The sequence below is a fragment of the Apium graveolens genome, unplaced genomic scaffold (assembly GCF_009905375.1).
Source record: "Apium graveolens cultivar Ventura unplaced genomic scaffold, ASM990537v1 ctg8871, whole genome shotgun sequence".
Lineage (NCBI taxonomy): Eukaryota > Viridiplantae > Streptophyta > Magnoliopsida > Apiales > Apiaceae > Apium > Apium graveolens.
The window spans coordinates 3019-65496 of NW_027421537.1; the positions used below are offsets into that span (position 1 = coordinate 3019).

General features: G+C 32.3%; 2 protein-coding genes across 2 annotated transcripts; both read right to left on the reverse strand.

Moving 5' to 3' along the window:
- Window positions 1-8000: 8000 nt before the first annotated feature.
- LOC141705451 (G2/mitotic-specific cyclin-2-like) lies at window positions 8001-19476 on the reverse strand. The gene is made up of 4 exons (XM_074508389.1): window positions 19422-19476; window positions 19255-19363; window positions 8477-8588; window positions 8001-8384 (listed from the first exon to the last, which is right to left on the reverse strand). Exons 1-4 carry the CDS (start codon window positions 19474-19476, stop codon window positions 8001-8003), a joined length of 660 nt encoding a protein of 219 aa, XP_074364490.1.
- Window positions 19477-31414: 11938 nt separating this feature from the next.
- Window positions 31415-42910, reverse strand: LOC141705452 (1-aminocyclopropane-1-carboxylate oxidase homolog 1-like). Its single transcript, XM_074508391.1, has 6 exons — window positions 42872-42910; window positions 42733-42755; window positions 42298-42412; window positions 41958-42205; window positions 32027-32348; window positions 31415-31872 (listed from the first exon to the last, which is right to left on the reverse strand). Exons 1-6 carry the CDS (start codon window positions 42908-42910, stop codon window positions 31621-31623), a joined length of 999 nt encoding a protein of 332 aa, XP_074364492.1. The 3' UTR covers window positions 31415-31620.
- Between the last annotated feature and the right edge of the window lie 19568 nt (window positions 42911-62478).

Below are 62478 nucleotides of genomic sequence, written 5' to 3' on the forward strand. Positions count from 1 at the left end.
TCCACAAATCTTTAGATTTTTTCTTTAATTTTTTAATTATAAAATGAATGTGGAAGAAGGGTAAAGGGTCACGGTTGATAGTATAGGGCTAAGGTTAGTGTGAATTATTGTTATTGTTAGGTTATAGCATAGATTTCTATATTAACTTAGGGATCTCTATGCAACAGTTCTCTAAATAGTAGATATAGAATAAATCAATTTGGAACAACTTATGTGAAATTGTTCAAGCTGGAATTTGAGGATAAAACTTTTTGAAGTCAATAAGTTGTAGAAATTCCTCCAAGTCCAATATCGTGAAGTCTAGAAGAGCTATGTAGTGAAGTTCATCAAACCAAGTAGTAAAGTCTGATCCACAATATTATGAAGTTCAAATTTGGTCTATATGGAGAAGTCCAAATTTTCTCTAGATCGAAAAATCTAACTATGTGCTATACCGTGAAATCAAGAAAGATGTTATATCAAAAAGTTAAAGTTATTCAAGATCATGAAATCCAAGTTGTACTATATCGTGACAAACGAACGAAGGTACAAATTTACAAGAAAATAAGAAACATACCACTACAACACATTGTACATGGAGGGGTCCGTGAATATGTGTCAAGCCTATACTTAAACTTGGAGAGAAAGAAAAGAACAAATACACAGCAAAAGAGGAGGAGCGTACAAAAGAAAAAAGTGGTCCTAAAATCTACAAAGGTGCAACGTGCACACCTAGTACTACATTATTTTTTATATATAATGCATTTACAATTATTAGTTCTGTGTAACCAATAGGAGATTCGTTTTGTAATATATTTTCTCTCTCTATAAGCCAAACTCTAGAGCTTGTTCTTGGGAAGTAGCCAAGAAGAATAACATTGTTTTTTATTGAAAGTTGTAGCATAATTTATTTATATCTTATATAAATAAATTGAGTAAAATATCTATGTGTTCTTGCATAGTTATATATATGCTGTGTAATAACCCCAAAAATTTTGGACTTTTTGTAAACCTTATGACTAGTTATTTTGCTGAATAAGAAAACTTTTAATGCCACACAATGTAGCAATTCTTTTATGGATATTCTGAGGTCTTATTAGTACTCTATATGGTATATAAGTGTATGTAAAGATCGTCAGAATCCAAATCGAACACTTTGATTTTTCCCAAAAATCCACCAGATACCGAAAGAATTGAGTATAAGGTAACAGGATAAAAAGGATTTAAATTCAAGGATTATAAGAGGGGATCATAAAAGGAATATAATTTATTGAGAAGGGTTTAGGGGAACCCAAGTAATAAGATCCCGGGTATAATCTCTCAAACGATAAAGAGAACGAAAGTTAAGCGAACCGTAAAATAAATAAACGACCAAGAGACAAGCTTGTACAAGAAGCAAGGATTGTGACATCATCAAACCACAAGGAAGAGACATGTGGCAAATGGATGACATAGACATGGTGACATAAGCATGACAAATGGAGGGATTGTTGGTTGATTTACAAGCCACACAAATTTTACCATGGTTAAAAGGTAATAAGCAAAACAAAAGGAAACAACCAAGCAAAACAAATCAAAAATACAAAACACAAATTAGAAGTTGACTTTTTCTTTCCAAGACAAAAGCTCTCGCCAAAACCAGAGCAGCAACTTAAACTACCATATCTCCTTCAATACTCACTCAAATAGTATGTTCTATAGCGCTTTGGAAAGGTATAGAGATGGCCTACAACTCTTGTTCACAAGTCTCGTCCAAATAAGCATGGTAAGACCCTGTTTTGACATTTCTTTCAATCTGACGTTTAGAAACTTCAAAACCTAACTTTGTGTTCTTGATTTCTTTGGAAAGATCAAGCTTGTAGGAGGCTCCCTAAAACTTCCTAGCTACTTTAATCACTCCAAGGAAGGTATAACACCTCCAAACCCTAGCTTTACTTTGAGTATTATGATGGTTTTGATGGTTATAGTAAATGAGAAGCATGATGCTTGTGTGTTTAGAGTTTGGATTGGATTTGTAGTAATTTAGATGTTGAAATCTTGTTTATAGTTAATGAAACTTAAGTATAGCTAGTAGTTCATGTGTGGGGTTGTATAAATTGGAAAATCTTGAGGTTTGGGGACTGATGTAGTAGGGTTTGGATGAGGGTTGGTTGTATTGTTGGTTGTGAGTTGAATGGTGGTTGTTTGGAGTGGTTTAAAACTTGGTAATCGCGTAAACATAGTCGTCGTAATGCCCAATTGCATACAACTGCTTGTTCTTAGTGTTTGGGACAGAGCTAACTATTGAATCTGTGACTTTGCCATGTTTAGTTAGATTATGTCGTAAACTTCGTTTTGATATGTGGTTCGCTTGAATCCGATGACGGTTTAGGAGAAACGACCGTTTTAAGTAACGGCGTTTCGCGAACGAAACATTACCCCTCGCCTTACTTTGAAACCTTGGTTAAGGCCCTTAAATGACTAATTGGAGTATGAAACAATTATGTAAAGTGGACTAGGCAGTTGGTAGGGTACTCGCGAAAGCGTTCCTTAAAATTCGTAATATTTAATTTATTAAAAATGGTGGAGCCGAGGGTACTCGAACGACTTATGTGATTTGTTAAGCGTAGAAATGACCATAAGCAAACGTTAGGGTTAATTGGTTAAAGTCTAGTTTCTTAAGCGACCGCGGTTTAATTCCGGCTTATGTTGTTCATAGGTTACCGACCCACTCTAAGCTTAAGTCTACCCCGGAGCACTCAGGCAAGTTTTATACCCGTTATACTGTTGTTGTGATGTAAATATATGTATATGCATTATCTTGTGATAAGTGCATGATTGTTATTAGCAAATTTTGCAATATATTGGAGCATGCTGATATGGTATATATGCATGTCTGTTTCGTAATCTTGATATTATTCTTGATTCAAATGCTTATAAGTTGCATAATATCTATGCTAGAGATAAGCAGTAGTTGCGTATACCCTTAGTACAGGGGACCCAAAGTGAACATTTTCTAAACCGGGAGTCGATGTTCCCGAGTATAATATATATATATATTTATATTATATATTTTATATATATAGATATAGTTTTCAAAACTATTAATCGAATAAGTTTATTCGATAACTTTATTTTATTTAATGAATATTATTTTGAATATTATTCGAGGACTTATGACTCCGCTTATTTTATTAAATAAATATTATTTTGAATATTCATTCGAGACTTATGACTCCGCTTACTTTATTTAATGAATATTATTTTGAATATTCATTCGAGGACTTAAGACTCCGTTTATTTTATTTAATGAATATTATTTTAAATATTCATTCGAGGACTTATGACTCCGCTTACTTTATTTAATGAATATTATTTTGAATATTCATTCGAGGACTTAAGACTCCGTTTATTTTATTTAATGAATATATTTTGAATATTCATTTGAGGACTTATGACTCCGCTTATTTACTAAATAATATTCTTTATTTTATTAAAGAATAATTTCGATAATCAAACTTATTTTCGATTATTCAAATAAAGATCATACTTTCGTATAAGTATATCTTTGGTTATTTATTATTCATTTCAAGTATAAGTTTTAAAACTTCTACTTCAGTTATTTTAATAAGGATTATCCTTGTGGGAATATTATTTAAATAATAATATTCAGATATTTTCTAATATATCGGGACTGATTTATTTTATTAAATCAGCATTACTCCAAACATTCTTAAAAAATGTTTTCGAGTCTTCAAAATAATTTTAAAAGTTAGAGCAGATTCCAAAACTCGTTTTCGAATTTAAGATCTTCCTTTCGAAGGGGATTTAATACTCGCTCAAAAATCTGAGGGATCCGGCTCCGTGATGTATTCTTATATTCGCAAAAGGTTGCTGTTTTGATAAAAGAGTTTTTGATTACTTACCCAACACTCGGGAAGTAAAATTCTTGGAATAAGTTAATCCATTAACAGGCATCGCCTGGGAAATATCGGTGAGTTTTTCTTTCCAACTAGATGCGACTTCTGGCGGAGTCGTATCAACAAGTTCCTACTTAGGAAAAGGGGAGACGAGCTTTACGTTTCAGAGTCATGGATTTCATCTGAACTAGGAGTGGCGTAAGTGGTCGAGTGGCGCCGGCCCAGCCTTATTATATTGGCCCAAATGGCCTTGAAGTTCCGCTAAGACGGTCCAGTCCTTAGGAGTCCAGTGTTCGGTTGACAAGTAAATCCGACAGGTTCTCCTCTACATGTAGAAAATGGTGGGGCTGTACTACTGCGACTGATCATCGTAAGTGGTCTTCCTGGCGCGGCAAACTCCGTAATGAGTTCATCATCCAGTTTGGATATTTTTGCAACACTACCCTGAGCATTCGATCGAAAGGCTACAGATGGGTGATTGCTGAGGCATTGACAGGGTCAAACGGTTATAATGATGTTTCCCTCAAATGAAGTATCTCGTAACTTCATTTCTTTTAAACAACATTTCAAGGATTGAATCTATTCAAGTCTTATCTTGTAGTCTCATCTATGTGATGAACTTTCGAAATTGTTTATACCTTGAACGGTGGTGGTTCAAGTAGTATTCGGAAAAGATATAAGTATATTGGAGTATCTTGTAACTTCATCTTTTCAACTTATATCCAGTTAATGATTATCTTATGAATGACAAAGATTTTCAGAAAAACGTTGAGACAAGGTTAGATATATGAGATCACCTTGCAACGATATTTTTATAGTTATAAACTGGAACTCTGTGTATTATACATGTCAGAGGATTTCAAAATTGTGAAAAGTATATATGTATATATATACTGAATATTTTGCGACTTGGTCGCGTTAAGATATCAACTTGGTTCATTTCTTCTGGACCAAGACTTTCATGAGTACTATGAGAATGCTCATATATTGTTAATTATTATACATATTATTTGGTGGGCTTGTTGCTCACCCTTGCTTTCTTCTTTCTTCACACAACAACAGATAAAAAGATGAACAGGACCAAGCTTCCAATTCGTAAGCGGTCAGGAAACGTTCTGCAGTTTTCTGGAAGCGTTGATGCCACCGTAGCTGAGGTAGGAACTACCAATAGGCTAGGCTTTCAACTATTGATGAACCAGACTTATTATATTATGAATTGTAATAATGGCAAAGAATATGTAAATTATTCAGAAACCCTTTGAGGTGAAATGGTTTATAATTGTGGAATAAAATGACTTGTGTTATTTTTGGTATTCATCTCTGAGACTATAACTTGTGGTGTGTGTGTATATTGTGGGGTCACATACAGTAGTAGTAGTTGGTTGATTATTAAGATTAATATTATTAAGGGAAATGGAACTCGTGACAACCCGGATCCCGACCCCGGATTTGGGGGTGTTACATGTAGTTAGTTTTATATTTTATTTGTTAACTAAAAAATGACCATTATCACTGTGTTGTGTCAAGAGTCTTAAAACACATAGAAGAAATACATGTAAATAATCACAAGTGTATTTGACAAATAAGTTAAAATTTGGGCGAACTAACTAACAATAGAAATCTCTGGGAACTAAAAAGTAGAGCAAAGAAAATGTAATAAATTAATTGGCACAGTGGTAAATAATAAAGAATAATTAATACTTCTTGTAAATGAACTAACTAAACTCACGTAAGGGTGTAACTAAATTGGAGTCATAACTAATTTTACTTGCAAAAAAATCGTGAATGTTTTTAGCAACTACCAATCGTCGGACACTCTTAGATATTCGGGTGGCATTAGCCAATATCTTTAAATTGATATTACAATTCAGTTTTATTACTTCTTCATTTAAGTTACATCCATTAAAAAATGAACAGAGAAATGGCAGTTAAAATTGTATAAGGAAAATTAAATATGTAAAATGATTGTACAATCTTATAGATATACATAAAAGGGAATGACTTACCCATAATTAGGGTCACGTTTACCTCATCAACTTGAATAGTAACAAGAAGCAAGTGATGATCAATAAGTCACCTCGTTAAAGGAACCTTGCTCCAACATATAACCAACATATTTCAATTTACCTTATATTTTTACGGAAAAGGTAAGAAGCAAGCATTTCCCTATAATTAAATTGATTAAATTAATCAAAAAAACAAAATGAGAGAATAAGTTTGGATACCGTACATGTCATCTTGCAAGCTTGCCAAGCTAGTTATAGTTTAACAGATTAGCTCAAACAATAAGATTTTAACTTCAGGTCCAGCAAAATTTATAAATTTGGAAAAGATCATTCCTGAGTTGTGATAAATTATATCCATTACATAATTAAGAGTAACGAAATAGCATACTAGCAGCAAGAAAGAATTTAATGCAAGGTGTTAAGTATAGACTCTTCATAACTAATATCGAACATACTGAAGTTTTGAACTAACATGTTGATATCAACGCTTGGTGGGAGGAATCCAGATCAGCACCAAAAATATGTTGAGCCAAAAATGATGATCATATATAAAGTACTCTAACAAGTATCTTAATTATTTTTTTAAGTAATTTTTTAAATGATTAAACACCTTACTAAATCAGATGATATGATGTTGTTCTTTTGTTTGGGAATGCAGAGAGTTGGGTATATCAATAAGAGAAAGAGCCTAATGAGTAGACACAATTAAGACTAGTTTTTATTTTGTGCCTTCCTCTACATATGTGTTAAAGATATATAGGTCACATGTACAAAATGCCTATTCTATACCAGTACTTATAAAATATGTATTTTTCTACATGACATGATCACGTTGATGTATAGCTAAATTGAAAAAAAAATCTTTTACGGTAACTTTTTCAACTAATCTCATTTAGAATAAACTAGTACTTATTAACTTATAATAGAAATAAAAAGTAAACTCCTAGACGGCTAGATGTATCTATACAAGATATGAAACTACTTAAATGTTGGTCGCTTATAATAATATTTTCGCAAAAAAGCATGGGCATAAGCTATAATATTTTATTTATTTTTATCAACCTAAGTTCAACATCAAAATGATCAAAAAAGAAAGAAGGATCCAAATCTCTGAGTTGGGCTCTTGATGAGCGCTAGTATATTGCTTGATTTCTTCTTCAATTCTTAATGTTTCGTCCCTTATTTTTGTCTGGGTGAATGGACATTATTTTTGTAGGAGGAGAAAACTGATGGTTAATAAGCAGCATGTTACCTCCATTAGTATGAGGCATTTTGGTAAGTATCAAAAATAAATTTATGCGGGCTCGGCCCAAATCGACAATATCATTTTAATGTGAAGAGGCTCGCACGTAGTCCAACAAGTAGTATCATTGCCAGGTTACTTATTGGGCCACTGCGAACCTTAACTCCAATTAGTATGATATTATCCGCTTTATGCGCACGAATTTATTTTGGGGAACATCCCACACTACAACATTTTGCAATCATATACTTTTTTTGTCGTTGTGTGACAAGTATGTTTTCTGTTGTGTTTCCAACACTCGTGTGATTGAACATCAGACAATGGTTGTTTTTACCCTTGTAAAAATAGAGATTAAACAACCTGTTAGAGTACTTGTGTTAACATGGAAGACAGAACAGTTATTCAACAAACCATTGTTGGAACTTTTTAAAATAACTATTTTTTTATTTAACTACTGTCTATCTAACTTAACAATAATGGTTTTGTAACCTTATTCGATATTTTCATAAACAACAGTTTATAATCTTTTTTTAACTAGTAAAACCATTATCATGAATGTTTTTTGTTTAAAAGACAATGGTGTAAAAAATTTAAACCATTGCAAAGAATATCAAAAGACAACAATTTTTTAAAAAAATATATGTGCAGTGACACATACAACGGTCTTCATCATTTTTAAGTGGGTTGCACACAATTTTTTACAAAGTTAATCTCATTATTTAAAATAAATCAATTTTAAAATAAAATGATATTATAATAATTCAATTGTTATTTCACAATTGAAATTAAATTTATAATACAAAGGTTCTCTACAAGAATTACAACTATAACTTAAAATCTATTTCTAAATATGCTCATTAAGGTACACAATAACTAATTTGCATACATATACTCATAAGGGGTAGGGACAGTCAAGTTCCATTCAAGCCCACCGAGAATTTTCTTCTCCATAACTAGCACTTGTTGATTAGTGTAACCTTTGTGTGAAATTTTGGTAAAATCATTCACTTCAGGGGCCCATATCTCTTCATACTTTGAGGTTGTAAGCATTGAACTAATGCCCAATAACTGCAGTTCCTTCCTTCCCACTATCTCCGTTGCTAGATAGCGATCGATTATGTTGATTGTGAGGTAAATATTCTCTGGCATCAGATCCAATTTTTTGTGAATTTCAATCAACCAGTCTACAAGTATGGCTCTCATTTTCTTATTAATTTCAGGATGTGACTGTATGTAGTCAAAAACCTTGGTCTCATTCTACAAGAGAGAAGAGTTTGACAGGTCAGACTTGTGCAATATAGTACTACAAGTATTAAGTTCAATACAATTTGTTCAAGATTAAAATGTACAAAAAGCTTGTAGAACTTGTACATGTCCTCCATATACTCAACAGCTGCCAACTCATTGTTGGCATCAGCAACATCAATATCAACAATTTGTACCTTGGGTTTCTTAGTTAATCTGCAAGCAGCAGGAGAACTATTACAACTGTTTCAGCGGCTGAAATAGCACCATTACAACCAGCCGGAATGCACGTTATTGGAGTAGATTCAAGAGCTACTAGTAATGTATCATGTCACCGTGATTCAGTCACTGAACCTATTATGGTTTTAATGTTTAGGCTAACTCGTTTTAGTCTATCTGCCCAACTATATACTTATCAGTAAAGAAGTGCTCTTAAGGAATTATTTTCCTTGAAATTGCAAAGAAGTGTTAATCATATAAATATACATTCTTTTGTACTTCACTACTCGTTAGCACTAATAACAAGTATCCATTACACAATTAACTAACCATAAAGCAGCTGAAAAAACCAGCACAAAAGCAGAGTTTAACGATAATGATGCAAAAACACAAGATTAAACTCGAAAATCAGATAAAGTCTATGAGAAAACTTAACTCTGCAAGTAGTAAAATACCGTATCATCACTTTGCAACTTTGCATTTGTGGGGAGCATTCATCATTTGTGAGGAGCATTCAACAATCTCTTATGCTTACTATTATGCTAAATGACTAAAAACAATTATCACTACCACACCAAAATAGCAGACCTTTGCCTTTTATCTTGTAATATAGTACTAGACAAAAGTTCAGGAAGAAATGGGAAGAAGTCATAAACACTAAACTGTCAACAAGTTATAAAATTATGATGTGAATACTTATGAAGTGCATTCATATCTCAACAAAAGGCCTCAACTAGTCTGACATCCTTATACAAAAGCAAATATAGGCATATAAAGAGTAACTAACAAAAAATACATTACTTAAAGGCAAAAAAAAGGCAGCACTGTAATAATTAGAAATCAATTAAAGGACTCGGACCAGTCTTAAACAGCAAAGTTCAAATGCTATATGTCTAGGTGGGATAACTAAAACAGAAGTTTAAGATAATAGTGATGAACCTACGGGTTATGGCAATCAGTAGTGTCCTCGTTTACAAGAAGAGACCATTTCGTCCTTCCACTACACCCAAAATGCTTAACCTACATGACTTTATGCCCAAATATAAATTGAAACCCAATCCTAAACTGAAGCCCTAAACTAATAAAAGAATAAGACCTAAAAATTGAATTACAAATGGAAGAATAGAAAATAGAAAACAACCCAAATCGAAGAAAAGTACACATACATCTAAATATGTGTGATGCGTAGAGATATATACACTTACATCGATCTGGGTGTCTATGAAGTGTATTGACTCTGGTTGTAAGATTGAGAGAGAAGGAGATAGAGGGGGAGAGATGGAGAGAAAGAGAGTTCGATCTGTTTATGATGTTGAGATTGAATAGCGGAGGGTATGATATTTAGGGATTGAGATAGAAGGGGGAAACCAAGACTTGAGAAGGCATAAATGAAATATTGGCCGGTGGAGGAAACCAAATATTAGTCTTGATTTAGTAAAAAAATATCAAATTTACAAGTAGCTGTATTTAAATAATAATAACTTCAAATAATTTTCAGTATAACGTAATTTGACATAAAAATTGAAAATTTTAAATTATTTTTTAAAGTATTAAAAGTTATAACATTACCATTCTACAACATCATCGAAAAAATATCTTCATGAAATTAATTTCGTAATCGAGAAATAATCTTAATTTTTGGATTTGGACTTTTAATCAATTTTCATTAAAATTGAAATTTTAAATTATTTTTTACAATATTAAAAGTAATAACATTAACATTCTCCAAGATCATCGGAAAAAAATCTTCATGAAATTAATTCTTTAATCGAAAAATAATCTTAATTTTTGGATTTGCACTTTTATTCAAAAAAATTTATAATCATGCAAGATATAATTTTAGTAATTTTTTAATAACTTATCGCATTCTAGGAAGTAGTGCTTCTACAAGATTTATCTATTCCTGACATCCAAGATAAATTTGAAATTTTTTAATAATTTTTTATATGATTGAAATTGATGTATTTTAATATCTATATGGTTGGATCGTCAAAAAACTCATTTAAAAATTTATCTTATAAATCGTGAACAAATCTCGTTGTTGGGAGTAGTACTTTTATTAGATTTTTCTAATCCTGACATGCAAAATTAATTTGAAATTTTTTAATAATTTTTTTATATGACTAAAATTGATATATCTAAACATCGAAAAGTTGGATTGTCGAAAAAAATTATTTTAAATATTAATCTTGTAAATCGCGAACGAGTCTTGTTGTTGGGAGTGGTACTTTTACTAGATTTTCCGAATCCTAACATGCAAGATGAATTTGAAATTTTTAATAATTTTTTATATGACTAAAATTGATATATCTTAACATTCGTACGGTTCAATCATCAAAAAAATCATTTTAAAAAATAATCTTGTAAATCGGAAACGAGTCTTGTTGTTGGGGGTGGTACTTTTACTAGATTTTCCGATTTCTGACATGCAAAATGAATATGAAATTTTTTAATAATTTTTTTATATGACTAAAATCGATATTTTCATATATATATGGCTCGATCGTCGAAAAACTCTTTTTAAAAATTTATCTTATAAATTGTGAACAAATCTCGTTGTTAGGAGTGATACTTTTACTACATTTTTCTAATCCTCACATGCAAGATTAATTTGAAATTTTTAATAATTTTTTCATATGACTAAAATTGATTTATCTTAACATACTTACAGTTGGATCATCGAAAAAATCATTTTAAATATTAATCTTGTAAATCGGGAACGAGTCTCGTTGTCGGTAGGGGTACTTTTACTAGATTTTTCTAATCATGACATGCAAGATGGATTTCAAATTTGTTAATAATTTTTTCATATGACTAAAATTGATATATCTTAATATCGTATGATTGGATCATAAAAAATTCATTTTAAAAATTAATCTTGTAAATCGGGAACGAGTCTCGTTGTCGTGAGTGTTACTTTTACTAATTTTCTGATCCTGACATGCAAGATAGATTTCAAATTTGTTAATAATTTTTTAATATAAATAAAATTGATATATCTTAACATTGGTACGGCTGGATCATCGAAAAAATCATTTTAAAAATTTATCTTGTAAATCTGGAACGAGTCTCGTTGTTGGGGTGGTACTTTAACTAAATTTTTCTAATCCTGACATGCAAGATGGATTTCAAATTTGTTAATAATTTTTTCATGACTAAATCTTAACATTACGTTTGGATCGTCGAAAAAATCATTTTAAAAATTAATCTTGTAAATCAGGAACGAGTCTCGTTGTGGGGGTGGTACTTTTACTAGATTTTTGTAATCCTCGCATGCAAGATGGATTTCAAATTTGTTAATAATTTTTGATATGACTAAAATTGATATATCTTAACATCTGTACGGTTGGATCGTCGAAAATTTCATTTAAAAAAATGATCTTGTAAATCAGGAACGAGTCTCGTTGTCGGGATGGGTTTATGGGATTTTTCTATTCCTGGCATGCAAGATGAATTTTAAATTTTTTAATAATTTTTTTGTATGACTAAAATTGATATATCTTAATTTCCATAATTGGGTCGTCGAAAAAATTATTTAAAAAATTTATCTTGTTAACAGAGAATCTCATTTTATACAGTAATACGTTTACAATGGTTTTCTTGAAACACCATTTTGTAACGATCAACAAAGACAATGCTTTTTATTATAAAACCGTTGTGTAAGCATATCAGCTTTTTTCAATCTAACGGCTAATATCTAATCCATTTCAATCAAGGGCTGTCATTTCCACACTTCAGCAATTCGAGTAAAATGTTTACAACCTATCATGGGGTGCCACCTCATCAGGTGGTGCCCACTTAAATTATAAAATAACTATTTTAGACAAGAGTTTTATTATGTTGTATGAAGGTTTCTAAGACAACCATTCTAAAAAGTGTTGTGTGAATTACACAACGTAATATCTAAAAGCTTGTATGAGACCAACTAAGACAACACTTTTGTTTTAACATAAAACCGTTGTATAAGAATATCAGTTATTTTTCGATCTCAGCCGATATCAAATCTCATTTCAATGAAGGGCACTCATTTCGTCACCTCAGCAATCCTTGTGAATGATTTACCACCTATCATGTGTTGCCACCTCAATACGTGGTACCCATTAAAATTTCTCAGACAACTGTTTTTATCCTGTTGTTTGATAGTTTAGAGGACAACCTTTCTGAAAAACCGTTGTCTGAATTACACAATGTAATGTCAAAACGGTTATCTTATATCCCTATACGTTAACATAGTAACAGCGGTTTATAATCGTTGTGTTAAAGAACAACAACACTACATTTAAAAAACCGTTTTCTGACTCGATGAGAGAATACAACTTGTACAACAGTTTAAAAAAGATGAATATCCGTTGTTTGTTCTGGAGCTCACACAACTGTTTTTTCTGCAAAATCAATTAACCATTGTATGATTTTTTAGGACGATAGTTTTTTTTACCGTTGTCTATCAACTGTTGTCTGATTGCAAAATTTTTGTAGTGCCAAATGTAACGACCGAGAAAATTACGCTCGTATTATATTATAATAAAGATATTTATATGTATTATTATGTGATTAAATGTGTTGAGTCATTAAACCCTAATTGCTATGTGCTACGTGTCGTCTGTTTCGATCAGAATGTGATTCAGATATGTATTGAGTATTTTATCATAAGTTATATGTTTTATATCAAAACCCGTACAGCTCAAATAGTTTTAAAGCCCGTATTTCAAATAAAATCATTGGCCCTATTTTGCCAAAACGACCTGTATCATATCGCTATTCTGAACCCCTAAACGTTTTACAAATTTACCTTTTTCGCGAAAGATGACTTTTCCGGACCTCTTCGGGTACCAAAAGCCCCACAAAAATCACATTTTTATTTTTATATGATCATGAAATTATTATATATCTTTATTCTTTGCATTTTTGTAATATTCACATTTTTGGGAATTTTTAGCATTTATTTTGTATTTATTGGATATTTAAAAATTCATTATTAATACCCAAAAATTATAAAAATTGGGGCCAAATTTTTATTAGGTTTGTAATTAGCCCCTTAATTTTATTTAGGGGTATTATTTTCACTACTATAAATAGCTGAATTAATATTAATTTTTAGTTAATTAATTATTAAAAATCAGTTTAATTAAATTAGAAAGTGTCGGTGACAAGTATGTTCTTAGAGGAGGGAGAAGATCAATCCATCATTTTAGGAGATTCACTAATCCATTGTAAAAGTTCAAGTAACCGATACAATCCTTGTGAAGAGACGAATCTATTGATATTAATATCAACAACTGAGGTTCGATTAATCTCAAAATCAATTTTTATGTTCTTGGCATGAATTTCGGTTTTTGATTGTGAAGAATCATTTGATTGTTTGGTTGATGCAATTAATTTTGTTGTAGTCCTAGGAGTGATTAGGTATTTTAATTTTTTTTATAACCCCTAAATCGATGTGCCGAGTTCATGGGTTTTAGTGTTTTTGATTTTATTTTTTAGAATTTTAGATATTTTTGATTATATGTACTGTTGGGAATGATTATAGCAGTCTATAGCTTTGATTTCCTATATGTTTTGTGAATTTTGGTTCACGATTGGTAAGAAACGATTCTCCGAGGAGGTTCATCGGAAAAAAAATGGAGTTTTGGCCGGAGAACGGGATGGAGTGGTCGGTTGCGATGGAGAGGGTGGTTGTACGGTGAGAGAAGAAAGGAACGATGTTGCAGCTTAAACGAGTCGAAATCATTGCGTTTTGGCCGGGGTTTAGGCTCGCCGGAAAGCTCGCCAAAATGGCCACCGTTGCCGGTTCTGGGCTGTTCTTGAGGACCCGGGTTCGACCCGGTTTCAACCCGGAATTGACCTGGGTTTGATCTTCAAAACCAATTTCCATTCCCCGTTTTCTGTTTCTGGATTTTTAATTAATTAATTATATTTTATAAAATCAAAAATCAGTTTTAAAAATTCTAAAAATTAAATAAAAATAAGTTTTAAATTCTGAAAAATATTATTAATACTTTCAGAATTATTTTAATAATTTAAAATTTTGAAATTAGTTATTTGATTGATTATTTAATTATTTATCTAATTATTTATTAGTTATTTATTAATTAATAATTAGGTAGTTAATTAATAAATAAGGATTAAAAATAATTGAATAATACGATTAAAGATTCGATAATTAGTTCTATAATATGAATAACTCGTACCTATGTGAAAAAGTGAACGATACGTTGGATTATAATATTATTATTATTAGAGCGATAGTTAATTATTGAGGAATATCGTAAAAATTATTCGAATCGAATAGTTAAATACAGATGATCGATTTAATCGTATAAGTGGTGATAAATTATAATTATCAGAATAATAAGTTGATAGGTATACGAGGAATGCGAGTAGCTCGTATTTATACGAGTAGTTGATCGTTGAGTTAGATTATATTGCAAATAATAATTACTTATTCGATGAATAACGTAACCGTTAGTTGCATCGATTATTTATTTCTAGATAATTGATCTAATCAAGTAAGTGATAATAATTTGTAAATAATTATAATTAATCCTAATAATTAGGGAATAATAATTTTAAAATATAATAATTATTAAATAATTATTTAAAAATATAATTAAGGATTATTTAATTATAATTAAATATTTATAATTAATTATTAATTAATTAAATCTTGTTTAATTCATAATAATTAAACTGTTACTCCGATTTGAGTGAAACGAAGACCCCTATATTCAGAAAAATGAAAAAAATCCAATAAAAATAATTGTAAATAATAATTTCTTCCGAAAGAAAGTCGTCTTGTGATAGTTAAAGGTTTATAGGCCCTAATATAGGTAGAATCGGGTCAAATAAATCCCGAAAAATTATAAATAAAACCAAATAGGGTTAGTTAATATGGGTATAAGTCTAGTATCGATTCTAAAAAAATAATTATGAGATTAAAATCAATTATGTACCTTATATGCTATGTGCTTTACATGATTATGTGAACCTTATGTGTTATATAATTCTATATATTTATATACGCGAGTCAGATAGAAACGCATGGGTAGATTATTAGGGTTACGTGGTATTAATTTGAGATACGCGTATGTATAAGTTATCTAAATGACTACCTTTCCATGACTGATTCAGTATCGGCAAGGCAGATCAAGCAGGAGACCGAAGACGGTGTGTTGAACCAGGTTAAGTACGCGCCAGGCAAATTTTTCCCTATTCTAAATTCAGAATAGTGAAATATATCCTACTTTTCATATCAATTATACATTGATAATTCTTGTTCATATACACTGATACCAGTTATTGATTCTTGTTTCTATTTCATTTCGATTCTTGATTTCTCCCAATTTATTGAATCCTCTATTCATACTACAAGAAATTTGGCTTTTACCTACACATTATAAAGGTAGGTAAAAATACTTTATGTGTAGGTAAAGAGTTTTACCCACTAATAAAATATTGGTAGCGATTGGTAGGTAAAGGTTGGTGGAGAAATAGTCTTTACCTACATTTATTCAATTGGTAGGTAAATATAAAGTGGTCCCTACTTTTCCAAATCATGAAAGATGAGTCATCGATGATATGTCACAAGTATATTGCAATAAGTTATTTCCACGTTGAAACCCATGTGGTGGCTCACGAGTGATCCACATAGTTTTAGAAGTTTGTAACATGAGTGGTCGGAAAAAGTCAATTCGTGTCCGAGATTAGGCCATGATATATAATTGTTTTTTCAATTAACTTTAATATTAAATACATAAAATTGAAATGTGTAAATTTGAAAAAACATGAAATAATTTATTAACATGTAAAATGTACGCACGGAATAGAATTTAAAGATTTACAATAAAAATAATACAATTCAATCTTCAAATTCTATTAGGCATTATCTTGCATATCTTTCATGAACTAGAATCAGCAAGTAAGCTCGGACCATTTTCATTTGAGATAACTATCACTCTTCAAGACTTCTATTTATCCAGAATTTTCGTCATGATTCCTGTAAAGAAACCAACATTAAAATTCACTACTCAAACTTCCTTGAATTGTGGATTAATGAAATTAGAGACAAATAAATGCAATTAAAAAGGTAGAAATGGAACACCTCCAAATTAATCAATCGGTTGGTAGTTTAGAACGAATATTTCCCACACATTCTGGATGTTTGATACATGAGAGTAACTTTCTTATCTTCAAAAAATATTCTGTGTTATTACTCCAACCCAGTATAGCTTTGTTTCGGGGGATAAGATCAGTACTCAAAACCACCATTGTAATTTGTAAACGAGAATCTCTTTGAAGCATTCACTTTTATAATTCTGAAAGTCAACAAGCATTAGACATTAGACGCACACTAACCAAATACATATAAATATATTGATATATAATAATCAACATGTATTTATATTTTAAGAAAATAATAGATGGATGAAAATATACGTGGTAAAGCTAAAACTTGATACCTGTGTACAAGGGAGACCTGGAGAGAGATTTGAGATCCATATTGGCACGAAACTACTACTCCGCTTATATCATCATATTACTAGTCTAAATAAATACACCTCTTCCTTTGTGAAACAACCCAACTGTTAGCGAATACCATGCCACCCATTATGTGCATAACAATATCTTCTGTTATTCACTCATTTTTTATGGGAATGAATTTATCTCCAAAAAGGTATTATTTACCTTAGATAAAATAAATAGCTAATTTTATATTTGTAAAAATTTGAAGAATTTCTTAACACAAAAAGATGTAATATACGAACTATATTTACAAAATTTTGTAAAATTTTATTTTTATTTTATTTATAATTATATATTTTGTTTACTATTTTATATACTTATGAAAAATAAATTTGTAATTTTATATAAGATATTAATAATTTATTGTAAATTCTATTAGTTCTAAATGTTCGAATGTACAATACTATTTATGTCTTATGTTTATTTTTGAGAATCATTAGTTAATTTCATATAACGTTTCTGCAATGATTAATATGCATATATTTTAGGATAGAGTAGAATTTTGTATTTAGTTAGAATTGTAGGATACAGAATTTGTTTAAAAAGGTTTTATTCGTTAAAAACTTTTATTTATTTTTTTTAATTTATCTATAAAATGAATTTCTAAAATTTTAAATATATAAAATAGATAAACTCATGAATATCATGATGCGACACTAATAACAGTATTTGTGTTAATTGATAATTTAAAATATAAACCAGACAAAAAAAATATGAAAGTGAACTTGCTTGAATATTTTAGTTAAAATAATATTACGTAATAAATTACATATTATTTTTAAGTTTGTTTAAAAAATGAAAATTAAAAAATTAAAAAACATGATTATAACAGAAGATATTTATGAAGGAACGAGTGACACGTAATGTGTAGGTAAAGGAAGAGTGACAGGTAATGTCCACATCACTGGTTACCAGACGTCAAATTTGGTTTGATAACGTTGCACATATAAGTAAGTTGAGTATTTACTTTTATACACCATTAAATTCTACAATTATAAATATGTAGGTAAAGGTAGTTTTTAGCTACCAATAGATATTGGTAGGTAAATTATTTGTAGGTAAAAGTACAATTTCTTGCAGTGATATTCCAATATTTCACCCTTGTTACATATATTATGATATATCCTGATGTTGGGATACATCGAAAGCATTCTGATGTTCCGGATGCTCAACTTTGGACCGGATGTTACGATACAGACTGGGTTTTACCAAGACCATTAATTAATAGGCCGTAGTTGCCTGAGTACTCCCTATGTTGGTTGGGGTCTATGCAGTTGGTATAGATCTGCACTGTAACCTGACTGATGAGCAGGTTATAGTGCATAGTTAGTTCTTGTTTCCAGTCCCATTTATTTGGCACTCGCCAGTAATGGCACTTTATTATTCTATACAGATACAAATGGTTGTCAACCAGTCAGAATTCGATTCATTTATTTTCTCTTGTTACCACAATATATTATTGCCAGACTTGTTGAGCATTTTAGCTCACCCCTTTTATTGTTATTAGTATTTATTTTTCAGTCGAGGTAGAGAATGAACCCCATCAGAACCCGCATAATCAAGAAGCGAGTCAAGCAGTGGGACCCTCTTATACCAAGAGTGTTCAACCCTATCCCAAGAAGAGAGTTTTGAGTTACCAGATCATGTGTAGGAGGATAAGTAGTAGTGTTGGTTTTAATAAAAGTTGTTTGATGAGAAATGTAGATAGAATAAAGTTTTGTAATAAAGAGAGTTCTTGAGACAGATTATTTTGGAACTGGTTTGTAATAAAGTTAGTGTGTCGTTCTTGTTTTCACTCTTAACCTTAAAAGATCCTGATGAGTAGCAGTAGTTCGGGGTAATTATTATACTTATATTCCGCTTGTGCAGGTTTAGTGAGTAGTTAAAATTAATAATGCCCCAAATCTATACCCCGAATTTGGAGGGTGTTACAGTTGGCATCAGAGCATAGGTTTTGACCCTTGAAAACAAGAACATTAGAATTAATTAAGATAGAAAGATCATATAAGATAGAAGTAGGAATGTTAGGGTTGTTTGTTTATGTGATTAGAAGTTATGAGTTTTAGGATTGTGATATGATTGTTTTTGCGTTATTATTGTCATGTATATTAGATGGCTTCTTGTCGTCATTTGCGGAGCGGACCGAGTCAGACCAAGTAGCAACACAGTACTAGCCCCAACATCATTGTAGGTATTCCCTCCATTACCACCACCTCCACCTCTACCACAGGGTCCAGCACCAGATAAGTTGCCTGCCCCAGATGGTACCAGATTTTATTGATTACTTTCCATATTTTAAGCCAGAAATACCTGACTTTCCACCTTTAGAGTTTCCGATGTTTGATGTTCCTGATATGGTTGACATTCCACAGTGAAAGGACTTAGAGCCACAGGTTTCGTGCCATAGCCTGAGATTCCAGAGATTCCCCAGATGGAGCAAGAGTTAGAGCCACCTGTATATGCACCCCAGGAGCAGCCTATTTTGTTTCCTGCACCACTAGCTATCTATGCCCCTGTGCCCGGGGTATACCAGTTTCCGCAGTCAGAGTTTATGGATGAGGTAGTGGTGGATCAGCCATTACCATTGCCTTTTCGAGGTTCCCGTACAGATCTTCGCGAGCCTCGCACGGTTCTATATCAGCGGTACCAGTCAGAGAGAGAGGAGAGGGTCAGATGGAAGGATCGGTTTAGGAAGATTTTTGAGTTGTTTGAGACACAGGAGGACGGTCTAGTTCGAGCACTCCGACCAGACTACATCTTGAGAGAGAGACTACGCCGGATCCATAGGGCTGGTTCTCAAGAGTTTACTGACTTGAGGCAGCAGGACATATGTACAGAGGCAGCATATCACAGGGCGATGAGACTCACAGAGTTAGTATTAGAGGCTTTGCAGGAGGAGCTGAGTCCGTGTGCCACCTGGATTCTGATCTCAGCAGACAGTGGAGTGTTGTATCTCGTATATATCTTGTAGATAGATGCAGTGTAGTATTGTATGACTAGTTTGTATGAGTGTAGCTACTAGTTTTGACTGATAACAGTAGCGGAATGACTAACATATTATAGACTTTTGTATCAAGCATTGACACCTGCAGCTGGTGTCCTACCTATATATATATATATATATATATATATATATATATATATATATATATAAGATGAACCTTTTTTCACGTTTTCTTTATTTTATTTTTCCAGTCATTTAAGCATTTACATTTATTTTATCATTTTACCGTCGCATATTTTAAAAATGTTTTTTTATTTACAATCATGTTGTACCCTTCATATTTTCAAAATTTAAAATTATTTGAAAATGATTTATTTAAACATTGCACTGTTTTTACTCACTTATTTTAGATATTTGATAAATTGTTTTCTTTCCCATATCAACTGTTTTAACGCTGTTTTAATATTATAAAGATTGTTTCTATTCTGTATCACCTGTTTAGTAAATTGTTATTAAAAGAACCAATTGTTTTATTATCAGAAATATGGCACCCAAAAGAAAAGCAAGACCCGACTCGTCTAACGGAAATACTGAGGGCCAGAACGATAACAATCATATGGATCAGATACTTCATCTTATGCCACAACAGATGCTGATGATGCAGCAACAGATGCAGCAGCAACAACAACAGTTTCAACAACAAATGCTACAGCAAGCCGCTCATCCAGAACATCAAGTACCACCAAAAAAGAGAGCCCGAAGATTGAAGATATTCCTGTAGTTTATGAGTTTCCCGATATTTTTCCAGATGAACTTCGAGGACTACCTCCAGATCGAGAAATCAAATTCACTATTGATTTGGCACCAGGGACTGAACCAATTTCAAAAGCTCCATATCGAATGGCGCCTATTGAAATGAAAGAATTAGCAAAGCAATTGCAGGATCTTCTCGACAAAGGAATTATAAGGCCGAGTGTATCCCCATGGGGCGCACCAGTATTGTTTGTGAAAAAGAAGGACGGTAGCATGCGACTATGTATTGATTATTGTGGGCTGAACAAGTTAACTATCAAGAATAAATATCCTTTGCCTCGTATTGACGACTTATTTGATCAACTGAAAGGAGCAACATGGTTTTTGAAAATCGACTTACGATCAGGCTATCATCAGTTAAGGATCAAGGCAGAAGATATTCCAAAGACTGTGTTCAGAACGAGATACGGACACTATGAATTTCTCGTGATGACTTTTCGATTAACTAATGCACCTGCAGCATTTATGGATTTGATGAACCGAGTTTTCAAGAAGTATCTAGATAAGTTTATAATTATATGTATTGATGACATCTTGATTTATTCAAAGACAGAAGAAGAACATGCAGCGCACTTAAGAATGACATTGGAGACATTACGAAAGGAACAGCTCTATGCGAAATTTTCAAAATGTGAATTTTGGTTGAAGGAAGTGCAATTTTTAGGACACATCATCAGTGTTGAAGGAATTCAAGTGGATCCAGAGAAGATTGAAGCTATTCTAAATTGGGAAAGACCAAAGACTCCAACGGAAGTCCGAAGTTTCTTGGGATTAGCAGGCTACTACAGAAGATTTGTTAAGGATTTTGCAAAGATAGCCACCCCATTGACGAAGTTTACACGAAAGAATGAAAAGTTCAAATGGAACGAGAAATGTGAAGCAAGTTTCTAAGAATTGAAGAATCGATTAGTAACCGCACCTGTACTTGTTTTACCTGACGATCAAGGATATTTTGTCATATACAGCGACGCTTCTTATCGAGGATTAGGATGTGTTTTAATGCAACATGGCAAAGTGATCGCATACGCTTCTAGACAGCTAAAGACACATGAACAGAAATATCCGATGCATGATCTTGAACTAGCAGCAATCGTATTCGCACTAAAACTCTGGAGACACTATCTATACAGGCAAAAGATGTGAGATTTACACGGACCATAAAACCTTGAAATATATTTTCACGCAGAAGGAACTCAATATGCGACAGCGACGCTGGCTAGAGTTAATCAAGGATTACAATGTTTCAATCAATTATCATCCAGGCAAAGCTAATGTAGTAGCAGATGCGTTGAGTCGAAAGGAATGATTGAACCTGTTAACATCTTCGGAAGATTTAATCAAGGAATTCGATAAACTGGATATTGAAGTTCGTGTTCCAGAAAGCTCTACCGAAATGATTTACGCCATGACCTTTCAGCCAGAATTATTGGAGAAGATAAGAAGGTGTCAGGAAGAAGTAATGGATCATAAAACCAACAATTTATAAGGAGAAGAGATTACCAGTCAGAAGGATGCCAAAGAAATTTTTCGAGTTGCTTCGAGAATCAGGATACCTAATGTACCGGAACTGAAAGCGGAAATTTTACAAGACGCTCATAGCTCAAGATATTCGATTCATCCCGGAAGCACAAAGAGGTAGAGAGACCTGAAGGAAAACTTTTGGTGGCCAGATATGAAGAAAGAAATAGCGGGATGGGTTAGTAAGTGTTATACGTGCCAAGGAGTGAAAGCTGAACATCAATGCCCTAGCGGATTACTACAACCACTAGATATTCCCGAATGGAAATGGGAGCACTTAGCTATGGATTTCGTAGTAGGACTTGCAAGGACGAAAGCAAATCATGATGTAATTTGGGTTATCATTGATCGATTAACGAAGTTAAAACATTTCCTTCCGATCAACGAAAGGTTTTCACTGGATAAGTTAGTGCACTTATATCTCAAGGAAATCGTAATGCATCATGGAGTACCCGTATCTATTGTATCGGATCGAGATCCCCGTTTCAATTCAAGATTTTGGAGACAATTCCAAGAATGTCTAGGAACCAAGTTAAACATGAGTACCGCTTCTCATCCACAGACGGACGGGCAAAGTGAAAGGACTATTCAGACCATTGAAGATATGATATGTGTATGCGCGATAGATTTTAAGGGCAATTGGGATGAATATTTACCGCTAGTGAATTTTCTTACAATAACAGCTATCAAGCGAGTATCGGGATGCCACCTTATGAAGCTTTATATGGAAGAAAATGTTGATCACCTACATGTTGGGATGAAGTTGGAGAACGCAAAATTCTAAGTCCAGAACTGATTCAGCAGACCAAGGAAAAAGTAGAACTTATCCGAAAGCGACTTGAAGCAGCACAGAATTGAAAGCATAAATATGCAGATCAATCCAGAAAAGATGTGGACTATAAAGAAGGGGAACATGTACTGCTAAAAGTATCGCCATGGAAAGGATTAACTAGGTTTGGCAACAAGGGAAAATTGAAACCTTGTTACGTCGGACCATTTAAAATTTTGAAAAAAGTCAGAAAAGTTACGTACGGATTAGCTTTACCACCCCATATGGAGCATATTTATAATGTGTTTCATGTATCTATGCTTAAGAAGTACAACCCTGACACAAGACATGTAATAGAATTTGAGCCCAAAGAACTTCAGGCAGATTTATCGTATATAGAACAGCCGATAAAAATTCTAGTTCGGCAAGAGAGGGTATTAAGAAATAAGTCTGTACCATTAGTGAGAGTTGTGTGGAGAAACCCAGTGGTTGAAGAATCAACCTGGGAGCTTGAGAGTGATATGTTAGAAAGGTATCCTCAGTTATTTTCATAGCGTGATTTTGAGGACAGAATCCTGTTAGGGGGAGAATGTAACGACCGAGAAAATTACGCTCGTATTATATTATAATAAAGATATTTATGTGTACTATTAAGTGATTAAATGTGTTGAGTCATTAAATCCTAATTGCTATGTGCTACGTGTCGTCTGTTTTGATCAGAACCCATACAGCTCAAAACAGTGTTTCATATATTTATTGAGTATTTTATCGTAAATTATATGTTTTATATCAAAACCCATACAGCTCAAACAGTGTTTTAAAAGCCTGTATTTCAAATAAAATCGTTGGCCCTATTTTGCCAAAAACGACCTGTATCATATCGCTATTTTGAACCCCTAGACATTTTACAAATTTACCTTTTTCGCGAAAGATGACTTTTCCGGACCACTTCGGGTACCAAAGCCCCACAAAATCATATTTTTATTTTTATATGATCATGAAATTATTATACATCATTTTTCTTTGCATTTTTGTAATATTCATAATTTTTGGGAATTTTTAACATTTATTTTGTATTTATTGGATATTTAAAAATTCATTATTAATAGCCAAAAATTATAAAAATTGGGGCCAAATATTTGTATTAGGTGTGTAATTAGCTCCTTAATTTTATTTAGGGGTATTATTTTCAGTACTATAAATAGTTGAATTAATATTAATTTTTAGTTAATGAATTATTAAAAATCAGTTTAATTAAATTAGAAAGTGTTGGTGACAAGTGTGTTCTTGAAGGAGGGAGAAGATCAATCCATGATTTTGGGAGATTCACTAATCCATTGAAAAAGCTCGAGTAACCGATACAACCTTGCGAAGAGACGAATCTATTGATATTAATATCAACAACCGAGGTTCGTTTAATCTCAAAATCAATTTTTATGTTCTTGGCATGAATTTCGGTTTTTGATTGTGAAGAATCATTTGATTGTTTGGTTGATGCAGTAAGTTTTGTTGTAGTCCTAGGAGTGATTAGGTATTTTTATTTTAATTTTATAACCCCTAAACCGATGTGCCGAGTTCATGGGTTTTAGTGTTTCTGATTTGTTTTTTTTAGAATTTTAGATGTTTTTGATTAATATGAACTGTTGAGAATGATTATAGCAGTCTGTAGCGTTGATTTGGTATATGTTTTGGGAATTTTGGTTCATAATTGGGTAAGAAACGATTCTCTGAGGAGGTTCATCGGAAAAAAATGGAGTTTTGGCCGGAGAACGGGATGGAGTGGTCGTCGGTTGCGATGGAGAGGGTGGTTGTACGGTGAGAGAAGAAAGGAACGATGTTACAGCTTAAACGAGTCGAAATCATTATGTTTTGGCCGGGGTTTAGGCTTGCCGGAAAGCTCGCCAGAAACGGCCACCCTAGCGGGGTTCTAGGCTGTTCTTGAGGACCCGGGTTCGACCCGGTTTCAACCCAGAATTCGACCTGGGTTTGATCTTCAAAACCCGATTTCCATTCCCTGTTTTCTGTTTCTGGATTTTTAATTAATTAATTATATTTTATAAAATCAAAAATCAGTTTTAAAAATTATAAAAATTAAATAAAAATAAGTTTTAAATTCTGAAAAATATTATTAATACTTTCAGAAATATTTTAATAATTTAGAAATTTGAAATTAGTTATTTGTTTGATTATTTAATTATTTATCTAATTATTTATTAGTTATTTTTTAATTAATAATTAGGTAGTTAATTAATAAATAAGGATTAAAAATAATTGAATAATATGATTAAAGATTCGATAATTAGTTCTATAATATGAATAACTCGTACCTATCCGAAAAAGTGAACGATATGTTGGATTATAATAATAATAATATATTATTATTATTATTATTATTATTAGAGCGATAGTTAATTATTCGAGGAATATCGTAAGAATTATTCGAATCGAATAGTTAAATACAGATGATCGATTTAATCGTATAAGTGGTAATAAATTATAATTATCAGTAATAATAAGTTGATAGGTATACGAGGAATGCGAGTAACTCATATTTATACGAGTAGTTGATCGTTGAGCTAGATTATGTTGCGAATAATAATTACTTATTCGATGAATAACGTAACTGTTAGTTGCATCGATTATTTATTTGTAGATAATTGATCTAATCAAGTAAGTGATAATAATTTGTAAATAATTGTAATTAATCCTAATAATTAGGGAATAATAATTTAAAAATATAATAATTATTAAATAATTATTTAAAAATATAATTAAGGATTATTCAATTATAATTAAATATTTATAATTAATTATTAATTAATTAAATCTTGTTTAATTCATAATAATTAAACCTGTTAGTCTGATTTGAGTGAAATGAAGACCCTTAGATTCAGAAAAATGAAACAAATCCAATAAAAATAATTGCAAATTATAATTTCTTCCGAAAGAAAGTCATCTTGTGATAGTTAAAGGTTTATAGGCCCTAATATAGGTAGAATCGGGTCAAATAAATCCCGAAAAATTATAAATAAAACCAAATAGGGTTAGTTAATATGGGTATAAGTCTAGTATCGATTCTAAAAAATAATTGTCAGATTAAAATCAATTATGTGCCTTATGTGCTATGTGCTTTACATGATTATGTGAACCTTATGTGTTATATAATTCTTTATATTTATATACGCGAGTCAGATAGAAACGCATGGATAGATTATTAGGGTTACGTGGTATCAATTTGAGATACGCGTATGTAGTAAGTTATCTAAATGACTACCTTTCCATGATTGATTCAGTATCAGCAAGGCAAATCAAGCAGGAGACCAAAGGCGGTGAGTTGAACCAGGTTAAGTATGCGCCAGGCAAGTTTTTCCCCTATTCTAAATTCAGAATAGTAAAATATATCCTACTTTCCATATCAATTACACATTGATAATTCTTGTTCATATACAATGATACAAAATTGATACACAATTATTGATTCTTGTTTCTATTTCATTTCGATTCTTGATTTCTCCAAATTTATTGAATCCTCTATTCATATTCCAATATTTTCACCCTTATTACATATATTATGATATATCCTAATGTTGGGATACATCAAAAGCATTCCGATTATTCCGGATGCTCATCTTTGGACTGGATGGTTACCATACGGATTGGGTTTTACCCAGACCATTAATTAATAAGTCGTAGTTTCCTGAGTACTCCCTATGTTGGTTGGGTCTATGCAGGTGGGTATAGATCCGCACTGTATCCTGACTGATCAGCATGTTATAGTGTATAGTTAGTTCTTGTTTCCAGTCCCATTCATTTGGCACTCGCCAGTAATGGCACTTTATTTTTCCATACATATAGAAATGGTTGTTCAAACCATCAGAATTCGATTCATTTATTTTCTCTTGTTACCACATATATTGTTACAGGCTTGTTGAGCAATTTTTGGCTCACCATCTTTTATTGTTATTCCTATTTTTTTTCAGTCAAGGTAGAGAATGTAATCCATCAGAACCCGCATAGTCAAGAAGCGAGTCAAGCAGCGGGACCCTCTTATACCAAGAGTGTTCATCCCTATCCCAGAAAAGAGCTTTGAGTTACCAGATCAGGTGTAGCAGGATAAGTAGTAGTGTTGGTTTGAATTAAAGTTGTTTGATGAGAAATGTAGATAGAATAAAGGTTTAGCAGGTTTCATTCTCGATGTATAAAGGGAAGACTGTTAGGAGTTGTCCTACATCATTTGTGGGAGAGGCAGATTGGTTGTTAATAAGCAGCGAGTTAAATCCGTTAGTATGATCTTTTGGGATGTGCCTAAAAATAAATTTGTGCGGTATTGGCCCAAAGCAAAAAATATCATACTAATGTAAAGTTAAGACTGAGACGCGGCCCAACCTACTTCCTCAACTTTCCATTTCTAAATATCTAGGTATGTTTCTACATGACTTCATCATATTCTTACACTTTATATACACCCACAAACACAATAAAACAAACTTTCATAGATACACTTAAATGGCAAGATGAGAATATTAGAGCCCGTGATAAGAGAGGGTGATGAAAGGGAAAAGTTGGATAAATGCTGCAGTATTATTATTTTAATGATGCAGCAATCTGAGAAACCTGAGAAGTCAGTTACCAATATTAATACGTAAGGAAGACGGAAGTTACAAATATGAATCAAAAACCTGAGAAGTCAATCTCGAGGGTTTTTAAAAGTTTGGATCCACTTAAATCTTATCTTGCAAAATATCTGCAACATATAAATGAAAATGTTGTCAGCAAGAAACGTAACAGCAGTAGTGGCTTTTGGGACTTGGTAGTGGGCACAGAGAATAATGATGATCTATCTTTACTCAATGGCTACAGTTGGGAAGATTACTATAGAGAGGGTAATCACATAAATAAGTGTGATCCGTGTTCAAATTTTCCTGCTGGCTGTGAGATTCATGAAGTAGTATGCCCAAAACATAAAAAACAGAGGACTGAAATAGTTGTTCAGATACTTGATGACAGAACTTGCACTAGTAATCTTACGACAGTGAACTCATGTGCCGAACATCTATTAGAAGTAGTGGTGGCTGAAGCTTGCATAAATGCTACTGAAGTTAAGCATGAGGATACTATATCGGGATCGGTAAATTCCTTGCTGACATTTGACAAAGTTTTAGAGCCTCACACCAATGACGCACATGGTATCTATTCAGCAGATTATTCATTAAAACAACATTCTTCCATTATTGAAGAGAACGTAAATTACTCCATTCGTACATCTAGAGGTTGTTAGGAGTTGTCTTACATCATTTGTGGGAGAGGCAGATTGGTTGTTAATAAGCAGCGAGTTAACTCTGTTAGTATGACCTTTTGGGATGTGCCTAAAAATAAATTCGTGTGGTTTTGGCCCAAAGCAAAAAATATCATACTAATGTAAAGTTAAGACTCGCACGCGGCCCAACCTACTTCCTCAACCTTCAATTTCTAAATATCTAGGTATGTTTCTACATGACTTCATCATTTTCTTATACTTTATATACACCCACAAACACAATCGAACAAACTTTCATAGATACACTTAAATGACGAGACGAGAATATTAGAACCCTGGTAAGTGAGGGTGATGAAAGGGAAAAGTTGGATAAATGCTGTAATTTTATTGTTTTAATGATGCAGCAATCTGAGAAACTTGAAAAGTCAGTTACCAATATTAATACATATGGAAGACAGAAGTTACGAATACGAATCAGAAACCTGAGAAGTCAATCTCGAGGGTTTTTGAAAGTTTGGATCCACTTGTATCTTATCTTGCAAAATATCTGCAACATATAAATGAAAACATTGTCAGCAAGAAATGTAACAGCAGTAGTGTCTTTTGGGACTCGCTAGTGGGCACAGAGAATAATGATGATCTATCTTTGCTCAATGGCTACAGCTGGGAAGATTACTATAAAGAGGGTAATCACATAAATAAGTGTGATCTGTGTTCAAATTTTTCTGTTGGTCGTGGGATTCATGAAGCACTATTCCCAAAAATAAAAAACAGAAGACTGAAATAGTTGTTCAGATACCTGATGACAGAACTTGCATTAGTAATCTTACGATAGTGAACTCATGTGTGGAACATCTATTAGAAACAGTGCTGGTTGAAGCTTGAATAAATGCTACTGAAGTTAAGCATGAGGATACTAAATCGGGATAAGTAAATTCCTTGCTGATATTTGACAAAGTTTTAGAGCCTCACACCAATGACGCACATGGCATCTCTTCAGCAGATTATTCACTAAAATAACATTCTTCCATTATTGAAGAGAACGCAAATTACTCCATTCGTACATCTGAAGCCAATGATGCATGGCAGGTTACCAAAAGCATTATCATCTGCAAGCTATAGTAAGTTTAATAAACAAAAGGAGAGGCCTCGATTAATAATGGCAAAAAATGTAGACAGTTAATACAAGATTGTATTAAGGAATTGCGGGAACTCGTGCCACATGGGTCCAAGGTATGTTATGTGGACCATTTCTTTTGCCATTCTAATCGGTGTGCCTCAATGTTCATCATTTAATGTATTTTGAATAAAATTTGATGATCTCATAAAAAATTCTTATGCAAGTATATATCTTTCTATAAGTCTTTGCTATAATTTATTAGACATTCATTTCCAAAATCATGACTTTTTGTATAAAACCCCTTTCTGGATTTAACACTTTCTACAAGGGAATAAGATACTTCAGAGATAAAAATTTAGCAAACAAAATGTTAGAGTCTATGATATTAGTTATTCTTTCTTGGTAATTTACTCCGGTAGAATTCTGCAATTGGTTGACCAGGAAATTGTTACATGTGGATCTTTCAGTTATGAGCAAGGATCAAGCTGGGCAATGGAAGTGGGAATTCACTTAAGAGTTTTACCGGTGACGGTAGAACATATTGTTGCAAGTGGGCAAATGTTGGTAAAAGTTAAATTTGGGAGTGCAGTTGAAAACCGTTGTGTACTTATTAAAACATTACAAATGATTCTTTTGAAATGCCCTAGTGAGTAATGGGAAGCGGGCTACTCTCCGAAAACGGGCGATCTTCTTCTTCTTTTTATATCTTTGGATGTTTGAGGGGAGTGATCATTCCCATTATCTAGAATATATTGAAATAAGTCTTTGTACTTGTATCTAGATGCTATGTGAGGATCGCAGCCCCTTTCTTGAAATTGTGAAAACAATAAGGAGCTTGGGTTAGCAATGGACATGTTTGGCAAATCTTATAAGCAAGCTTATTGGCTTATAAGCCCGCAACAGCTTATTGACGAGTGTTTGTCGACCCAACTTATAAGTTGAATTTACAAGTTATAAACTGATAAGTTGAATGTTAATAACGAGGTACTTAATCTTAACTTATTTTTTATTTTTAATTTTTTTATCAGTTTTAGTTTTAAAATATATTTTTTTTAAAATGTCAATCAAACTTAAAATATAAGAATTAAGATAATTATATTTAAAAATTATTTATTTTAGTTTATTTAATTAAAAAAATCTAACTTATAAATTAAATTATCCAAACATTTGTATAACTTATAAGCATTTATCAAGTTATGACTTTATCACTTATCAGACGCTTATTCAACTTAAGTTATAAGTTAATTATATTAAATTTTCCAAACGGACACGTATTAAAGGACGGTACAGAAGTCTACAATGGGAAAATCTCGATATACTATGTGGTGGATATACTATTCTTTGTTAAACGTGCCATGGCAACTTCTTGATTCTATTGCATTTCAAGTTGCAAAGAACAATCAACTTAATAAAAGACTATTTCTACAATCCTTTATTTTCATATCCTTGGACCTGACTGGTTTTATGTTACAAATGTAATTTATTATGTTTAAATTGTTTTTAAATTGATACTCTTTGCTGGGGCAGGACAATATGAACATGGACAAATGCACTGTGCTCACTCTTGAAGATATTGCAACAAAAGGCATTATGTTCAAGGGCTGTGACGTTTAACAGATAGGACTGTTTAGAAGACAACACACTATAAACCTAGAAGAATGGTCCTTAAAGTATAATTCTCTTTTTTGGTCTCTACACGAGTGGTTTTCGATTTTTTGTTCTATCAGATCTTTTTGCCACTGCAAAATCGTATGGTGCTGCAAGGGAGCGGATCTTTGTTTGGTTTTTCTTCTTGGTGAAGTTTCGTGAGAGTTGTGATAGTGTCATGTTGAATTCGTGTAATTTTAAGATGTGGTGCTGTATAATGAACTATCAAATGAAGTTTTAATTTAAAATTTCTTTTGAAAGCTTAATGTCTGCTGTGTTGTTATTATTACGAAATAAAAAAATATAGCAAACATTCTGGATTTTGATAAATTTATACAGGCATGAGCTATATTACCATTTTTACTGTCCCGGAAAATTAACAGCCTAGCATCAAACAAACACTGCTACTTTTTTTCTTGCAACTGCCTGTCTGCCATTTTTTCATAGCTTATAGTGAGAAAGCGTTGGTGTACCATCCATTGCTCTGGACTGATGGTAGAGTGCATATTCCAAGGGCACTATTTCCTTGTACATAGGTTGGTTGCTGTCAGACATAAGCTCCATTATCGGGCCGTATGGCTTCAGTAAGTTCTTAGCACTCGGATACAGAAAACATGCTGCTGATACCCTTATTTGATCACTGTGTGCCAGTACTCTATGATCTGCACTTTTGAATTTGTCGTTTGAAATAATCTGTACTCACAAAGTAAGGAAAAAGAGTTATTTAAAAAATTTGAAAATAAAAAATCGCTCTGTTGGTTCTGGAAAACTCAGCAGTATACAGAGTACGACAGTATCAGAATTGTAACTTTTATATAATTTAAAAAAAAATCAAGTATACAGCTACCTGCATAAGATCTCCAATGTGGGCTATCAGAGCACCGGGAATTGGAGGAACATCAACCCAGTGATCTTGATGAAGAAATTGGAGGCCACCAATTGTGTCTTGTAGTAGTATAGTTAGAAATGTAGGGTCTGAATGCCGTGGAGCTCCAAAGGCAAGATCAGGCTCAGGGCAAGCCGGATAATATAACCAGGTCAAGAACTCACTTTTCATGCATTCAATGCGCCACAAATAGTCACTGCTTAACCCTAAAGCTTCAGATAGCAATTCCGATAGGGTCGGTCTCAGTTTGATCATTGACTGCACATAATCTCCCATTTCTTTCCTGCGAAATAAAAAGAAAAATAAAAAGAATAAAGGGAAGATAATTTTATATGAAAAGACCATATATGGGGAGAGAATTAAAATACATGGTTGGTGCAAGTGGAAACATAATTCACATGCATAAATAATATGACATAAATTTCCTGCTATTTTGACCACCAAATATTTTTGAACATTAATAAAGCACATGAATAAGATAAAAAGAAAACACACAAAGTGAATATTAACTCAGATTTTGTGGTGGCAGTTTCACGGATATTTGAAGTGATTCTAGTATTAGTGTGGCTTCTTTCAAATGAGACTGAAAATGAATTGAATTAACCTCAAATGCATATATAAGATCTTGAATTAAGACTCGCATGTACATAAAATTAATATTTATTAAAAATAAATATTCATAAATGATATTACTATAAGATATGTGCAGGTGATTATTGATTCCACCTTGGATGCTTTATCATCCTGGAGCGGAACTCAAGCCGAGAATGCAACCCGCGATTCCTTTAGCAACTATAAACGCAATTCATCACTAAGCCGAAAATGACAACAATTTACATTAAGGACATAAGAATATAAAAAGATAGTAAAAGAAAATTTGCACATATTATACATAAAAATTAAAATGGAAGAGGCAGTAATCAATTAATTATTCTTTTGAATCATTCTTTCACTGCAAAGATATAATCAAATATATAAGAAGAAAGACACTTATATTCTGACTTCTCAACATTTGCGCCTTTCACAAAATTTTCCACGGCCTTCTGAAATCCTTCTTTCTTTCAATAATCATAAATGTAGAGATCCAGTGTAGAAATTTTCAAATCAAATAAATTCAAATGGTGAATTAAAAGATATAAGATAGAATCAAACAATATAATGTTGAATTTAATATGTGTGGACATATTAAAAAAGAATTTTCAATTAATCGTAATAAAGGCAAAGAATGTAAAAAAGATAAATAAGGTATAAAGAAAATAAAATTAGAGTATATGGGAAAAATCTTGAATTAATTATAAATATAAATACTGAAAAGAATCTTTAATTCATTATTTAAAGAACAAAGTAATAGATGTTTATTTATAGTTAAGTTTGATAAACTTTTGTACTACTTAATAAAAATAAATGTCAAAAATAACAAGGACAAAAATAAATGGTTTAACTACAACAATATCATTGCAAGAAAATATCGTGCGGATTTAAATAAAGGATATCATCGTAAAAATCATTTATCATTATAAATAAATATTACTATTACTAATTAATTTTTTTAATAATTTCTTAACACAAGTAAATATAAAATAACTAATTTTATAAATTTGCTTAAAGATTTTAAATAAAAAATGACCAAATTATAAGTTTTCAGAAAAGGGTATCCACAAATCTTTAGATTTTTTCTTTAATTTTTTAATTATAAAATGAATGTGGAAGAAGGGTAAAGGGTCACTGTTGATAGTATAGGGCTAAGGTTAGTGTGAATTATTGTTATTGTTAGGTTATAGCATCAGATTTCTATATTAACTTAGGGATCTCTATGCAACACTTCTCTAAATAGTAGATATAGAATAAATCAATTTGGAACAACTTATGTGAAATTGTTCAAGCTGGAATTTGAGGATAGAAAACTTTTTGAAGTCAATAAGTTGTAGAAATTCCTCCAAGTCCAATATCGTGAAGTCTAGAAGAGCTATGTAGTGAAGTTCATCAAAGCCAAGTAGTAAAGTCTGATCCACAATATTATGAAGTTCAAATTTGGTCTATATGGAGAAGTCCAAATTTTCTCTAGATCGAAAAATCTAACTATGTGCTATACCGTGAAATCAAGAAAGATGTTATATCAAAAAGTTAAAGTTATTCAAGATCATGAAATCCAAGTTGTACTATATCGTGACAAACGAACGAAGGTACAAATTTACAAGAAAATAAGAAACATACCACTACAACACATTGTACATGGAGGGGTCCGTGAATATGTGTCAAGCCTATACTTAAACTTGGAGAGAAAGAAAAGAACAAATACACAGCAAAAGAGGAGGAGCGTACAAAAGAAAAAAGTGGTCCTAAAATCTACAAAGGTGCAACGTGCACACCTAGTACTACATTATTTTTTATATATAATGCATTTACAATTATTAGTTCTGTGTAACCAATAGGAGATTCGTTTTGTAATATATTTTCTCTCTCTATAAGCCAAACTCTAGAGCTTGTTCTTGGGAAGTAGCCAAGAAGAATAACATTGTTTTTTCTTGAAAGTTGTAGCATAATTTCTTTATATCTTATATAAAGTAAATTGAGTAAAATATCTATGTGTTCTTGCATAGTTATATATATGCTGTGTAATAACCCCAAAAATTTTGGACTTTTTGTAAACCTTATGACTAGTTATTTTGCTGAATAAGAAAACTTTTAATGCCACACAATGTAGCAATTCTTTTATGGATATTCTGAGGTCTTATTAGTACTCTATATGGTATATAAGTGTATGTAAAGATCGTCAGAATCCAAATCGAACACTTTGATTTTTCCCAAAAATCCACCAGATACCGAAAGAATTGAGTATAAGGTAACAGGATAAAAAGGATTTAAATTCAAGGATTATAAGAGGGGATCATAAAAGGAATATAATTTATTGAGAAGGGTTTAGGGGAACCCAAGTAATAAGATCCCGGGTATAATCTCTCAAACGATAAACGAGAACGAAAGTTAAGCGAACCGTAAAATAAATAAACGACCAAGAGACAAGCTTGTACAAGAAGGCAAGGATTGTGACATCATCAAACCACAAGGAAGAGACATGTGGCAAATGGATGACATAGACATGGTGACATAAGCATGACAAATGGAGGGATTGTTGGTTGATTTACAAGCCACACAAATTTTACCATGGTTAAAAGGTAATAAAGCAAAACAAAAGGAAACAACCAAGCAAAATAAATCAAAAACACAAAACACAAATTAGAAGTTGACTTTTTCTTTCCAAGAACAAAAGCTCTCGGCCAAAACCAGAGCAGCAACTTTAAACTACCATATCTCCTTCAATACTCACTCAAATAGTATGTTCTATAGCGCTTTGGAAAGGTATAGAGATGGCCTACAACTCTTGTTCACAAGTCTCGTCCAAATAAGCATGGTAAGACCCTCGTTTTGACATTTCTTTCAATCTGACGTTTAGAAACTTCAAAACCTAACTTTGTGTTTTTGATTTCTTTGGAAAGATCAAGCTTGTAGGAGGCTCCCTAAAACTTCCTAGCTACTTTAATCACTCCAAGGAAGGTATAACACCTCCAAACCCTAGCTTTACTTTGAGTATTATGATGGTTTTGATGGTTATAGTAAATGAGAAGCATGATGCTTGTGTGTTTAGAGTTTGGATTGGATTTGTAGTAATTTAGATGTTGAAATCTTGTTTATAGTTAATGAAACTTAAGTATAGCTAGTAGTTCATGTGTGGGGTTGTATAAATTGGAAAATCTTGAGGTTTGGGGACTGATGTAGTAGGGTTTGGATGAGGGTTGGTTGTATTGTTGGTTGTGAGTTGAATGGTGGTTGTTTGGAGTGGTTTAAAACTTGGTAATCGCGTAAACATAGTCGTCGTAATGCCCAATTGCATACAACTGCTTGTTCTTAGTGTTTGGGACAGAGAGCTAACTATTGAATCTGTGACTTTGCCATGTTTAGTTAGATTATGTCGTAAACTTCGTTTTGATATGTGGTTCGCTTGAATCCGATGTACGGTTTAGGAGAAACGACCGTTTTAAGTAACGGCATTTCGCGAACGAAACATTACCCCTCGCCTTACTTTGAAACGTTGGTTAAGGCCCTTAAATGACTAATTGGAGTATGAAACAATTATGTAAAGTGGACTAGGCAGTTGGTAGGGTACTCGCGAAAGCGTTGCCTTAAAATTCGTAATATTTAATTTATTAAAAATGGTGGAGCCGAGGGTACTCGAACGACTTATGTGATTTGTTAAGCGTAGAAATGACCATAAGCAAACGTTAGGGTTCAATTGGTTAAAGTCTAGTTTCTTAAGCGACCGCGGTTTAATTCCGGCTTATATTGTTGTTCATAGGTTACCGTACCCACTCTAAGCTTAAGTCTACCCCGGAGCACTCAGGCAAGTTTTATACCCGTTATACTGTTGTTGTGATGTAAATATATGTATATGCATTATCTTGTGATAAGTGCATGATTGTTATTAGCAAATTTTGCAATATATTGGAGCATGCTGATATGGTATATATGCATGTCTGTTTCGTAATCTTGATATCTTATTCTTGATTCAAATGCTTATAAGTTGCATAATATCTATGCTAGAGATAAGCAGTAGTTGCGTATACCCTTAGTACAGGGGACCCAAAGTTGAACATTTTCTAAACCGGGAGTCGATGTTCCCGAGTATAATATATATATATATATATATATATATATATATATATATATATATATATATATATATTTATATATATAGATATAGTTTTCAAAACTATTAATCGAATAAGGTTTATTCGATAACTTTATTTTATTTAATGAATATTATTTTGAATATTCATTCGAGGACTTATGACTCCGCTTATTTTATTAAATAAATATTATTTTGAATATTCATTCGAGGACTTATGACTCCGCTTACTTTATTTAATGAATATTATTTTGAATATTCATTCGAGGACTTAAGACTCCGTTTATTTTATTTAATGAATATTATTTTAAATATTCATTCGAGGACTTATGACTCCGCTTACTTTATTTAATGAATATTATTTTGAATATTCATTCGAGGACTTAAGACTCCGTTTATTTTATTTAATGAATAATATTTTGAATATTCATTTGAGGACTTATGACTCCGCTTATTTACTAAATAATATTCTTTATTTTATTAAAGAATAATGTTTCGATAATCAAACTTATTTTCGATTATTCAAATAAAGATCATACGTTCGTATAAGTATATCTTTGGTTATTTATTATTCATTTCAAGTATAAGTTTTAAAACTTCTACTTCAGTTATTTTAATAAGGATTATCCTTGTGGGAATATTATTTAAATAATAATATTCAGATATTTTCTAATATATCGGGACTGATTTATTTTATTAAATCAGCATTACTCCAAACATTCTTAAAAAATGTTTTCGAGTCTTCAAAATAATTTTAAAAGTTAGAGCAGATTCCAAAACTCGTTTTCGAATTTAAGATCTTCCTTTCGAAGGGGATTTAAATACTCGCTCAAAAATCTGAGGGATCCGGCTCCGTGATGTATTCTTATATTCGCAACAAGGTTGCTGTTTTGATAAAAGAGTTTTTGATTACTTACCCAACACTCGGGAAGTAAAATTCTTGGAATAAGTTAATCCATTAACAGGCATCGCCTGGGAAATATCGGTGAGTTTTTCTTTCCAACTAGATGCGACTTCCTGGCGGAGTCGTATCAACAAGTTCCTACTTAGGAAAAGGGGAGACGAGCTTTACGTTTCAGAGTCATGGATTTCATCTGAACTAGGAGTGGCGTAAGTGGTCGAGTGGCGCCGGCCCAGCCTTATTATATTGGCCCAAATGGCCTTGAAGTTCCGCTAAGACGGTCCAGTCCTTAGGAGTCCAGTGTTCGGTTGACAAGTAAATCCGACAGGTTCTCCTCTACATGTAGAAAATGGTGGGGCTGTACTACTGCGACTGATCATCGTAAGTGGTCTTCCTGGCGCGGCAAACTCCTGTAATGAGTTCATCATCCAGTTTGGATATTTTTGCAACACTACCCTGAGCATTCGATCGAAAGGCTACAGATGGGTGATTGCTGAGGCATTGACAGGGTCAAACGGTTATAATGATGTTTCCCTCAAATGAAGTATCTCGTAACTTCATTTCTTTTAAACAACATTTCAAGGATTGAATCTATTCAAGTCTTATCTTGTAGTCTCATCTATGTGATGAACTTTCGAAATTGTTTATACCTTGAACGGTGGTGGTTCAAGTAGTATTCGGAAAAGATATAAGTATATTGGAGTATCTTGTAACTTCATCTTTTCAACTTATATCCAGTTAATGATTATCTTATGAATGACAAAGATTTTCAGAAAAACGTTGAGACAAGGTTAGATATATGAGATCACCTTGCAACGATATTTTTAAATAGTTATAAACTGGAACTCTGTGTATATTATACATGTCAGAGGATTTCAAAAATTGTGAAAAGTATATATGTATATATATACTGAATATTTTGCGACTTGGTCGCGTTAAGATATCAACTTGGTTCATTTCTTCTGGACCAAGACTTTCATGAGTACTATGAGAATGCTCATATATTGTTAATTATTATACATATTATTTTGGTGGGCTTGTTGCTCACCCTTGCTTTCTTCTTTCTTCACACAACAACAGATAGAAAAGATGAACAGGACCAAGCTTCCAATTCGTAAGCGGTCAGGAAACGTTCTGCAGTTTTCTGGAAGCGTTGATGCCACCGTAGCTGAGGTAGGAACTCACAATAGGCTAGGCTTTCAACTATTGATGAACCAGACTTATGTATATTATGAATTGTAATAATGGAAAAGAATATGTAAATTATTCAGAAACCCTTTTGAGGTGAAATGGTTTATAATTGTGGAATAAAATGACTTGTGTTATTTTTGGATATTCATCTGTGAGACTATAACTTGTGGTGTGTGTGTATATTGTGGGGTCACAGTACGCAGTAGTTGGTTGATTATTAAGATTAAATATTATTAAGGGAAATGGAACTCGTGACAACCCGGATCCCCGACCCCGGATTTGGGGGTGTTACATGTAGTTAGTTTTATATTTTATTTGTTAACTAAAACAATGACCATTATCACTGATGTTGTGTCAAGAGTCTTAAAACACATAGAAGAAATACATGTAAATAATCACAAGTGTATTTGACAAATAAGTTAAAATTTGGGCGAACTAACTAATAATAGAAATCTCTGGGAACTAAAAAGTAGAGCAAAGAAAATGTAATAAATTAATTGGCACAGTGGTAAATAATAAAGAATAATTAATACTTCTTGTAAATGAACTAACTAAACTCACGTAAGGGTGTAACTAAATTGGAGTCATAACTAATTTTACTTGCAAAAAAATCGTGAATGTTTTTAGCAACTACCAATCGTCGGACACTCTTAGATATTCGGGTGGCATTAGCCAATATCTTTAAATTGATATTACAATTCAGTTTTATTACTTCTTCATTTAAGTTACATCCATTAAAAAATGAACAGAGAAATGGCAGTTAAAATTGTATAAGGAAAATTAAATATGTAAAATGATTGTACAATCTTTATAGATATACATAAAAGGGAATGACTTACCCATAATTAGGGTCACATTTACCTCATCAACTTGAATAGTAACAAGAAGCAAGTGATGATCAATAAGTCACCTCGTTAAAGGAACCTTGCTCCAACATATAACCAACATATTTCAATTTACCTTATATGTTTATACGGAAAAGGTAAGAAGCAAGCATTTCCCTATAATTAAATTGATGTTAAATTAATCAAAAAAACAAAATTGAGAGAATAAGTTTGGATACCGTACATGTCATCTTGCAAGCTTGCCAAGCTAGTTATAGTTTAACAGATTAGCTCAAACAATAAGATTTTAACTTCAGGTCCAGCAAAATTTATAAATTTTGAAAAGATCATTCCTGAGTTGTGATAAATTATATCCATTACATAATTAAGATTAACGAAATAGTATACCAGCAGCAAGAAAGAATTTAATGCAAGGTGTTAAGTATAGACTCTTCATAACTAATATCGAACATACTGAAGTTTTGAACTAACATGTTGATATCAACGCTTGGTGGGAGGAATCCAGATCAGCACCAAAAATATGTTGAGCCAAAAATGATGATCATATATAAAGTACTCTAACAAGTATCTTAATTATATTTTTTAAGTAATTTTTTAAATGATTAAACACCTTACTAAATCAGATGATATGATGTTGTTCTTTTGTTTGGGAATGCAGAGAGTTGGGTATATCAATAAGAGAAAGAGCCTAATGAGTAGACACAATTAAGACTAGTTTTTATTTTGTGCCTTCCTCTACATATGTGTTATAAGATATATAGGTCACATGTACAAAATGCCTATTCTATACCAGTACTTATAAAATATATATTTTTCTACATGACATGATCACGTTGATGTATAGCTAAATTGAAAAAAAAAATCTTTTACGGTAACTTTTTCAACTAATCTCATTTAGAATAAACTAGTACTTATTAACTTATAATAGAAATAAAAAGTAAACTCCTAGACGGCTAGATGTATCTATACAAGATATGAAACTACTTAAATGTTGGTCGGATTATAATAATATTTTCGCAAAAAAGCATGGGCATAAGCTATAATATTTTATTTATTTTTATCAACCTAAGTTCAACATCAAAATGATCAAAAAAGAAAGAAGGATCCAAATCTCTGAGTTGGGCTCTTGATGAGCGCTAGTATATTGCTTGATTTCTTCTTCAATTCTTAATGTTTCGTCCCTTATTTTTGTCTGGGTGAATGGACATTATTTTTGTAGGAGGAGAAAACTGATGGTTAATAAGCAGCATGTTACCTCCATTAGTATGAGGCATTTTGGTAAGTATCAAAAAATAAATTTATGCGGGCTCGGCCCAAATCGACAATATCATTTTAATGTGAAGAGGCTCGCACGTAGTCCAACAAGTAGTATCATTGCCAGGTTACTTATTGGGCCACCTGCGAACCTTAACTCCACATTAGTATGATATTATCCGCTTTATGCGCACGAATTTATTTTGGGGAACATCCCACACTACAACATATTTGCAATCGTACTATTTTTTTGTCGTTGTGTGACAAGTATGTTTTCTGTTGTGTTTCCAACACTCGTGTGATTGAACATCAGACAATGGTTGTTTTTACCCTTGTAAAAATAGAGATTAAACAACCTGTTAGAGTACTTGTGTTAACATGGAAGACAGAACAGTTATTCAACAAACCATTGTTGGAACTTTTTAAAATAACTATTTTTTTATTTAACTACTGTCTATCTAACTTAACAATAATGGTTTTGTAAAAAACCATTATTGTTAACTTATTCGATATTTTCATAAACAACAGTTTATAATCTTTTTTTAACTAGTAAAACCATTATCATGAATGTTTTTTGTTTAAAAGACAATGGTGTAAAAAATTTAAACCATTGCAAAGAATATCAAAAGACAACAATTTTTTAAAAAAATATATGTGCAGTGACACATACAACGGTCTTCATCATTTTTAAGTGGGTTGCACACAATTTTTTACAAAGTTAATCTCATTATTTAAAATAAATCAATTTTAAAATAAAATGATATTATAATAATTCAATTGTTATTTCACAATTGAAATTAAATTTATAATACAAAGGTTCTCTACAAGAATTACAACTATAACTTAAAATCTATTTCTAAATATGCTCATTAAGGTACACAATAACTAATTTGCATACATATACTCATAAGGGGTAGGGACAGTCAAGTTCCATTCAAGCCCACCGAGAATTTTCTTCTCCATAACTAGCACTTGTTGATTAGTGTAACCTTTGTGTGAAATTTTGGTAAAATCATTCACTTCAGGGCCCATATCTCTTCATACTTTGAGGTTGTAAGCATTGAACTAATGCCCAATAACTGCAGTTCCTTCCTTCCCACTATCTCCGTTGCTAGATAGCGATCGATTATGTTGATTGTGAGGTAAATATTCTCTGGCATCAGATCCAATTTTTTGTGAATTTCAATCAACCAGTCTACAAGTATGGCTCTCATTTTCTTATTAATTTCAGGATGTGACTGTATGTAGTCAAAAACCTTGGTCTCATTCTACAAGAGAGAAGAGTTTGACAGGTCAGACTTGTGCAATATAGTACTACAAGTATTAAGTTCAATACAATTTGTTCAAGATTAAAATGTACCTCAAAAAGCTTGTAGAACTTGTACATGTCCTCCATATACTCAACAGCTGCCAACTCATTGTTGGCATCAGCAACATCAATATCAACAATTTGTACCTTGGGTTTCTTAGTTAATCTGCAAGCAGCAGGAGAACTATTACTACTGTTTCAGCGGCTGAAATAGCACCATTACAACCAGCCGGAATGCACGTTATTGGAGTAGATTCAAGAGCTACTAGTAATGTATCATGTCACCGTGATTCAGTCACTGAACCTATTATGGTTTTAATGTTTAGGCTAACTCATTTTAGTCTATCTGCCCAACTATATACTTATCAGTAAAGAAGTGTTCTTAAGGAATTATTTTCCTTGAAATTGCAAAGAAGTGTTAATCATATAAATATACATTCTTTTGTACTTCACTACTCGTTAGCACTAATAACAAGTATCCATTACACAATTAACAAACCATAAAGCAGCTGAAAAAACCAGCACAAAAAGCAGAGTTTAACGATAATGATGCAAAAACACAAGATTAAACTCGAAAATCAGATAAAGTCTATGAGAAAACTTAACTCTGCAAGTAGTAAAATACCGTATCATCACTTTGCAACTTTGCATTTGTGGGGAGCATTCATCATTTGTGAGGAGCATTCAACAATCTCTTATGCTTACTATTATGCTAAATGACTAAAAACAATTATCACTACCACACCAAAATAGCAGACCTTTGCCTTTTATCTTGTAATATAGTACTAGACAAAAGTTCAGGAAGAAATGGGAAGAAGTCATAAACACTAAACTGTCAACAAGTTATAAAATTATGATGTGAATACTTATGAAGTGCATTCATATCTCAACAAAAGGCCTCAACTAGTCTGACATCCTTATACAAAAGCAAATATAGGCATATAAAGAGTAACTAACAAAAAATACATTACTTAAAGGCAAAAAAAAGGCAGCACTGTAATAATTAGAAATCAATTAAAGGACTCGGACCAGTCTTAAACAGCAAAGTTCAAATGCTATATGTCTAGGTGGGATAACTAAAACAGAAGTTTAAGATAATAGTGATGAACCTACGGGTTATGGCAATCAGTAGTGTCCTCGTTTACAAGAAGAGACCATTTCGTCCTTCCACTACACCCAAAATGCTTAACCTACATGACTTTATGCCCAAATATAAATTGAAACCCAATCCTAAACTGAAGCCCTAAACTAATAAAAGAATAAGACCTAAAAATTGAATTACAAATGGAAGAATAGAAAATAGAAAACAACCCCAAATCGAAGAAAAGTACACATACATCTAAATATGTGTGATGCGTAGAGATATATACACTTACATCGATCTGGGTGTCTATGAAGTGTATTGACTCTGGTTGTAAGATTGAGAGAGAAGGAGATAGAGGGGGAGAGATGGAGAGAAAGAGAGAGTTCGATCTGTTTATGATGTTGAGATTGAATAGCGGAGGGTATGATATTTAGGGATTGAGATAGAAGGGGGAAACCAAGACTTGAGAAGGCATAAATGAAATATTGGCCGGTGGAGGAAACCAAATATTAGTCTTGATTTAGTAAAAAAATATCAAATTTACAAGTAGCTGTATTTAAATAATAATAACTTCAAATAATTTTCAGTATAACGTAATTTGACATAAAAATTGAAAATTTTAAATTATTTTTTAAAGTATTAAAAGTTATAACATTACCATTCTACAACATCATCGAAAAAATATCTTCATGAAATTAATTTCGTAATCGAGAAATAATCTTAATTTTTGGATTTGGACTTTTAATCAATTTTCATTAAAATTGAAATTTTAAATTATTTTTTACAATATTAAAAGTAATAACATTAACATTCTCCAAGATCATAGGAAAAAATCTTCATGAAATTAATTCTTTAATCGAAAAATAATCTTAATTTTTGGATTTGCACTTTTATTCAAAAAAATTATAATCATGCAAGATATAATTTTTAGTAATTTTTTAATAACTTATCGCATTCTAGGAAGTAGTGCTTCTACAAGATTTATCTATTCCTGACATCCAAGATAAATTTGAAATTTTTTAATAATTTTTTATATGATTGAAATTGATGTATTTTAATATCTATATGGTTGGATCGTCAAAAAACTCATTTAAAAATTTATCTTATAAATCGTGAACAAATCTCGTTGTTGGGAGTAGTACTTTTATTAGATTTTTCTAATCCTGACATGCAAAATTAATTTGAAATTTTTAATAATTTTTTTATATGACTAAAATTGATATATCTAAACATCCGAAAAGTGGATTGTCGAAAAAAATTATTTTAAATATTAATCTTGTAAATCGCGAACGAGTCTTGTTGTTGGGAGTGGTACTTTTACTAGATTTTCCGAATCCTAACATGCAAGATGAATTTGAAATTTTTAATAATTTTTTTATATGACTAAAATTGATATATCTTAACATTCGTACGGTTCAATCATCAAAAAAATCATTTTAAAAAATAATCTTGTAAATCGGAAACGAGTCTTGTTGTTGGGGGTGGTACTTTTACTAGATTTTCCGATTTCTGACATGCAAAATGAATATGAAATTTTTTAATAATTTTTTTATATGACTAAAATCGATATATTTTCATATATATATGGCCCGATCGTCGAAAAACTCTTTTTAAAAATTTATCTTATTAATTGTGAACAAATCTCGTTGTTAGGAGTGATACTTTTACTACATTTTTCTAATCCTCACATGCAAGATTAATTTGAAATTTTTAATAATTTTTTCATATGACTAAAATTGATTTATCTTAACATACTTACAGTTGGATCATCGAAAAAAATCATTTTAAATATTAATCTTGTAAATCGGGAACGAGTCTCGTTGTCGGTAGGGGTACTTTTACTAGATTTTTCTAATCATGACATGCAAGATGGATTTCAAATTTGTTAATAATTTTTTCATATGACTAAAATTGATATATCTTAATATTCGTATGATTGGATCATAGAAAAATTCATTTTAAAAATTAATCTTGTAAATCAGGAACGAGTCTCGTTGTCGTGAGTGTTACTTTACTATATTTTTCTGATCCTGACATGCAAGATAGATTTCAAATTTGTTAATAATTTTTTAATATAAATAAAATTGATATATCTTAACATTGGTACGGCTGGATCATCGAAAAAATCATTTTAAAATTTATCTTGTAAATCTGGAACGAGTCTCGTGTTGGGGGTGGTACTTTAACTAAATTTTTCTAATCCTGACATGCAAGATGGATTTCAAATTTGTTAATAATTTTTTCATGACTAAATCTTAACATCCGTACGTTTGGATCGTCGAAAAAATCATTTTAAAAATTAATCTTGTAAATCAGGAACGAGTCTCGTTGTGGGGAGTGGTACTTTTACTAGATTTTTGTAATCCTCGCATGCAAGATGGATTTCAAATTTGTTAATAATTTTTTGATATGACTAAAATTGATATATCTTAACATCTGTACGGTTGGATCGTCGAAAATTTCATTTAAAAAAATGATCTTGTAAATCAGGAACGAGTCTCGTTGTCGGGATGGGTTTATGGGATTTTTCTATTCCTGGCATGCAAGATGAATTTTAAATTTTTTAATAATTTTTTTGTATGGACTAAAATTGATATATCTTAATTTCCATATGATTGGGTCGTCGAAAAAATTATTAAAAAATTTATCTTGTTACAGAGAATCTCATTTTATACAGTAATACGTGTACAATGGTTTTCTTGAAACACCATTTTGTAACGATCAACAAAGACAATGCTCTTTTTATTATAAAACCGTTGTGTAAGCATATCAGCTTTTTTCAATCTAACGGCTATATCTAATCCATTTCAATCAAGGGCTGTCATTTCCACACTTCAGCAATTCGAGTAAAATGTTTACAACCTATCATGGGGTGCCACCTCACTAGGTGGTGCCCACTTAAATTATAAAATAACTATTTTAGACAAGAGTTTTATTATGTTGTATGAAGGTTTCTAAGACAACCATTCTAAAAAGTGTTGTGTGAATTACACAACGTAATATCTAAAAGCTTGTATGAGACCAACTAAGACAACACTTTTGTTTTAACATAAAACCGTTGTATAAGAATATCAGTTATTTTTCGATCTCACGGCCGATATCAAATCTCATTTCAATGAAGGGCACTCATTTCGTCACCTCAGCAATCCTTGTGAATGATTTACCACCTATCACTGTGTTTGCCACCTCAATACGTGGTACCCATTAAAATTTCTCAGACAACTATTTTTATCCTGTTGTTTGATAGTTAGAGGACAACCTTTCTGAAAAAACCGTTGTCTGAATTACACAATGTAATGTCAAAACGTTATCGTATATCCCTATACGTTAACATAGTAACAGCGGTTTATAATCGTTGTGTTAAAGATTAACAACACTACATTTAAAAAACCGTTTTCTGACTCGATGAGAGAATACAACTTGTACAACAGTTTAAAAAAGATGAATATCCGTTGTTTGTTCTGGAGCTCACACAACTGTTTTTTTCTGCAAAATCAATTAACCGTTGTATGATTTTTAGGACGATAGTTTTTTTTACCGTTGTCTATCAACTGTTGTCTGATTGCAAAATTTTTGTAGTGCCAAATGTAACGACCGAGAAAATTACGCTCGTATTATATTATAATAAAGATATTTATGTGTATATTATGTGATTAAATGTGTTGAGTCATTAAACCCTAATTGCTATGTGCTACGTGTCGTCTGTTTCGATCAGAATGTGATTCAGATATGTATTGAGTATTTATCATAACTTATATGTTTTATATCAAAACCCGTACAGCTCAAATAGAGTTTTAAAGCCCGTATTTCAAATAAAATCATTGGCCCTATTTTGCCAAAACGACCTGTATCATATCGCTATTCTGAACCCCTAAACGTTTTACAAATTTACCTTTTTCGCGAAAAGATGACTTTTCCGGACCTCTTCGGGTACCAAAGCCCCACAAAAATCACATTTTTATTTTATATGATCATGAAATTATTATATATCTTTATTCTTTGCATTTTTGTAATATTCACATTATTGGGAATTTTTAGCATTTATTTTGTATTTATTGGATATTTAAAAATTCATTATTAATACCCAAAAATTATAAAAATTGGGGGCCAAATATTTTTATTAGGTTTGTAATTAGCCTCTTAATTTTATTTAGGGGTATTATTTTCACTACTATAAATAGCTGAATTAATATTAACTTTTTAGTTAATTAATTATTAAAAATCAGTTTAATTAAATTAGAAAGTGTCGGTGACAAGTATGTTCTTAGAGGAGGGAGAAGATCCAATCCATCATTTTAGGAGATTCACTAATCCATTGTAAAAGTTCAAGTAACCGATACAATCCTTGTTAAGAGACGAATCTATTGATATTAATATCAACAACTGAGGTTCGATTAATCTCAAAATCAATTTTTATGTTCTTGGCATGAATTTCGGTTTTTGATTGTGAAGAATCATTTGAATGTTTGGTTGATGCAATTAATTTTGTTGTAGTCCTAGGAGTGATTAGGTATTTTAATTTTAATTTATAACCCCTAAATCGATGTGCCGAGTTCATGGGTTTTAGTATTTTTGATTTATTATTTTTTAGAATTTTAGATATTTTTGATTATATGTACTGTTGGGAATGATTATAGCAGTCTATAGCTTTGATTTCCTATATGTTTTGTGAATTTGGTTCACGATTTGGTAAGAAAGCGATTCTCCGAGGAGGTTCATCGGAAAAAAAAAATGGAGTTTTGGCCGGAGAACGGGATGGAGTGGTCGTCGATTGCGATGGAGAGGGTGGTTGTACGGTGAGAGAAGAAAGGAACGATGTTGCAGCTTAAACGAGTCGAAATCATTGCGTTTTGGACGGGGTTTAGGCTCGCCGGAAAGCTCGCCAGAAATGGCCACCGTTGCCGTGTTCTGGGCTGTTCTTGAGGACCCGGGTTCGACCCGGTTTCAACCCGGAATTCGTCCTGGGTTTGATCTTCAAAACCAGATTTCCATTCCCCGTTTTCTGTTTCTGGATTTTTAATTAATTAATTATATTTTATAAAATCAAAAATCAGTTTTTAAAAATTCTAAAAATTAAATAAAAATAAGTTTTAAATTCTGAAAAATATTATTAATACTTTCAGAATTATTTTAATAATTTAAAATTTTGAATTAGTTATTTGATTGATTATTTAATTATTTATCTAATTATTTATTAGTTATTTATTAATTAATAATTAGGTAGTTAATTAATAAATAAGGATTAAAAATAATTGAATAATACGATTAAAGATTCGATAATTAGTTCTATAATATGAATAAACTCGTACCTATGTGAAAAAGTGAACGATACGTTGGATTATAATTATTATTATTATTAGAGCGATAGTTAATTATTTGAGGAATATCGTAAAAATTATTCGAATCGAATAGTTAAATACAGATGATCGATTTAATCGTATAAGTGGTGATAAATTATAATTATCAGTAATAATAAGTTGATAGGTATACGAGGAATGCGAGTAGCTCGTATTTATACGAGTAGTTGATCGTTGAGTTAGATTATATTGCAAATAATAATTACTTATTCGATGAATAACGTAACCGTTAGTTGCAATCGATATTTATTTCTAGATAATTGATCTAATCAAGTAAGTGATAATAATTTGTAAATAATTATAATTAATCTAATAATTAGGGAATAATAATTTAAAATATAATAATTATTAAATAATTATTTAAAAATATAATTAAGGATTATTTAATTATAATTAAATATTTATAATTAATTATTAATTAATTAAATCTTGTTTAATTCATAATAATTAACTGTTACTCCGATTTGAGTGAAACGAAGACCCCTATATTCAGAAAAATGAAAAAATCCAATAAAAATAATTGTAAATAATAATTTCTTCCGAAAGAAAGTCGTCTTGTGATAGTTAAAGGTTTATAGGGCCCTAATATAGGTAGAATCGGGTCAAATAAATCCCGAAAATATAAATAAAACCAAATAGGGTTAGTTAATATGGGTATAAGTCTAGTATCGATTCTAAAAAAATAATTATGAGATTAAAATCAATTATGTACCTTATATGCTATGTGCTTTACATGATTATGTGAACCTTATGTGTTAATAATTCTATATATTATATACGCGAGTCCAGATAGAAACGCATGGGTAGATTATTAGGGTTACGTGGTATTAATTTGAGATACGCGTAGTGTAGTAAGTTTATCTAACGACTACCTTTTCCATGACTGATTCAGTATCGCAAGGCAGATCAAGCAGGAGACCGAAGACGGTGTGTTGAACAGGTAAAGTCCGCCAGGCAATTTTTCCCCTATTTCTAAATTCAGAATAGTGAAATATATCCTACTTTTCATATCAATTAAACATTGATAATTCTTGTTCATATACACTGATACACAGTTATTGATTCTTGTTTCTATTTCATTCGATTCTTGATTTCTCCCAATTTATTGAATCCTCTATTCATACACTACAAGAAATTTGGCTTTTACCTACACATTATAAAGGTAGTAAAAATACTTTATGTGTAGGTAAAGAGTTTTACCCACTAATAAAATATTGGTAGCGATTGGTAGGTAAAGGTTGGTGGAGAAATAGTCCTTTACCTACATTTATTCAATTGGTAGGTAAAATATAAAGTGGTCCCTACTTTTCCAAATCATGGAAGATGAGTCATCGATGACATGTCACAAGTATATTGCAATAAGTTATTTCCACGTTGAAACCCATGTGTGGCTCACGAGTGATCCACATAGTTTTAGAAGTTTGTAACATGAGTGGTCGGAAAAAGTCAATTCGTGTCCGAGATTAGGCCATGATATATAATTGTTTTCTTTCAATTTACTTTAATATTAAATACATAAAATTGAAATGTGTAAATTTGAAAAAACATGAAATAATTTATTAACATGTAAAATGTACGCACGGAATAGAATTTAAAGATTTACAATAAAAATAATACAATTCAATCTTCAAATTCTATTAGGCATTATCTTGCATATCTTTCATGAACTAGAATGAGCAAGTAAGCTCGGACCATTTTCATTTGAGATAACTATCACTCTTCAAGACTTCTATTTTATCCAGAATTTTCGTCATGATTCCTGTAAAGAAACCAACATTAAATTCACTACTCAAACTTCCTTGAATTGTGGATTAATGAAATTAGAGACAAATAAATGCAATTAAAAAGGTAGAAATGGAACACCTCCAAATTAATCAATCGGTTGGTAGTTTAGAACGAATATTTCCCACACATTCTGGATGTTTGATACATGAGAGTAACTTTCTTATCTTCAAAAATATATTCTGTGTTATTACTCCAACCCGAGTATAGCTTTGTTTCGGGGGACAAGATCAGTACTCAAAACCACCATTGTAATTTGTAAAACGAGAATCTCTTTGAAGCATTCACTTTTATCAATTCTGAAAGTCAACAAGCATTAGACATTAGACGCACACTAACCAAATACATATAAATAATATTGATATATAATAATCAACATGTATTTATATTTTAAGAAAATAATAGATGGATGAAAATATACGTGGTAAAGCTAAAACTTGATACCTGTGTACAAGGGAGACCTGGAGAGAGATTTGAGATCCATATTGGCACGAAAACTACTACTCCGCTTATATCATCATATACTAGTCTAAATAAATACACCTCTTCCTTTGTGAAACAACCCAACTGTTAGCGAATACCATGCCACCCATTATGTGCATAACAATATCTTCTGTTATTCACTCATTTTTTTATGGGAATGAATTTATCTCCAAAAAAGTATTATTTACCTTAGAATAAAATAAATTAGCTTATTTTATATTTGTAAAAATTTGAAGAATTTTCTTAACACAAAAAGATGTAATATACGTAACTATATTTTACAAAATTTTGTAAAATTTATTTTATTTTTATTTATAATTATATATTTGTTTACTATTTTAATACTTATGAAAAATAAATTTGTAATTTTATATAAGATATTAATAATTTATTGTAAATTCTATTAGTTCTAAATGTTCGAATGTACAATACTATTTGTGTCTTATGTTTATTTTTGAGAATCATTAGTTTAATTTCAATATAACGTTTCTGCAATGATTAATATGCATATATTTTAGGATAGAGTAGAATTTTGTATTTTAGTTAGAATTGTAGGATACATAATTTGTTTAAAAGTTTTATTCGTTAAAAATTTTATTTAAATTTTTTTTTAATTTATTTATAAAAAGAATTTCTAAAATTTTAAATATATAAAATAGATAAACTCATGAATATCATGATGCGACACTAATAACAGTATTTGTGTTAATTGATAATTTTAAATATAAACCAGACAAAAAAATGTGAAAGTGAACTTGCTTGAATATTTTAATTAAAATAATATTACGTAATAAAATTACATATTATTTTTAAGTTTGTTTAAAAAATTAAAATTAAAAAATTAAAAAACATGATTATAACGGAAGATATTTAAGGAAGAGTGACACGTAATGTGTAGGTAAAGGAAGAGTGACAGGTAATGTCCTCATCACTGGTTACCAGCGTCAAATTTGGTTTGATAACGTTGCACATATATGTAAGTTGAGTATTTTACTTTTATACACCATTAAATTCTACAATTATAAATGTGTAGGTAAAGGTAGTTTTTAACTACCAATAGATAATGGTAGGTAAATTATTTGTAGGTAAAAGTACAATTTCTTGCAGTGATATTCCAATATTTTCACCCTTGTTACATATATTATGATATATCCTGATGTTGGGATACATCGAAAGCATTCCGATTGTTCCGGATGCTCAACTTTGGACTGGATGGTTACGATACAGACTGGGTTTTACCCAGACCATTAATTAATAGGCCGTAGTTGTCTGAGTACTCCCTATGTTGGTTGGGTCTATGCAGTTGGGTATAGATCCGCACTATATCCTGACTGATCAGCAGGTTATAGTGCATAGTTAGTTCTTATTTCCAGTCCCATTCATTTGGCACTCGCCAGTAATGGCACTTTATTATTCCATACAGATACAAATGGTTGTTCAAACCATCAGAATTCGATTATTTATTTTCTCTTGTTACCACATATATTATTGCAGGCTTGTTGAGCAATTTTTAGCTCACCCCCTTTTATTGTTATTAGTATTTATTTTTCAGTCGAGGTAGAGAATGAACCCCATCAGAACCTGCATAATCAAGAAGCGAGTCAAGCAGTGGGACCCTCTTATACCAAGAGTGTTCATCCCTATCCCAGAAGAGAGTTTTGAGTTACCAGATCATGTGTAGGAGGATAAGTAGTAGTGTTGGTTTTAATAAAAGTTGTTTGATGAGAAATGTAGATAGAATAAAGTTTTGTAATAAAAGAGAGTTCTTGAGACAGATTATTTTTGAACTGGTTTGTAATAAAGTTAGTGTGTCGTTCTTGTTTTCAACTCTTAACCTTAAAAGATCCTGATGAGTAGCAGTAGTTCGGGGTAATTATTATACTTATATTCCGCTTGTGCAGGTTTAGTGAGTAGTTAAAATTAATAATGCCCCAAATCTATACCCCGGATTTGGAGGGTGTTACAGTTGGCATCAGAGCATAGGTTTTGACCCTTGAAAACAAGAACATTAGAATTAATTCAGATAGAAAGATCATATAAGATAGAAGTAGGAATGTTAGGGTTGTTTTTTATGTGATTAGAAGTTATGAGTTTTAGGATTGTGATATGATTGTTTTTGCGTTATTATTGTCATGTATATTAGATGGCTTCTTTGTCGTCATCTGCGGAGCGGACCGAGTCAGACCAAGTAGCAACACCAGTACTAGCCCCAACATCATTGTAGGTATTCTCTCCATTACCACCACCTCCACATCTACCACAGGGTCCAGCACCAGATAAGTTGCCTGCCCCAGAGGTACCAGATTTTATTGATTACTTTCCATATTTTGAGCCAGAGATACCTGACTTTCCACCTTTGGAGTTTCCGATGTTTGATGTTCCTGATATGGTTGACATTCCACAGTGAAAGGACTTAGAGCCACAGGTTCCGTGCCATAGCCTGAGATTCCAGAGATTCCCCAGATGGAGCCAGAGTAAGAGCCACCTGTATATGCACCCCAGGAGCAGCCTGTTTTGTTTCCTGCACCACTAGCTATCTATGCCCCTGTGCCCGGGGTATACCATTTCCGCAGCCAGAGTTTATGGATGAGGTAGTGGTGGATCAGCCATTACCATTGCCTTTTCGAAGTTCCCGTACAGATCTTCGTGAGCCTCGCACGGTTCTATATCAGCGGTACCAGTCAGAGAGAGAGGAGAGGGTCAGATGGCAGGATCGGTGTAGGAAGATTTTTGAGTTGTTTGAGACACAGGAGGACGGTCTAGTTCGAGCACTCCGACCAGACTACATCTTGAGAGAGAGACTACGCCGGATCCATAGGGCTGGTTCTCAGCAGTTTACTGACTTGAGACAGCAGGACATATGTACAGAGGCAGCATATCACAGGGCGATGAGACTCACAGAGGCAGTATTAGAGGCTTTGCAGGAGGAGCTGAGCCATGTGCCACCTGGATTCTGATCTCAGCAGACAGTGGAGTGTTGTATCTCGTATATTATCTGTAGATAGATGCAGTGTAGTATTGTATGACTAGTTTGTATGAGTGTAGCTACTAGTTTTGACTGATAACAGTAGCGGAACGACTAACATATTATAGACTTTTGTATCAAGCATTGACACCTGCAGCTGGTGTCCTACCTATATATATATATAAGATGAACCTTTTCACGTTTTCTTTATTTTATTTTTCCAGTCATTTAAGCATTTACATTTATTTTATCGTTTTACAGTCGCATATTTTAAAAATGTTTTTTTATTTACAATCATGTTGTACCCTTTATATTTTCAAAATTTAAAATTATTTGAAAATGATTTATTTAAACATTGCACTGTTTTTACTCACTTATTTTAGATATTTGATAAATTGTTTTCTTTCCCATATCAACTGTTTTAACGTTGTTTTAAATTATAAAGACTGTTTCTACTCTGTATCACCTGTTTAGTAAATTGTTATTAAAAGAACCAATTGTTTTATTATCAGAAATATGGCACCCAAAAGAAAAGCAAGACCCGACTCGTCTAACGGAAATACTGAGGGCCAGAATGATAACAATCATATGGATCAGATATTTCATCTTATGCCACAGCAGATGCTGATGATGCAGCAACAGATGCAACAGCAATAACAGCAGTTTCAACAACAAATGCTACAGCAAGCCGCTCATCCAGAACATCAAGTACCACCAGCAGCACCTGTAGTTACTTTCAAGCAATTTCAGTCGGTAAAGCCTCCGGAATTTTCCGATTCCATAGATCCTATAAAAGCGAGAGCTTGGCTGAAGGAGATGGAAAAGGCTTTTACGTTGGTTAAAGTTGAGGAAGAACAGAAGACGGATTTTGCCAGCTACTTTTTGAAAGGCGAAGCCAATTACTGGTGGGAATCAAAGAAAGCTTTGGAAGGAGAAAGTGTTGTGACTTGGGATAGATTCACTGATCTTTTCCCGGAGAAATATTTTCCTCGCTACATGAAGAATCAGTTGGAGATTAAATTCCTGGAACTGAAGCAAGACAATTTATCAGTCGCGGATTATGAAACCAAGTTCACTGAATTGGCCAGATTCGTTTCTGAGCTATGAAAAGCGGGCCAAGAGATTTCAGCAGGGCCTGAAGCCATGGATTCATAGTAGGGTAGCAGTATTTGAGCTAACGACTTATACGGCTGTTGTTCAGAAGGCCGTGATCATTGAAGGTGAGAGTGAAACAGCTCAGAAAGAGAAGGAACCAGGAAATTCCTAGAACTATTTCAACAGAAGGCCGGGATTTCAAGCCCGGGGAAAAGTAAATGCCAGGAGACCAGAACAGGGCAACCAGAGGACGGGTAACCGACTTCCAGCCCCAAATTAGCAGAAACTTATTCGACCTTTTATACCTGATTGAAGAACATGTGGTAAGAAGCATACTGGGATTTGCAACAAGCCAAATGTCACGTGTTTCAAGTGTAAGCAAAAGGGACACAATTTGTGGAGAATGTCCGATGGGAAAGACAGAGATCACTTGTTTCCAGTACGGAAGAAAAGGATATATCGCTAAGGACTGCAGAGGAGTTACAATGGCCGCTAGCATTCCAAGGGTTTTAGCATTACCTCTGCCACCACTACCACCACAAAATTAGCCCAGGTCAAGGACTTTCAACATGCCAATGAAAGAAGTGGTACAGAGTCCGAATGTGGTTGCAGGTACGCTTCCTGTAAATTTCGTAAATGCTCAAGTATTGATTGATTCAGGAGCTACGAAATCTTATATTTCTGAAGATTTTATTTCTAAGATAGATTATGAGGTACAGTTGTTAGATGAAGTGCTAGTCATAAAATTAGCAAATGATGATCAGGTTATGGTAGATCGAGTATGTCCAGATTATGATATTGAGATAGGAAGATGTAATTTCTCAGTTGACTTGATATCTTTCAGGTTAGGAGAATTTGATGTTATTTTAGGAATAGATTGGCTAGCTAGTAATAATGGTCAGATTGATTGCGCAAATAAGAAGGTGAAATTGCAGACTAAAGAAAATACAACGGTAACATTTAAAGGTGAAAAACAAAAGCAGAAATTCTTAACAATAATGTAGACAAAACGATTGCTACGTCAAGGATGTCAAGCTTACTTAGCCTACGGTGTTGGACACCAAAAAAGAGAGCCCGAAGATTGAAGATATTCTTGTAGTTTATGAGTTTCCCGATATCTTTCCAGATGAACTTCCAGGACTACCTCCGGATCAAGAAATCAAATTCACTATTGATTTGGCACCAGGGACTGAACCAATTTCAAAAGCTCCATATCAAATGGCGCCTGTTGAAATGAAAGAATTAGCAAAGCAATTGCAGGATCTTCTCGACAAAGGAATTATAAGGCCGAGTGTATCCCCATGGGGCGCACCAGTATTGTTCGTGAAAAAGAAGGACGGTAGCATGCGACTATGTATTGATTATTGTGGGATGAACAAGTTAACTATCAAGAATAAATATCCTTTGCCTCGTATTGATGACTTATTTGATCAACTGAAAGGCAGCATGGTTTTCGAAAATCGACTTACGATCAGGCTATCATCAGTTAAGGATCAAGGCAGAAGATATTCCAAAGACTGCGTTCAGAACGAGATACGGACACTATGAATTTCTCGTGATGACTTTTCGATTAACTAATGCACCTGCAGCATTTATGGATTTGATGAACCGAGTTTTCAAGAAGTATCTAGATAAGTTTATAATTGTATTTATTGATGACATCTTGATTTATTCGAAGACAGAAGAAGAACATGCAGCGCACTTAAGAATGACATTGGAGATATAACGAAAGGAACAGCTCTATGCGAAATTTTCAAAATGTGAATTTTGGTTGAAGGAAGTGCAATTTTTAGGACATATCATCAGTGTTGAAGGAATTCAAGTGGATCCAGCGAAGATTGAAGCTATTCTAAATTGGGAAAGACCAAAGACTCCAACGGAAGTCCGAAGTTTCTTGGGATTAGCAGGTTACTACAGAAGATTTGTTAAGGATTTTACAAAGATAGCCACCCCATTGATGAAGTTGACACGAAAGAATGAAAAGTTCAAATGGAACGAGAAATGTGAAGCAAGTTTCTAAGAATTGAAGAATCGATTAGTAACCGCACCTGTACTTATTTTACCTGACGATCAAGGAGAATTTCTCATAAACAGCGACGCTTCTTATCGAGGATTAGGATGTGTTTTGATGCAACATGGCAACGTGATCGCATACGCTTCTAGACAACTAAAGCCACATGAACAGAAATATCCGACGCACAATCTTGAACTAGCAGCAATCGTATTCGCACTAAAACTCTGGAGACCCTATCTATACGGCGAAAGATGTGGGATTTACACGGACCATAAAACCTTGAAATATATTTTCACGCAGAAGGAACTCAATATACGACAGCGACGCTGGCTAGTTAATCAAGGATTACAATGTTTCAATCAATTATCATCCAGGCAAAGCTAATGTAGTAGCAGATGCGTTGAGTCGAAAGGAATGATTGAACCTGTTAACATCTTCGGAAGATTTAATCAAGGAATTCGATAAACTGGATATTGCAGTTCGTGTTCCAGAAAGCTCTACCGAAATGATTTACGCCATGACCTTTCAGCCAGAATTATTGGAGAAGATAAGAAGGTGTCAGGAAGAAGTAATGGATCATAAAACCAACAATTTATAAGGAGAAGAGATTACCAGTCAGAAGGATGCCAAAGAAATTTTTCGAGTTGCTTCAAGAATTAGGATACCTAATGTACCGGAACTGAAAGCGGAAATTTTACAAGATGCTCATAGCTCAAGATATTCGATTCATCCCGGAAGCACAAAGAGGTAGAGAGACCTGAAGGAAAACTTTTGGTCGCCAGATATGAAGAAAGAAATAGCGGGATGGGTTAGTAAGTGTGATACGTGCCAAGGAGTGAAAGTTGAACATCAATGCCCTAGCGGAGTACTACAACCACTAGATATTCCCGAATGGAAATGGGAGCACTTAGCTATGGATTTCGTAGTAGGAATTCCAAGGACGAAAGCAAATCATGATGTAATTTGGGTTATCATTGATCGATTAACGAAGTCAGCACATTTCCTTCCGATCAACGAAAGGTTTTCACTGGACAAGTTAGTGCACTTATATCTCAAGGAAATCATAATGCGTCGTGGAGTACCCGTATCTATTGTATCGGATCGAGATCCCCGTTTCAATTCAAGATTTTGGAGACAATTCCAAGAATGTCTAGGAACCAAGTTAAACATGAGTACCGCTTCTCATCCACAGACGGAAGGGCAAAGTGAAAGGACTATTCAGACCATTGAAGATATGATATGTGTATGCGCGATAGATTTTAAGGGCAATTGGGACGAATATTTACCTCTAGTGGAATTTTCTTACAATAACAGCTATCAAGCGAGTATCGGGATGCCACCTTACGAAGCTTTATATGGAAGAAAATGTAGATCACCTACATGTTGGGATGAAGTTGGAGAATGCAAGATTCTAAGTCCAGAACTGATTCAGCAGACCAAGGAAAAAGTAGAACTTATCCGTAAGCGACTTGAAGCAGCACAGAATTGAAAGCATAAATATGCAGATCAATCCAGAAAAGATGTGGACTATCAAGTAGGGGAACATGTACTGCTAAAAGTATCGCCATGGAAAGGATTAACTAGGTTTAACAAGGGAAAATTGAAACCTCGTTACGACGGACCATTTAAAATTTTGAAGAAAGTCGGAAAAGTTGCGTACGGATTAGCTTTACCACCCCATATGGAGCATATTTATAATGTGTTTCATGTATCTATGCTTAAGAAGTACAACCCTGACACAAGACATGTAATAGAATATGAGCCAATAGAACTTCAGGCAGATTTATCTTATATAGAACAGCCGATAAAAATTCTAGATCGGCAAGAGAGGGTATTAAGAAATAAGTTTGTACCATTAGTGAGAGTTTTGTGGAGAAACCCAGTGGTTGAAGAATCAACCTGGGAGCTTGAGAGTGATATGTTAGAAAGGTATCCTCAGTTATTTTCATAGCGTGATTTTGAGGACAGAATCCTGTTAAGGGGGGAGAATGTAACGACCGAGAAAATTACGCTCGTATTATATTATAATAAAGATATTTGTGTATTATTATGTGATTAAATGTGTTGAGTCATTAAACCCTAATTGCTATGTGCTACGTGTCGTCTGTTTCGATCAGAATGTGATTCAGATATGTATTGAGTATTTTATCATAAGTTATATGTTTTATATCAAAACCCGTACAGCTCAAATAGAGTTTTAAAGCCCGTATTTCAAATAAAATCCTTGGCCCTATTTTGCCAAAACGACCTGTATCATATCGCTATTCTGAACCCCTAAACGTTTTACAAATTTACCTTTTTCGCGAAAGATGACTTTTCCGGACCTCTTCGGGTACCAAAAGCCCCACAAAAATCACATTTTTATTTTATATGATCATGAAATTATTATATCATTATTCTTTGCATTTTTGTAATATTCACATTTATTGGGAATTTTTAGCATTTATTTTGTATTTATTGGATATTTAAAAATTCATTATTAATACCCAAAAATTATAAAAATTGGGGCCAAATATTTTATTAGGTTTGTAATTAGCCCCTTAATTTTATTTAGGGGTATTATTTTCACTACTATAAATAGCTGAATTAATATTAATTTTTAGTTAATTAATTATTAAAAATCAGTTTAATTAAATTAGAAAGTGTCGGTGACAAGTATGTTCTTAGAGGAGGGAGAAGATCAATCCATCATTTTAGGAGATTCACTAATCCATTGTAAAAGTTCGAGTAACCGATACAATCCTTGTGAAGAGACGAATCTATTGATATTAATATCAACAACTGAGGTTCGATTAATCTCAAAATCAATTTTTATGTTCTTGGCATGAATTTCGGTTTTTGATTGTGAAGAATCATTTGATTGTTTGGTTGATGCAGTTAATTTTGTTGTAGTCCTAGGAGTGATTAGGTATTTTAATTTTAATTTTATAACCCCTAAATCGATGTGCCGAGTTCATGGGTTTTAGTGTTTTTGATTTATTTTTTTTTAGAATTTTAGATATTTTTGATTATATGAACTGTTGGGAATGATTATAGCAGTCTATAGCTTTGATTTCCTATATGTTTTGTGAATTTTGGTTCACGATTTGGTAAGAAACGATTCTCCGAGGAGGTTCATCGGAAAAAAATGGAGTTTTGGCCGGAGAACGGGATGGAGTGGTCGTCGGTTGCGATGGAGAGGGTGGTTGTACGGTGAGAGAAGAAAGGAACGATGTTGCAGCTTAAACGAGTCGAAATCATTGCGTTTTGGCCGGGGTTTAGGCTCGCCGGAAAGCTCGCCAGAAATGGCCACCGTTGCCGTGTTCTGGGCTGTTCTTGAGGACCCGGGTTCGACCCGGTTTCAACCCGGAATTCGTCCTGGGTTTGATCTTCAAAACCAGATTTCCATTCCCCGTTTTCTGTTTCTGGATTTTTAATTAATTAATTATATTTTATAAAATCAAAAATCAGTTTTAAAAATTCTAAAAATTAAATAAAAATAAGTTTTAAATTCTGAAAAATATTATTAATACTTTCAGAATTATTTTAATAATTTAAAATTTTGAAATTAGTTATTTGATTGATTATTTAATTATTTATCTAATTATTTATTAGTTATTTATTAATTAATAATTAGGTAGTTAATTAATAAATAAGGATTAAAAATAATTGAATAATACGATTAAAGATTTGATAATTAGTTCTATAATATGAATAACTCGTACCTATGTGAAAAAGTGAACGATACGTTGGATTATAATTATAATAATTATTATTATTATTATTATTATTATATTAGAGCGATAGTTAATTATTTGAGGAATATCGTAAAAATTATTCGAATCGAATAGTTAAATACAGATGATCGATTTAATCGTATAAGTGGTGATAAATTATAATTATCAATAATAAGTTGATAGGTATACGAGGAATGCGAGTAGCTCGTATTTATACGAGTAGTTGATCGTTGAGTTAGATTATGTTGCAAATAATAATTACTTATTCGATGAATAACGTAACCGTTAGTTGCATCGATTATTTATTTCTAGATAATTGATCTAATCAAGTAAGTGATAATAATTTGTAAATAATTATAATTAATCCTAATAATTAGGGAATAATAATTTTAAAATATAATTATTAAATAATTATTTAAAAATATAATTAAGGATTATTTAATTATAATTAAATATTTATAATTAATTATTAATTAATTAAATCTTGTTTAATTCATAATAATTAAACTGTTACTCCGATTTGAGTGAAACGAAGACCCCTATATTCAGAAAAATGAAAAAATCCAATAAAAATAATTGTAAATAATAATTTCTTCCGAAAGAAAGTCGTCTTGTGATAGTTAAAGGTTTATAGGCCCTAATATAGGTAGAATCGGGTCAAATAAATCCCGAAAAATTATAAATAAAATCAAATAGGGTTAGTTAATATGGGTATAAGTCTAGTATCGATTCTAAAAAATAATTATGAGATTAAAATCAATTATGTACCTTATATGCTATGTGCTTTACATGATTATGTGAACCTTATGTGTTATATAATTCTATATATTTATATACGCGAGTCAGATAGAAATGCATGGGTAGATTATTAGGGTTACGTGGTATTAATTTGAGATACGCGTATGTAGTAAGTTATCTAAACGACTACCTTTCCATGACTGAATCAGTATCGGCAAGGCAGATCAAGCAGGAGACCGAAGACGGTGTGTTGAACCAGGTTAAGTACGCGCCAGGCAAATTTTTCCCCTATTCTAAATTCAGAATAGTGAAATATATCCTACTTTTCATATCAATTATACATTGATAATTCTTGTTCATATACACTGATACACAGTTATTGATTCTTGTTTCTATTTCATTTCGATTCTTAATTTCTCCCAATTTATTGAATCCTCTATTCATACACTACAAGAAATTTGGCTTTTACCTACACATTATAAAGGTAGGTAAAAATACTTTATGTGTAGGTAAAGAGTTTTACCCACTAATAAAATATTGGTAGCGATTGGTAGGTAAAGGTTGGTGGAGAAATAGTCTTTACCTACATTTATTCAATTGGTAGGTAAAATATAAAGTGGTCCCTACTTTTCCAAATCATGAAAGATGAGTCATCGATGACATGTCACAAGTATATTGCAATAAGTTATTTCCACGTTGAAACCCATGTGGTGGCTCACGAGTGATCCACATAGTTTTAGAAGTTTGTAACATGAGTGGTCGGAAAAAGTCAATTCGTGTCCGAGATTAGGCCATGATATATAATTGTTTTCTTTCAATTAACTTTAATATTAAATACATAAAATTGAAATGTGTAAATTTGAAAAAACATGAAATAATTTATTAACATGTAAAATGTACGCACGGAATAGAATTTAAAGATTTACAATAAAAATAATACAATTCAATCTTCAAATTCTATTAGGCATTATCTTGCATATCTTTCATGAACTAGAATG

Bases quoted from the DNA above. Each gene is read 5' to 3' on its own strand.
- LOC141705451 (XM_074508389.1), bottom strand. From the start codon at position 19,476: ATGTCAACCATATCAGGAACATCAAACATCGGAAACTCTAAAGGTGGA. The intron at 19,364-19,421 runs GTATTTCTGGCT...CATCTGGGGCAG, and splicing joins CTCTAAAGGTGGAAAGTCAG to GCAACTTATCTGGTGCTGGA. The intron at 8,385-8,476 runs GTACATTTTAAT...TCTCTCTTGTAG, and splicing joins ACAAGTTCTACAAGCTTTTT to AATGAGACCAAGGTTTTTGA.
- LOC141705452 (XM_074508391.1), bottom strand. From the start codon at position 42,910: ATGCTCCCCACAAATGCAAAGTTGCAAAGTGATGATACG. The intron at 42,413-42,732 runs GTAATGGATACT...TGCTGCTTGCAG, and splicing joins CTTTATGGTTTGTTAATTGT to ATTAACTAAGAAACCCAAGG. The intron at 42,206-42,297 runs GTACATTTTAAT...TCTCTCTTGTAG, and splicing joins AGTTCTACAAGCTTTTTGAG to AATGAGACCAAGGTTTTTGA.